General features: G+C 50.5%; 1 protein-coding gene across 1 annotated transcript; it reads left to right on the top strand.

Moving 5' to 3' along the window:
* Positions 1-19,975: 19,975 nt before the first annotated feature.
* Positions 19,976-68,668, top strand: TAPT1 (transmembrane anterior posterior transformation 1). The gene is made up of 14 exons (XM_055137856.1): positions 19,976-20,271; positions 27,457-27,587; positions 40,226-40,344; positions 49,389-49,551; positions 50,570-50,705; positions 51,527-51,624; positions 51,796-51,865; positions 55,064-55,144; positions 56,468-56,577; positions 58,882-58,941; positions 59,478-59,546; positions 63,429-63,505; positions 64,885-65,045; positions 66,574-68,668. The coding sequence occupies exons 1-14, from the start codon at positions 20,079-20,081 to the stop codon at positions 66,789-66,791; spliced, it is 1,686 nt and encodes a 561-aa protein (XP_054993831.1). The 5' UTR covers positions 19,976-20,078; the 3' UTR covers positions 66,792-68,668.
* The last annotated feature ends 1,932 nt before the right edge of the window (positions 68,669-70,600 follow it).

Below are 70,600 nucleotides of genomic sequence, written 5' to 3'. Positions count from 1 at the left end.
CGCCTGGGAGGAGGAGTAGGTGGCCAGGGAGAAAATACCAGGCCGAGAGCCGCAGACGGAGAGCTAAGGACCAAGAGGGTAGTGCCAGGTGCAGGGCAGCACCGACTGCCTCTTTGGGGAGATAGCCCGACCCACCTTGACCGGATCCAGAGAACTGCTGGGAATGGCTCCAGCGGGCGGCACTGGCTTTGTTCCTCTGTGCAGATAAAGGTCCGTCTGGCCTGCAAGCAGGGAACCAGATCAGAGAGGAATGGGTGAAGGGAGGGGTGAGGAGGCAGAGAAACCAGTTGGGAGGCTTTTGCAATCATCTCCAGGGCTTGCTTATCACAGTCAGCACGGCTTGCCGCGATTTCCACATCTGAAAACGTGGAATGGGCTGGGGGGCGGGGGGGGGGGACGTGCATGGGGGCTGCTCAGGAAGCCAGAGCTAGGATTTCCACCGAGGGGGTCTGGTGCCAGAGTCCACACGGCACATCCATGCTGCCCTGCACGGTCTTGGCGCCCCTTCCCGAGACCACCCAGAGGAGGCACGCTGGGGTCCGTCCTTGTGCAGCCAACCGGAGTGGATAGAGGCGAGGAAACTAAATGAGCAATGTTTGCAGGACGAGCAGGAGAAGTGGGAAGCTTATTAAAAAGGTTTACAGGTCACACTCTTCCCCTTGGGCAGGGCAGATCACCCGCCAGGAGGCAAGGCGGTGAGTACAAATAACTGAGGTTTCTACTTCAGAGAATCAAAGGAAGCGGATTAGAGTTAAGAAGGGAGGATGCCACTTCAGGGGTGAGAACTCGATCTTCGTGTGAGACACTCGGAATTTGCGGAGACCAAAAGGCAGCCTAGGGAAATGTCTGAGCATGTGTATTATTCGCCGAGTCTCTCTCTCTCCACCCTCAGAAATAAATCCCCCTCCTCTCTGTCATTGGTTTTATCAAGATCTTGCTCTCTGTCTCTCTCTGTCTCTCTCTGTCTGTCTGTCTGTCTGTCTCGCTCTCTGGCCAGAGAGATAGTGCAGAGGAGCTTGTATTGCATGCAGGCGACCCTGGGTCAATCTCTAGCACCACACGGGAGTGCTAACACTACTGGAAGTGACCCTCCCCACCCCAGGCACAGTAGCCCCTGAGCACCACAAATGTGGCCGAAGAAGCCAAAACTAAACAGATTGTTGCCACTGCCAACCAGCCCTCCTGCCCCAGTTCTACTTGTTTGTATAAAAGGCAGCCACCGACAGACACAAAAGACTGTGTCATTTATAATAGCAGGCTGGACACAAGCCAAACACCTATTAATGGGAATCAACACTGAAACCTTCCCCAAGGTTCCGTATATTGAGCCTCGGAGAAAGAAAATCCTCTGCGTGGCTGTGGCCACCAAGATCATTCCTAAAGTGTGAAACTCGGGGCGAGCTGCAGGTTTGAGTGTGTCAAATTTACACCTTCCTCTCTGTGCAGAGAGAGCCATGGCAAGAGGAGGCAAAGACACGCCGAGTGTCTGGCCAACAGCTCAGACAGCAGGACAGAGTCCAGGGGCCTCTGTTTTGTAGTCACGTAACTGCCACAAATGCTCAAAAAGTGAACCTCAGTGTAAAGGAGCAGTGGAACCATTTCACGAAGAAGCGGCAGGAGACAGTCCACAGAGGTGACCTGCAGTGGGAGTAGAGCCCATGGCAGCGCCTGCTGGCCACGCCTTGTGCCTGTCCCACAGGGGAGTAAGGTGGCTGACGGCTGATGGAGGGGAACGGTCTGGGGAGCCAAGTCAGGGGTTCAGAACAGGACAGAGTAGGACAAGGCACTACTTCCCTTTGGATCCAGCAGAAGTTGGTGTCATTTGCCAATACTTTTTTTTCAACTCAGTTAGAAATACTTTTCTTTTACCCTACTATTTATTGCAATATTGTGTACAATAGTTAAGTCTGGAAAAACCTAAGTTTTTTCATCATCAATAATCATCAATAAGTGATTAGATAAAGATGTGGGGTATAGAACAAGCCAGGAGAAAGACAAGTTGGATAAATTAACTTACATATGGAATATAAGGAAACAAAGCAGATGAGCAAACAAAATAAAAACAAACCAGTGGGAATTGATTAAAAAAAAAAAAGCTGAGCTTGAAACCCAAGAATGACTCTAGGAGATAGCCCCGGCCTTGTACACGGGGAATGCTGGTGCATCCTCAGCACCACGTGAGAGTGCTCTGAGAACTGCAGGGAGTGGTCCCTAAACAGAGCCGGGAGCAACCGGGAGTATAGCTGGAGATAGCCCCAAACCAAAGAGACAAAAAATAAGAAAAAGAAAAATGTAAAAGAAAACTGAGGGTACCCAAGGAAAAATGGTAGGGAAGGAACATTGGTTGGGGGCAGCAAATCTATCATGACAGATGCACAAACTAATAGAGAATAAATCAATGAAGTTTTAATGAGCTTTCATTTAGTCAAATCTATATTGAATAATATAGAAAGAGAAAGAAATAAAGAGAAAAGAGAAAGAAAAGAGAGAGAGAGAAAGGGAAGGAAGGAAGGAAGGAAGGAAGGAAGGAAGGAAGGAAGGAAGGAAGGAAGGAAGGAAGGAAGGAAGGAAGGAAGGAAGGAAGGAAGGAAGGAGGGAGGGAGGGAGGGAGGGAGGGAGGGAGGGAGGGAGGGATGGAAGGGAGGGAGGGAGGGAGGGAGGGAGGGAGGGAGGGAGGGAGGGAGGGAAGACTTTGTTTCTAAATGTTTATTGGGGAGCTGTATGTGGCCTCACAACAGTATCTGAGGAGCCTTAACAGGGTCTTCTCCTGAGCGCCCCACTCCCATCCGAGATGGACTCACCTCTGTGCCCATGGCCTCGGGGAGCCAGTGCAGGGCAGAATGGACTTTCCCTTCCCAACTCCTGGCCCCGCCTCCTGCTGCAGGGAAAACTGGGGAAGGAGAGAAGGGTTTCTGGGGTAGAGAACCACAGGGTTCATCTAATCAGTCCAGAGAGGGCAAACTCCAACTAGGAGGGGGTGTGGGCGCGCCGTGGGCATCCTGACCCCAGTGCTGGACTCCAAGCAAGACAAGGAGACAGAGCGAGACTCCCAGCCCCGAGGGCCTGCACAGAGGTATGTCCCGGACACACAGAGCTAGTGTCCCCCACCCCATTATTTGCCATGAAACACACCACTGGTCAGAAGAATCCAAGCCGTGGGCGGGGGGGGGCAGGTGGGAATGCAGACTGCTTCAGCCCTTTTGGAAAACAGTATGGATGAGTCTCAAAAAATTAGAAATTGAGCTCCCATTTGACCCAGCAATACCACTTCTGGGAATATATCCCGGAGAGGCAAAAAGGTATAGTAGAAATGACATCTGTATCTATATGTTCATTGCAGCACTGTTCACAATAGCCAAAATCGGGAAATAACCTGTGTGCCCTAGAAAAGATGACTGGTTAAAGAAACTTTGGTACATCTATACAATGGAATACTATGCAGCTGTTAGGAGAGATGAAGTCATGATATTTTCTTATAAATGGATAGATATGGAGAGTATCATGCTAAGTGAAATGAGTCAGAAAGAGAGAGACAGACATAAAAGGACTGCACTTATTTGTGAAGTTTAGAATAACATCACATTAGGCTGACACCCAAGGACAGTAGATACAAGGGCCAGGGGGATTGCCCCATAGCTGGAAGCCTGCTTCATGAGTGGAGGGGAGAAGGCAGGTGGAATAGAGAAGGGATCACTAAGAAAATGATGGCTGGAGGAATCAGTCGGGAAGGGAGATATGTGCCAAAAGTAGATAATGGACCAAACATGATGACCTCTCAGTGTCTGTGCTGCAAGCCATAATGCCCAAAAGTAGAGAGAGAGTATGGGGAATATTGTCTGCCATGGAGGCAGGGGGAGGGTGGGAATATTGGTGGTGATATTGGTGGTGAGGGATGTGCACTGGTGGAGAGATGGGTGTTTGATCATTGTGTGATTGTAACTCAAACATGAAAGCTTGTAACTATCTCACAGTGATTCAATAAAATTTAAAAAAAAAACTCTGGTACATCTACACAATGGAATACTATGTAACTGTTAGAAAAGATGAAGTCATGAAATTAGCATATAAGTGGATCAACATGGAAAGTATCATGTTAAGTGAAATAAGTCAGAAAACGAGGGACAGACATAGAAAGATTGCACTCATCTGTGGTGTATAAAGTAACAGAATAGAAGACTAACACCCAAGAATAGTAGAGTTAAGGACCAGAAGGTTTACTCCATGGCTTGGAAACTGGTTTCAAATGCTGAGGGAATAAGCATCTCAGATAGAGAAGGGAACGCCAAGTAAAGGGTATTTGGAGAATCAGTTCAGCTTGGGAGATGCAACCGAATTTAGACTATAGATGGAACACAATGGCCACTCAATGCCTCTAGGGCAAACTACAACACCCAAAAGGAAAGAGAGAACAAAAGAGAATGCCCTGACACAGAGGCGTGGTGCGGTGGGGGTGGGGGAGAAGTGGGTAGTGGGAGGGATACTGGGATCATTGATGTGGTAAAGGGATGGGTACTCGATCATTGTATGACTGAAATGCAATCATGGAAGTTTGTAAGTCTGTAACTGTACCTACGGTGATTCACTAATAAAAAATTTAAATATAAAAGAGAAAGAAAGGATGAAATTGATGAACCAACTGAGCAAAAGCAAAAGCAACCAGTGCTCACAGTTGACAGAACTGAGTTTACTGGAAGGGAGAATTGAGGAGGAGTGGGAGAAAGAGTGAGGGGAGTGTGCTGAAGGGTGGTGGGATTTATCCTCTATTTGTACTTATTTTTAAATTTTTTATGAATCACTGAGGTAGACCCTTACAAAGCTGCTCACGACTGGATTCCAGCCCAACAGTGTTCCAACACCCATCCCTCCACAGTGTCCATTTCCCAGCACCAGTGTCCCCAGGTTCCCCCCCATCACCCTCCACCCACATCCCTGCTGCCTCTCTGGCTCTATGGCAGGCACTTTCCTTCTCTCTCTCCCTCTCTCTCTCTGCTCTATCTCTCTCTGTCATTCTCTCTCTCTTTCTGTCTCTCTGTCTTTCTGTCTCTGTCTCTCTGTCTCTCTCTCCCCTTGTGGGCGCTGTGGTTTGCAACCTTGTAGTAGGTAAAAGGATATTCTTGATAACCTTTCAGTATCAATAGCCTCTATTTAAAAAAAATTTTTTTATTAGTGAATCACCGTGAGGTGCAGTTACAAACTTATGAACTTTCATGTTTGCATTTCACTCATACAGTGATCATTTACATCCCTCCACCAGTGCCCATTCACCTCCACCAATGTTCCCAGTATCCCTCCCACCACCCCCACCCCATGCCCCACCACCCCACCCTACCTCTGCGGTAGGGCATTCCCTTTTGTTCTCTCTCCTTTGGGGTCTTGTAGTTTGCAATAGAGGTATTGAGTGGCCATCATATTCAGTCTATAGTCTACTTTTGGCACGCATCTTTCAACCTGAGTGGGTCCTCCCAACATCCTCTACTTGGTGTTCCCTTCTCTATCTCAGCCGCCTTTCCCCCCAGCATGTGAGGTCAGTTTTCAAGCTATGGGGCAGACCTCCTGGTTCTTGTCTCTACTACTCTTGAGTGTTAGTCTCCCATTCTGTTACTTTATATTCCACAGATGAGTGTGACCTTTCTATATCTGTGTCTCTCTTTCTGACTCATTTCACTTAACATGATACTTTCCATGTTGATCCACTTATATGCAAATTTCATGACTTCATCTTTTCTAACAGCTGCATAGTATTCCATTGTGTAGATGTACCAAAGTTTCTTTAACCAGTTATCTCTTTGGGGGCACTCTTTTTTTTCCAGATTTTGGAATAGCCTCTATTTTTAACAACAAAAAAGAACTGGTAACATTATTAAATAGGTTTACAGATCACTGTAATTCATTCCTTGTATTCTTCAATTTGGGTATGACATGCATGCCCAATTTCTCATTCTCAACAGAATCAGACTTGCTTTGAGAACGCCTGGGTATAGGGATGAGTCTCTGCTTTCTCAGCTTCTCCCATCGGGTCAAGGCTGGAATGCAAAGGCAGTGACTCATGGGTGGGATGAGAGCAAGGAGACACAGAAGCTAGAGGACTGATCGGGAGAAGCTGAGAGGCAGCACTGCCCAACTGTACTTTATTCCCATGCCCAGAACTGAATTCCCTAGACGTCAGACAGAGGTTCAGTTCAAGAAAGGTCAATAAAATTGTCTTGTGCCTTGACCAAAAGGAAAAAAAGAACCCCAGATGTTGAATCAGAACCAGACAGTGTGGAAGGGGACAGAGGCTAAATCAATAAAGGGGTTCTAAGACAATGCCGTTCTTCGACGGCGCGGGACGTTCAGAATCTGACGCAGGTTGCTTCTAAAGGAGACTGGTTTTCTTTCATCCCAGACCTGGAACCTAACCGCCTTCTTAAAACAAAGTTAACCTTTGGAGCTGGGTGAACTGGCAGTGGAATGATTACATTAGGATAAGAGAGTGCTTTACATATGTTCAATTAACCTCATAAAAATGTTATAAATTCTACCCCCCAAGCCCCACCAAGTTCAGTGATAAAGTTAATGAAGTCTATACACATGTAGATTTTCAACATGCCGGGAACTTATGCTGTGTTATAATGCAATGTTACTTCAATAAAAATGAATTTAGAAAATCAATTAAAGACAAAAACAGTTTAAAGGCTGGAGCGAGAAGTCAAGAGACTGAAATTTAGATGTTGCATGCAGGAGGTTCCCCAGGAATACCCTGAATACACCAGGGAACCAATAACCAAACTGAAACAAAGTTAAGGCAACAACCAGTTCCTGCTTGCCAAGGCCAGCCGACTATTACAACTGCTCACACAGTATTACAGTGATGGCTAGCTCGAAGAGGGCTGGCACGGTGTCTCTTGCTATTTTCACTTCATTGCTTACCACAGTGATGCTGTCAAAGTGCCCAACAAGTACGAAGCAGAGATGGATGGACAGATGAGTGGATGGCCAGGGGAATCCGCGGTGGGAGCAAAGATGATGAGGTGTATATGGGTTATTGCCACAATGTCTGTGAGGCAACTCCAGCTTTGCTGTAATCTGCTCTATCCAGACAGGTTGAAAGAACAGAAAATAGACAGAATAGTAATAGATTACTGAAAAAATAGATTATTGTTGTTGTTTCTCTTGCCTCTGAGTGATGAAGTAACGCCCCAGCTCCAAGCTGAAGAACAAAGCAAATTAAAGCTTATCTGATATTGTGGGCTATGTCTGGAGGCAAGACATTCTCATTGGGTGAGAGCCAGTGATAAAATTATGAACTTAGGAGCAATGGATGACACACTTTTGGTTGAGGATTGTGAGTGCGAAACAAAAAGGAAGAGTAGAGGGTAGAAGGTCCAAGGGCAGTGAGGAATCAGATTACCCATGACACCAGAGTAAAAGCCCAGTTGGTGCATTGATTTACGATGGTTGCATCTTATGGGGCACAGAGCAGATGCTAACTGGCTGATCTGAAACGTTAGGGGTTGAGGTTGGCGTCAACTCTCACCCCTAGAAAGGGCTAGAGTCCTGGTATGCTCTTTGGGGACCCCCCATTCCAATCTCCATCTGTTTTATCTTCTTTCTGATTCCTCTGCTCAGATCTGCATCTTGATAGGAACTAAGGCCCACGCATATTTGCAGCCCTGCTACCTCCACTCCCGTACTTCCTTTGCACTCCTTGTGAGCACATCCCATGGCTGTGAGCAGCTTTCTCCCCAGGACATGGATGACAAGATCTTGCTAAGCCCTCGTGCCATGCCTCGTATCCATTCTCAGTGCCCTCAAGGCAACAGCATCCACCACTCCTCTTCCTTGACGTGGCTCCCGCCCGTGCCTCTCCTGCCCATCTGGCCATTTCCCTCCAGAATACTGCGCTTCTCTCAGGCTCTCCACCATCCTGTGAGATGTCACCCCTCTTCTGGGCTACAATATCCAGCAGCAAATAACTCAGATCTATATCTGAATCCAGATGTCCATCCACATCAGCTCACCTGTATGCATGCTCTGGCTCTCACACATCTTCCTCTGACGTATGCCAGCTGGGAGCCATCATGGTGGCAGCTTGCATCCAAGGACCAAAATTTGCTAAAGATGAATTACTGACTTGAGAATCACAAGCGATTCATAAACTTAAAAGACGAAAAAAGTGGTTTCAGGAAAATATTATGCTTTGTATGAAGAACAAAAATGTTAACTACAGCTGAGAATAGCAGAAACAGTCAAATGGTAAAGATAATTAATAGGGGTGGTAAGAGCTGGGCCACACTTGGTGTTACTTAGAGGCTATCCCTAGCTCTGTGCTCAGAATGACTCTTGGTGGTGCTTGAGGACTCATGTGGAGCCAGAGGCTGAACTGGGGTCCGCAGACCTCTCTGGACCAATGGTAATGATTATAATTGCTTAGAAATGGATTAAAAAATGTATCTGGTAAAAACTTACATGTGAAAACTCTAACATGGGAAATTTGATATGGTTAACATAAGTATAAAATGAGCCTGGAAAGAAATCACTCATGAAAAAGAAAGTTACAATATTTATAAATTGGACAAAGATGAAAGGAAAATAGTTGAAAAACCCAACCTTTGTAGTAAAATATACACAAGAAACATTTTATGCTGATGGAAATACTGTCACAAAGTAAAAGGCAAACAGATAAAATATAGCATCTTGAAGATGGAGCAAGAAATTAAATTGCCTTAATGGAGTTCACCCTAAAATAAATCTTTGCCATAAAATTCATCAGTGTTGATATCATCTTAATGGAAATGTTTATGTTCAAGAACAAAAGAGAAAAATACAGCAGGGTCAAAACAGACTGGAATTTTAAAATGATGAAATTAAATGTGAGCTTTCAGGGGAACTCCAGAACCCCCCAAATTGGACTAATTCGTTTGTTTGACTTGGGGCCACACCTGGAGGTGCTTAAGGCTTGACTCCTGGCTCAGCTCTGGACAGGCTCTGGGAACCATAGGGGGGTCCCATGGCCGGAGCCCATGTCAGCAAGGCAAGCACTCTCTCCACTGTACTACCTCTCTCTCCTAAATGGAACTCACTTTATAGCCCCATGGATGCCCAGACCCACTCTTGGGGGCGAGGTATCCTCACCGTAATTGTGCTCCCTTGCTCATCACCTTCCCCTTTTCCATGTCAAGTCTCATCTTGCCGTTTCTGATTCCTTATGATCTCTCAATCCATTAGTCCCATCCCATTCCCACAGTAACTCCTGCCATCATCACTTCTAGACACAGCTTTCTTAGCGGGTCCCGCTATCTGCCCGACTCCAACAACATACTGAGAGAGACGATCTTTCAGGAATGCTGAACTCTGGTCAAAAACTCTTCACAGGATATCTCTGTCCTGTGCCAGGCTTGCAAGTCCCTCGTGGTATTTCACCCTTCACCCTCCAGCCTCAGCCGCAGCCACTGCTGTGCCCTGCCTCTCTCGGCTCCACTCGCCATCCTCTCTCGCTCAATGCATTATACCCACTTTTCCTCTCGCCTACCTCCCCACAGCGGCCTTCACCTGACTCCAAATTTACTAGAACCCTATACTGGGGGATTCCTGTCCTTCCCTCACTAGTATAGAAGTTGTCTTCTTGTCTATCTCACACTAAATTCCCAGGGAAGAACCATGCCTTCATCACCACCATATTCTCTATTTCAAGTACAACAGTTCACCTCATGTGTAACAGGACCTCCATGCATTTGTTAATTGATGAACAGATTTTATTTAATCTTCACAAATATCCTGCAGAACAGGCACTACCCTTGTTAAAAGAAGCTCAAAGAACTTAAGTGACTTGCTCAAGTTCCCACAGCAAGTAAGTAGTAGTTAAGATTTAGCCTACACCAGTTTAACCAGGAAGTGTATTTTCTCTCTGATTCAGTGCTTCTCCAAATAACAGAGGTGGTGAACGCAGTTTCCTATAAATGTGATATTGAGAGTTGATAGGGGAGAGTGATAGGCAAAATAATAATTACAACACAGAGGCCTTGAAGTTGTAGATGCCTGGACTATGAGTACGTGCAGGGAAGGATATGTGGGTGGAAAGATAGTATGGGGGTAAGGCCCTCACCTTGCATATTTGCTGCCTAGATTTGATCCTCAGAATCACATATGTTCCCCCAAACACAACTAAGAGTAAGCCCTGAGTACCACTGGGTATAGCTCCCCCCTCAGAATAAAGAAAGAAAAAGGAAGAAAGGAAGAAAGAAAGAATGAAAGAAAAGAAGAAAGAAAGAGAGAAATAAAGAAAGAAAGAAAGAAAGAAAGAAAGAAAGAAAGAAAGAAAGAAAGAAAGAAAGAAAGAAAGAAAGAAAGAAAGAAAGAAAGAAAGAGAGAGAGAAAGAGAGAGAGAAAGTAAGAAAGAGAGAGAGAAAGTAAGAAAGAGAGAGAGAAAGAGAGAGAGAAGGTCACGGGGGGCAGGGGCCACGGGGACTGTGAGCATTAGATCTGGGGTCTAAAGGATGAGAAAAAGCACTTGGCAAAGTTGGGAGGCATACCCTGGACAGAAGGAAAAAATGAGTTCAGTTTCCTTATACATTACACGCTGCATCGGAATAAATTTAAGACATTAATATTCTCTCTGAGTATAGTAGAGATGACAAAGAGGCAAATGCCAATGTTTTGACATTTCAAAAACACTAAAATGATTAAATGTATAAGAGTCCAAGTGCCGGCGCGGGTGATTTCTCAGAAGCATCGCACATTATGCTAAAAGCGCCTTTCTTGGGGGCTGCCAGAGGCCTCCGGCAGGCCATTATGGACGTATTTCTTCATGTCTTCTACCTCATCATCCTATCCTGCTGGCTTCCAAGGGCTAATTAAAATTGTATGCTTACTGCCAAAGTAAGAGCGCTTACATTAAAATAATAAGTGCTAAATTAAATGGCTCAAAACGGAGTCTGATTCCAAGTTGACACACAGTTCTCTACCTCACCCCATAATTTTGGGAGGAAGAAGACTAAGACTCAGATGTAAGATTTAATAAAGAGTGAGTTCTTCCTGATATCTGCACTGATTCAAAATAATCTTGAAGCTTTAAAGCTTACAAAAAGCATCTTCCAAGTCATTGTTCCATTTTATCCTTTCAATAGGAAATATGAAATAAATGCTCTGAAATACTTAGGTGAATATCCTACATGTGAGGAAAACACTGGTTATTATTAAAACAAACCAGTGATTCCCATCAAAAACCTAATTCTTTGTCTTAGAAACTGACAAAGTTATACATTTATACTATGATTAATGAAAAAGATATTGGCAAAAAAAATGAACTAGATAGACATTGGACTTGAACCATTAAGAGTTAGACTTACTACATGGTAACATCTCAGTAAACAAATTAACCTTCTGATTGTTATATCTAACACTTACAGACAGAAGTGTAAGCATTGGGGCTCAGGGGACTTGCTCTTGTCTCCCAAGGAAGGTTCAGAGGTGCTGTTAGGAATCTCCCAGTTCCTTGGTCATATGCCTGCCAAGTTGAGAGCAGGGACTGGGAGGTGAAGGAATATGGGGACACTGGTAGAGGGAAGTTGACACTGGTGGGGTTGGTGTTGAAATATCTTATGCCTAAAACTCACTATCAATAACTTTGTAAATAACAGTTCTTTAATTAACTTTTAAAAATTTATACCAAAAAAAAATCTTTTAATTCCTAATTCTTCATTCTGCCCCCAGACCATCCTTCCATCTAGTCAATGCCCTGTATCACTTCACTGTTTATTTCTTTATGAATCTGCCCTGAAAACTGAAACTCAGTCCCAAAGTTCTACTCTCCACTGGAGAGCACACCTTCCTGCCTTCCTCACCCTGGACATGCATCCACCCGCACGGCTTTCAGTGACCGTTCTCAGCCCCGTAGTCCACTCAGCCAACCCATCTTCCGAGGCCTCATCAAATGCCACTTTCGTTGAAGCTGTCCTGGCTCCCTTCATAGCAGAGTGATCAATCTCTCGGTTGAGTGGCCCTGCCACTTCATCCATTCCTCTCGGGGGTACTTAACACACAGCATTGCAATATAATGGCTTGTGGATGGTAAACACATCTCACTTATCCTTGTTACGCTCGGGTTCTCTACGGTACCTGGCACGCAGAAGACAGTCAACAAGTGCTTCCTCCATAAGAAATACTAATGGCTGTTGATGAAAGTGGAGCAATTTCAGATAAACTTACACGTAGAATAAGGCACTTACGCTCACTGGCTAGAAAATAACATTTCAAGTTAGGCAAGTCAATACCATTTAACTTAAGTCTAAAATAACCTTAGGAGTACCCCAAACCTCCTCCACTGTGAATGAAAGAAACTTGGGGCCATCTATACCATCTTCTGTCACTCCCATCAGGAAACCAAGGCCCAGGGCTCAGACAAGACTTCGTGGACTGGTAAGTGGTCACACAGACCCATTTTACTATGCTTCCTAGCTGAAGACTTTTCAAGGCACCTTTCATCATTTGTGACTGACTTGAGGGTCTAACCACAAATAAAGATACTACCCATTTTGGCACAGAAACAGTTTTTTAAAAAGCAAAAAACCCAATACCTCCCTGCAAAGACATGGTGTGCCAGATATTTATCTGCAATATCCTAGTTAAAAACAGAAATAGAAAAGAAATTTTGGGCCAAAGAGGTACTATAGCAAGGTACTATAGGGTGCTTGCCTTGCATGTGTCAGACTAGGTTCAATTCTCAGCACCACATATGGTTCTCAAGCACCACCAGGAGTGATTCCTAAGCTAGGAGATTCCTGAGCTTTCAAGAGAAAATCCAGTTATACTGTCCGTAAAATAAAACACTACCTATACAATGCCAGTAGAGAGACTATATCATACCAATTAGACTTGCTTGGTGGAGCTCCACTAAACTGTGAAAAGGAAACAAATAGCAGAAAATTAAGAGTGAACCAAAATCAATGGAATCAACTTATTTTCATACCCTTTAACTACTTAATGAGACTTTCATTGCCTACATTAAGATAGAGTAGAAACTGTGCATGAAGTATATCAAGATTATAAAAATATCAAATCAAATTGCATGAAATTTAGTGTTGCTTAGAATAAAGAATATCTAGCAAGCCATGTCAGATCATACATTTTAGTACATAATAGTAACATGGGATATGAGCAGCTTACAGCTTCAGGAATTTTTTTAAAAATTTTTTTATTGAGTCACCATGTGGAAAGTTACAAAGTTTTCAGGTTTAAGTCTCAGTCATACAATGCTCGAACACCCATCCCTTCACCAGTGCACATATTCCACCACCAAGAATCACAGTATAGCTCCACCCAGCACCCCCACACCCCTAACCCCCCCAGTCCCCTAGCCCCCCATCCCTAACCCCCCCCCCGCCGCCTGTGTAACTCATAAATTTCACTTTACTTTCACTTTGATTGCATTCAATATTTCAACAAAACTATTATTGTTTGGAGAGTCTCTCCCCTAAAGTCGGACCTGCTGAAAAGGAAGCATTAGATAATTTGTTTTTTATTGCTGAGAATGAAGAGGTATGAGGTCTAGTGACCACACTTAGCGGCCTCACGGTTTTGGGTTTCTGTATTTTAGTAACTAATTCCAGAGAGATATCTGCCAGAAGTTGCATCGTTGCCAACTTGTACTTCTCAGTTACATTATATTTCAGGAATTTTTTTATCAGTTGCTGTTATTATACAGCTAATTATGTGGATGAAAGGTTAGAGGGAAATTTAAGAGATGATAGTGATTAGGGTCTTATTTAATCTCAATTTTCTTAGCGATAAAATACTTACAGATTATATATGCTAGATTTCTAGTTTTTTGGTTTTTGACCACACGTGGCAGAACTCAGGGCTTACTCCTGGCTCTGCACTCAGGGATCTCGGATAATTCCTGGCAGGTGCATGGATGTAATCCAGGTCAACATTGCACACGGCACATGTCTGACTCTCTGTACTATCACTCTGGCCCCCGTGCCAGATTTTAACTCCAGTATCCATTAGTTATCAATGAGCATATGCTCAGGGGAAAGTGAATTAATGTTATTACCAGTTTAGGCAAAGCATAAAATCGGAGGATAAAAACATCTTGAGAAAATATTTGCTTAAGTCATCATACATATTTTTATTGATATTTTGAAGAACCAATCGCCATTCTCCATGAAAATGTTCATTTTAGTTAAAATATGTATTAAGCACCCTGCTTAATCTGAGGTAAAAGCTTTTCATGACTTGAAATCGATACTAAATTAGAAGTGTCAGAAACAATAAGAGGATTTTACATCCAAATATAAATTTAGAATATTGAAGACAATGGAACAAATACATATAAAAGAGCAGTTTGAAAATCTAAGACCTTGAGCTCAGAAAAAAAAAGTCTTAAAATCTTAAAGAGGATTATTTGGCAATTTTGAAAATCTACTGTCCATTTACTGTATAAAACCAAAGAGAGAGAGAGAGAGAAAAGGAGAGATATGGTTTGCATAAGAAGGGATAAAACTTGAACAATTGATCTTTATACAACCTGAAGAATACATCCACTTTTAACTAGCTCTGGAACCCACAGAAAAGGGTGTTGAGAATGGAAACACGGACAATTGAGCAGACTGAAAGCTAGTTACAAGGGCTCAGGGATGTGCTCACAGCCAGTGGTAATCCAACAAGCACAGGAGCTGAAAGGAAAGGTAACTCAGTCATCTTGATCTGAGAACCTTCTCACCAAAGGGCGACTCACCACCAGGGAATGAAGAAAACAGAAGAGTAACAGGTTTGAGAAGGCAAAATTCCAATGGGTGAGCAACATGAGTGAGGTGATAAATAACATCTCTGCCTCCTTAAGTCTAAAATTAAAACCTTTGCTAGCTGAACTCATAGAGAAAAATTTGTATAGTCAGCAACAAATTTAGTGGAAAATTTGAGCCCATTCTGCAAATAGATTCTTGTTAATTAACTGACTAAATGATGAAAACCATTCTAAACATGACACATCTATTTTTTATTCAGATAATGAAAAATGTACAATGTTCCTTCTCCTCAAAATGAGAAATCTGGGATGGAAAAAAGCTTGCTAAGTCATTATGGTGCTTCTCATCTGTTATTTGGAATTTCCCAGAAATTTAAATATTTATTTAAGCCTTATATTGATCACAAATTAAATACTAGATAGCTAATAAAATATTCATTTATGTTCATATACTTTTACTATAAAATAGAACCTACAGAGCAGAATATCTTTTATAAAATATCCCTTTTGAACAAAATACTCTTCAAAAGGCATTAGTTATAATGGTTTCAGTACTAAACTTTTGCACCATAGAAACACTTTCAGAAATAAGATTTTGCTCATGATCGTTTTGAGATAACTTGTAATAATGGATACATTAGAATCAAAGGCACATTATTCAATTTGTGCTATAAAAATCCAGAAAAAAAACTGGGTTAATATTCTTTAGAAGTCCACGGATTATAGCCCCAAGAGGATAAATATAATGAGTATCTATAAAAAAATGATTGCTGAAGAGAGAAAATATTGTTACTGAAACTCAAAGATTCAATAAACTGAGGTAAATTTACTGCCAGAGCTTGCTCTGGGCTCAGCAATATATTTTATTTCCTTAGAACACTGGTTGCAAAGACGTCCCAATTCTTAAAAAAAACAAAACACCAAAAACGTTTACTCAAATGCTTTGAAGACAGAATGGTGAATGAATTAAATTCAGCACTACAGTTTGAGAACTGGACATGTGGTAGTTACGGTTTGGAAAACAGGAGTCAGGTACTGCCTGCATAAATTTTCCATGAAGACATCCTGAATTAATAAAAAATATTTTGTGGTCGCATCTGTACTAGCCAAATGAACTATACAACAGGGGTCATCTCAGATACAGGTCGGATAGCTGTTGTCACAAACTTGGTCATTCAAAAGTTTGGAGAACTTGTTGAAAAGACCAAAGGCCTGAGGCGTGGGGTGGGAAACCCATGAGCAGGGCTAAGAACTAATGCATAGATCATAAAGATCATAAAGAACCTTTCCCAGTCTCACATGACTCTGATGTGTCATCAAGGTTACTGCTTTGAATTCCCAGCTTTAAGTTTTGGACCCAATTCCAAAGTCATTATGTGATTAGGGATTTCATACTTTGCCTCAAATCTCCATGGCATAAGTGCAAGTCGCTCTTTTTAATCCAGGGGTTCAAAAATCTGAGGAGTGTGCAAGGATTTGGGAAAGAAGCCAGGGGGTAATTTAGACAATACTTCATAGAGAGAGAAGTGAAGTAGGGGAGGTTCCCACATGTGACCCTAGGTCAAAGAGGCTGTAATTGCTGAGTCAGAGTCCGGGCCTTCTTTTGATCCATCATCCTTTCAAATCATGAATGTTCCTGACGCATTTGCTGCTCAGGAGAATAGGAAACCAGCTTTCAAATAAAGAGGGCGCTATACCAGGAGTGCTAGCAAGCGACAGAGTGCTTTACAAAGTGAAGCTATTCCATAAATGAAAGGTCCATTCAAAGTCATCCCTGCAGGGCGCTTTTCCTTCCGGCTCCTCTGATAGAACAGGTGTCACCCGTGACCAATGAAAGACACAGTGGGCCAGAGTTTATAGTTCCATGATTCCTACATAGTGGGTTTCACGTACTTTATGTAGTCACAAAATCACGATGATGAAATCTTTAATAAAAGATGGACTTAAACAATTTTTAAATTGTGCATCTACCAATTTTCCATTAAAATTTTAAATAGTTTTTTGATAAAGGGGGCTGGATATGGACATTCCTCTAAAAGCTAGAAATTGAGCTCCCATTTGAACCAGCATTACCACTTCTAGGAATATAACCTAAGGGCTCTATTCAAAAACACACAGCAGAAACACCATCTGCACCTCTACGTTCATTGCAGCACTGTTCACAATAGTCAGAATTTGGAAACAAACTGAATGCCTGAGAACAGATGGATGGATAGAGAAACTGGTACATTTATGCAGAGAAACAGAGAGAGAGAGAGAGAGAGAGAGAGAGAGAGACAGAGACAGAGACAGAGACAGAGAGAGAGAGAGAGAGAGAGAGACAGAGACAGAGACAGAGAGAGACAGAGAGACAGAGACAGAAAGAGAAGTGCCTGCCATAGAGGCAGTGGGGGCCGGGGGGCGGCAGGAGGGAAACTGGGGACACTGGTGGTGGGAAAAATACACCCATGAAGGGACAGGTGTTGGAATATAATATAACTGAAACCCAGTTATGAACAACCTTGTAACTGTGTATCTCACTGCTATTCAATTAGAGAAAAGATGAGAGGTGTGTGTGTGGGGGGGGGGGGCTGGAGAGATAATATAAGGATTAAGGTGCTTGCCGTGTATGCAACTGACCCATCCCCTGTACCACATATGGTCCCTTAAGCATGTCACGAGTGATCCCTGAGCAGATTCATGAATAAACCCTGAGCAGAGATGTGAGATGGTCCAAACTACCTGTCCCATCATTATTTTCAGAAACGACAGCTATGTGGTGAATTTTTGCCACATTTTCCTTTATTGTACTCCTGTGTTCCTGAGTTTAAGAATATCTCTAAATTCTTAGGTGCATTTCCAGCAACTGCCCTGGTATTTGAGACTGTTTTACAGTCTAATTCTGGGAGGAAAGATTCAGCCAGAGTACACAACTAAGAACACTTGTAGCAATTTACACCGTTGCTTAAATTTGTAGCATCACAGTAACCATGTCTGCATAGTAATTTGGAATATATATCCCTTAGTTAATAATTGTGTGAATTTCTTCTGCTCCACTTTCCTCTACCAGAGCTTTTGCCCACACACTGCATGCTAAGGCATAATCTGTTGACCCCGTTCATGCTTAGGCTGAACTGCTATAGTTCATCCTTCAAATATTACTTGTCTTAAACAACTCAGATTGCTACCTTAAGTCGCCTTTAATTGCAGAAACTGTCATGTTTATGAAACTTTATTTCTCTTTGTTCATAAAATTTTCAGAGCACACCGCATGGTGCTCAGGGTGACTCTTGGGTTTGCACTCGGGCATCAATTCTGGCAGGTTCAGGGGAGCTCATGGAGTGCTGGGAATTCAACCAGCCCAGCTGCGCGCGAGGCAAGCTTACCCGCTATACTATAGCTCTGGCCCCTATTATTGGTTTTAAAAATCTACGCCTCTTTTTCCCCCTTTTTTTTTACAATAAATATTACAATTACTTTCCTCAGAGAAGTGCTGGTTCAATGCCGAATAACAAAACTTAGAATAAAGTGATTCAGAAAACCTACTTGTAAAGACACTTTCCTGAATTCCAAGTGGGTTGCAATAAGTTAACGCCTCCCTCCCCCCAATAAAAAGCAGTTCATTTCCCATAAATTATGATTTTCTAATTAGCAACACCTATACCAAAGAAGTGTTCACTGAAAAATCAAACGGACGTTTTTAAAAACACTATCTGGTATGCTGACTTGACTACGGGGCGGTGGGCATCTGCCTGGGATCCCAGCGCGGAACTGCAGATGGAGCTCCAATAAACGGCATCAGTGAAAGCGAAGCCCCAAGCCCCTGCGAACTGCACTTGCCCACCTGTGCTTCCCCGAGCCCTGCACATGTCCTGGTTGAGAATTAAGGACAGCCACAGCCTTTGGAACACAGGATCTCTGCTCAGGACCTATTGGGCAGATGAGAGAAATCCACACGGGCTGACACAGGAACCGGCGTCTTTCCCTTCGACTCCCAGATTACCGCAAGGGAGGCCGCAGACCAGAGAAGTGCCAGACAGTAAGTGAGAAGTAACAACCAGGCAGTAAAAGCCCACTCCTCTGAGACAGTGAGTTGGGGGGGGGGGTTTACACTTAGAAACAAACAAGAGTAAAAATAAAAACAAACAAGGGTGAGCTGGAAGAAGTCTCAGACGGCATCCAATGAAAACGACTTCGTAAGATCTGCCCCGGTGTTTGATGGCTTCACTGGGGGTCAGTTACCGTCAACCCGAAGGGGGGGCTGGGGAAACGTAACCCTGCGAACCTTTCTGCTCCGTAAGAACGGTGCGGGGGCTGTTTCCCACCCTGGAGCCCGCTCGGTCCAGCCCGCCCGGCTGTCCCAGGCCCTGCGCGGCCAGGGGGTGTGGACTGGGCGGCAGCGAATTCAGGGCTCGAATTCAGGGCCGCTCTGCGAATTCAGGGCTCGGGAGGGGGTTCGCATCTTCTCTGGATGGGTGCGATCCGTTTTTCTTCGGCTGAAAAATAATTTAAGAAAAGGGGCAGCCGAGGCAACGGTGAGGGCTAAAGCTGACCCTTGGGGGAGGGGGGGGGTGGGGGGTAGAGCAACAATGTGCCAAAGTCCCGCCAAGTGGCGGGCGCGGCCAGCGGCAGGGCGGCGGGGGCGGCGGTGGTCCCGGCCCCCCGCGAGCCCCCCGCGAGCCTGGGCACCCTCGCGTCCAGCGCGCGAGCGAGGCGGGGGCCCCGGGGCCGGGCCGGCTCCCTCCCGCGCGGGTGCGATGGCGCGAGGCCCGCCCGGAGGGGAGCGGCGTCCCCGCGCCCCCACCTGTGGGGCCGCCACCCCCGACGTCCTTGGCACCGGCTCGCCGGCCCCCCCGCCCCCGGGCAGCCGGCGGCCAGGGCCGCTGCCGGGCGGGCCCGAGAGATGCAGACGAGCCGCAGCCCGCAGCGCGGCTGCCCGGGGCCGGGCGTGGCGGAGCTGGAGCCGGGCCCTCGGCGCCGCGGCCGCGCGGGCTGTGCCAAGGGCGCGCACGGCCACCGCCGGCCGCCTCCGGCCGGACCCCCCGCGCCCGCCGCCACCCCGCCCGGCCCCGCGCCCGCGCCCCGGCCGCCCTCCCCGCGCCGCATGGAGCCCGGCGCGCGCCACGGCGACGGCCGGAGGAAGATGGCGGCGGCCGTGGCGGCGGCGGCGGCGGCGGCGGCCTCGCACGCGCCGATGACGCCAATGGTGCGCGCCGGCCGGCGGGCGGCGGATGGCGGCGGCGGCGGCGGCGGCAGCGGCCCGGGCTCGGGCGAGGGGCGGGGCGAGGCGGGGAGGGGGCCGGCCGGAGGCGGAGGCCGCGCCGGAGGCTGGCGGGAGGCGGCGGCGGCGGCGGCAGTTTGTTGTGCTCGGAACATGGCGGGCGTGGGCGACGCGGCCGCCCCGGGAGAAGGCGGCGGCGCGGACGGCCCCGAGCGCGACGGGCGCGGCGAGGGCGAGCAGCCGGGCGGCGGCGGCCGCGGGCCCGCCAAGGCGCCGCCGCAGCACACCGAGACGCTGGGCTTCTACGAGAGCGACCGGCGGCGGGAGCGGCGCGGCGGCCGCGCAGGTGAGGCGGGCGGCGGGCGGGCGGGCGGCGCTAGGCCGCGGCCGCTGACAGCTCGGCGGGCGGCCCGGCGGCGGCGGCGGCGCTGCCTCTCGAGCCGCCCCCGGGAGCCAGCGCCGCGGCCACGGCCGGGCTGTGGGCTTTACCGTCGCGCGTTTCACTTTCGCGAGCCGGAGCCCGGAGAAACCTGTTCACTTGCCCGCCCCGAAACAGCCAGAGACCCCCCGACGTGCTCCCGCGGGTCGCGGCCAGCCGCCGCCGGAGCCCGCGCCCGAGCGTGCCGGGACGGGTGCTCGCCGGGAGCGGGAGCTGCGTGACAATAATAACAATAATAGTAATAACAACAGCATGCGGGGCGGCCGGCCGCCCGGGAAGGGGCGCGGGTGACGCCGGCCGGCGGGACCTGCCGAGTGGTGCTGGTGGAGCACTTAGTTCTGGGTTTTCCCGAGTGATTGTGGAAAGTGGCGTCTGGGGGGTTTGTTTCTGGTTCTCGTTTCTTGCCCAGGGTGGGGGGAGAGAAGAGGGAGAGTCGCATGTAGCATCGAACCCGGCGATCACGAGTTTAACTCTTACATAACTGGAGTTGTGGACGGTCGCTAAGTCCGGCAAGTTTCTTCCGCGCCCCCGGCCCCGTCTGACGGTCAGTGGCGGCCGCAGAGCCGCCCCCGCCTGCAGGTCCTGCGGGAAAAGGGGTGCCGGTTCCCGTAGCGCCGACTGAACTTGGGTGTGGAAAATGCAGGGTGCTTGAGTGCCCCGGGACGGTCGGGGGGTATCCGGGTTCGTTTGCGAAGTTTTCACAAGGCGACAGGGATTAGGCTCATAACGAGGGGCCCTGCCTTTGAAAGCCAAGTGCAGACTGTGCCTCGTCCAGTCTTTTTCAGCTAACCACTTAAAAACTCTCAGCCCCGTTTGATGTAGGTGTCAGTTAAACACTTGGTTGGCCAAGTGTTGACTTTCTGATTGGCGGCATCAGAGTCGAGGTATAAAATCTCTCTTTTGTCTGTTTACTTAGACTTGAGTATTAAAAGCATCCTGGTGCGGATAGAGACACACGTGGCCAGGTTGGATTATAGTTTCTGTCAATGGCTTCTGAGTTCCAAGGAAGCCTGTAGTTGACAGACCTCCCCTTGTGGTTTGCCTGCACAAAGATGAGGTAGTCGGAGCCTGCAGATGCTCCTGGATGCTCGGGCTGGCGGAGGAAGCGGGTGCATCCTTACCTAGCCCTGTGGGGGGAGTCCTGGGATTCTGTAGATGCTGTTCGGGCATCCCCACAGCAGCACGGGTCACCCGGCCTGGAAGACTTCCTGTGTTTGATACAAGCTTCCAGCCCACATTTGCAGGAAGCCTAGCAGCCTCCGCTGTTAGGGTAACCCTCCGTGCCTCCCCAGGGGGCCCCTTGGGGAGGAGGACTTGAGTTAGACTGGCAGGAATAGGTTTGGGCTGCAGTCTCCAGGCACTGGTTGTGTGGGGGTGCCAGCTTGCCCCTCGGTTTCTGTCCTGCTCTGTCGGCGTCCATCCCCCACCCTGCTGCCACGTGGGTGCAGCCTTCCGTCCCAGAGGCGAGACTTCTGCCAGCCTTCAGCACTCCCAGCCCTTGATCTCCCGGCATCTCCAGTTTGCGGCCTCTCTTCCTCGCATTTTAGAAAACCCTGTCCCCTTGCACCCCGCCCAGCTGGCTAGTGTGGCCAGAGCTGCTTCTGGCAGCCCCCCGGGCCCGCGCGAGAAGCATTTCTCCTGGAGTCCAAGTATGGCACTAGTTACTTGCCACTTTTTCACGTTCTGGGGCCGCTTCCATCGCACAAGCCCCTTTTCTCAAGTTAGACTTTCCTTTTGGAAGTCATAATCTGGCGGCCTGACCATCAGCTAGTTCCAAAGTCCCCTTTATCATTTCTCGCCAAGAGGGGAGGGCTCTTATAAATAAGGCCTTTATGGGCCTCTTCTTACCACCAACTTAGAAGCTTACCCCAAACCTCATTGGAGTAAAAGAAATCAGAATAGGGTGTTTGGTTCTCGTCTGTGTACATGCATACATTTCGCAAAGGTGTATGAAAGCTGGCTTGTGTCTGTGTAGCCGTCTGTACCGTTACCCTTGCTTTTCCAGCTGCCTGACGCCTGGTTCTCAGTGCTCCCTGACTTCTGCATAGCCTGACAGTGAACTACTGCCGTGCTCGGGGCTGGTATTTAGACTTGGCACAGCCCCGTCCTGTGCCATCTCAGCCCTCCCTGGGAACGGTCGTTGTGGCGTCCACGTTGCCTGTGGTCCCTGCTGCAGCCCCCAGAGCAGAGCACCGTCTTTTCCTCCCCGGGCTCTTCAGCATCCCCAACTCCTGCCGTGTTTCTGCACGTGCTGCCCCCCTTGATGCATCTGTACCCATTCTCAGTTGGGGAGTAGCTTTTATTTTTTAATTTTAAAAACCTTTTTTTTTTTTTTTGGTTTGGGGGACCACACCCAGCTGTTCTCAGGGACCACTCCTGGCTGGGCTTGGGAGATCATTTGGGGTGCTGGGGATCGAACCCGGGTTGGCCACTTGCAAGGCAAACACCCTACCTGCTCTACCGTCACTCCCACCCCGTCGCTGGGAGAGTTTCTGCGTCGCCGGATACCGGGTAGGAGTCTCGGCCTGGCGGGTCAACTTTGGATGAAGGATTAGGCAACTTGTTCCTGGCTTGGCAGGCTGGATCGCTCTGTCGTCTCTCTGCTTGCTCGCACTGCTTGCCTAAGCCAGTCGGCTCTTTCCTAATTCCACCAGTGAAATCCTCAGTGTGTCAGTGGGCTGCATTGGCCCTCGAGACCTAATCGGGAAAGGCTGGGTGTGTGTCAGATGGGTAACAAAACACCCTCAAATGGGGCTGAAGCAGTGTTGATAACGCAGGAGTAAGAGGCACAGGTCCTGCATGTAAAACAGAATTCTGCACACAGGTGTGGGGATATGTCTCGTCTCTGGTGGAGCTGCACGCGATTTTCCTCCTCCTAATCGCTTCTTGACCTGGAGCTCCAGTTTACTTCCCTGCCTTTCCCCGCCAGCCCTCTTGCCCTCCCTCCGTCCGAGGTGGAGCAGCCGTAGGAGAGTGACGCCCCATTAGGCCAACTGATCTGTCGCAGCTCCCACCAAAATTGTGAGTGGGGCTTGTGGACACAGAGCAGGGCTCCGGGCCCAGGTGCTGCACCCAGCCGTGTCCCCGGCCCTGGGTCGCCCGCATGGTCCTGCCTCGCAGCCTGCGCGTCGCTCCGAATCGCCCGGCCAGGCTGCCTGCTTGCCGCCCGTTCCGAGCAGGACAGGATCGAGTGGGACACCTGGTTGAGTGGGACAGGCTGCCTGCTTGCCGCCAGTTCCGAGCAGGACGGGACTGAGTGGGACACCTGGCCGCCTGGGGGTGTCCTGGTACTCTGTGGTTGGAAGTTTGCTTAGTTCTGACAGCTACTCTGCTTTTATTCAGGATGTTTGCGTTTCCCCGGCCCTCGGCTGCCACAGGCCCTCCGTGCCGCCTGTCCCCAGGCCCCGGCTTTCCCCGAGGCTCTGATTCTTAAATTGGACTCGAGAGTCAAGTAATTTCTCATTTTCAGAGGGAAATAAAAATAACTCTAAAGCTGGCTGGGAAATTCCTTGGAGTAAACACAATGCTGATGATCCAGACGAAATAAAATTAGTATCTTTTCTGACAAACTGTTCATGACTTGAAAAATGCCGGCTTGCTTTGTTCGATGCCTCTAAGCTAAACGAGCCTTGGGAGGTCATTCACTCTGGTCTTTGGCCAGTTCAGGGCTCGCTTTTAAACTTGTGCAGCTTCGACATGCTTTGCTCTACAGAACTCCACCCAGCGTGGGGAATGCTTGTGTGAAGAGTGAACACTGTCAGATCAGGGCTATGTTGTGCCCGTTTTTAGTTTTTTTAATTGAGGGGAGCTGGTTAGGGCCACACCTGACTGTGCTCTGCACTTACTCCTGGCTCTGTGCTCAGTGCTCAGAGATCACTCTGGCAAGGTTTGTGGGTCAAACCTAGGTCCGCCACAGGCAAGTGGCAGGGTCCTGTCCACTGCACAGCCTCTCTGGCCCCACATCGTAACTTTGGAATCCAGTGACCTTGGGGAAATATTTTTATTTTTATACCCCTTTCATCTAAAACTTTGTAAATATATGAATATTCTACCTATCCTTGGCTTCCCTAAATGAGACTATGACTGGTTGTATCTTAAAAACTTGAAGAGCCCTTTGCTGCTGCCATGATTCTTGGTTGGCTTTGTACAATGGTGAATTTGGGAATAAACTTAAATTTAATATCAGTGTAGAGGTAATAAAGTATATTTCTTAAGACTGGAGCGTTTCATGTTTCATAATATTTTCTTAATAGCCAGTGTTACTCTCCAGTGTTTTTTAATGGTCTTTACTATTTTAAGAGTGATATATTTAGACGTATTCCTGAACACGTAAATATATATGTGATTACTCACAACTTTTAATTAATACTTTTTATCCTGGGTTCTTATTGCTCAAACAAACTCTCAGAAGATAATTAAGCATATTTCTTCTTTTAGAGATGAGGAAGAAGCAGTTCATAACTATACTTTTTCTCAATTTAAGATAGAATCACAGACATTTCTATGAGAGATGTATATTGATTAAAATACTGTGGAGGAACTGATTTGGGTTTATGATTGGTATTTCCTGATAATTTCTCATTATTACTAATTAATAATTGGCAAGACTTGGTTCTTTTAATGATGACGCTCTTATTTATATTAGAATTAGATATTCAGTTTTAAGAGTAGTAATACTACTGTTTGGTAAGAACTAGATAAATGAACTGAAATTGGTTGATGTGTATAAGTTTGTATAAAAAATAAGCAGCTGGATCATTTTGGAGAATTTGCTCTTCAGTTGTATAGGCAGGCAAATAAATGTGTGGCAGAAAACACAGTGAAATACCAGCAAGACATGGAAAAAGTTAAGATGAGCTTGGCGAGCAGATTTCTTGAAGAATGGTACCCCCTGCCTCCGAGTTGAAGAGCAGTAGCTTTATTAAATCCCCCCATAGCACAGAACATGTTAGTTGAGATAAGTCTGTCGAATGCTGAAGAGTATTGTTTCAATAAACAAAAACCGTGAAACAGCCACTTTGGCCCTTATGTTGCACTGTGAGTTGCATTTTATTAGGGGCTAGTGCGGCTGCCCTCGAACCCTGTGCTGGAGGGCGTCTGCAGTGGGCCTGCGGGGAGAAGAGCGCCTCTAGTGGGCGGTGGCAGCCACCCCAGCTGCGCGGCCCCTGAAGCATCTGCTCTGAACGTGTGCTTGCTTCCCCGCGGTTACAGCAGGAGTTTCTACCAGCTCAGTCCACCTCTTCCCACTCACAAGGCGGATTGAGCAAGTGTGATTTTTTTTTTTTTTTGGCCCTTCACTTGTTTTAGCTGTGCTTGTTTGCAGCTGAAAAGGGGTTTGTTTTGTCCTTTTCAAATGCCCGATCCTGTGCTGGGTCAGGCCGGGCTGCGGCATAATTAGAATGCTCCTCACCCAGGCTTTCACTCTGCATGGCTTTGCTCGATCTGAGCACCGGTGACCACTGAACTACCACGTATGGTGCCCGCATCTGTGGACGGGACTTGGGCGGAGTGAGCACACAGAGTGCCCGCCCAGAGTGGCTGGACGTGAGCCTGAGCCCCGAGCGCACTGTGGCAGCGTCAGCTCTCCACACCCTCAGGAATCTGGTACAGAAACACATGTGGGACTCCTTTCTCCTTCTCAGTAAAATAGACCATATATGTGGGCTGGAGCGATAGCACAGCGGGTAGGGCGTTTGCCTTGCACACGCGCCTGATCTGGGTTCGATTCCTCCGCCCCCTCTCGGAGAGCCCGGCAAGCTACCGAGAGTACTTCGCCCATGGCGTATTCAATATGCCAAAAACAGTAACAATAAGTCTCACAATGGAGATGTTACTGGTGCCCGCTCGAGCAAATCGATGACGACAGATGACAGTGATACAGTGATACCACATATGTATAAGCAAGTCGCCTGACCCAGTGTTCAAAAAACTACTGATCTTTCCCGGAGCTTGTGTTTCAGACCTAATAAAAGGAGAGTAAGTCTGCTTTTGCATTTTCAAGTTCATTTTTCAGTCTGCCCTTTTCCATGCCGCAGGCTCAGGTGCAGCTCCTGAGGGAGACGCCCAGAGCCCTCAAGGCTAACCTTTCTTCCCTCGCGCGCCCTTGGAGGAACCACCACCATTTCACTTGGGAAAAGGGCCTCGAGGCCAGCTCAGAACCAGGACGATATTTCACAGACCTTAGGTTTTCTGCACTCTGTCAGTCTTCTTTATTTTTTCAGGGAACCCGCTCTTGGTTTTCTGAATCCTGGTAGGAAGTCGGGGCGTGCTGGACGTCACGCTTGTGAAGTCGGGGTCTCTGGCAGGGGTGGCTGCTGGGCGTTAGGCGTCAGCCACTCGGGCTCCGTCCTCAGGTCCCGTCTGAGTCTCATCTCTCTGAGATTTTGCTGTGGCGGGACAGGGAGATGGGCACGGAAGACTCCCGGAGAGGGGTGTGGAGCGATGCCTCTCTCCAGGGGAAGATGCGTGCCTCCTTTGCTCACTCAGTGATCCATTGAACCCTGACGAGCCTCCGCTAGGAAAGCGTTGTTAGGAAGGTGATGTTCTCGCCGGGTCTCTGAGGCCGCAGAGAGAAGTGGGAGGAGAAGCCGCATCGCTCCCCCAGGCTGGCTCTGGGCAGGTTGCGGCCCTTCTCAGTGTGTCTCGCTGTCTGGGTTCTTCATCTGACGTGCTCCTCTTCCTGACTCCCCCGCCGAGTGTGGTGCTGAGAACCCACCAGCCTCCTGGTAACTCCCTCCTGGGAGGAGAAAAAAAAATTAATTTTCTGTATTCCTGATCACTGCCTTTCTTTTGTCTCTCTGTGACTCTCCCTCGGCTCAGGTCCTTTGTCACTTTTAAGAGCCTGAGACCTTGGACTGGTCAGGATAGTCCCCAACCATTGTCTGTCTGTTCGGGTGCACTGAACTAGCCTTTTGGTTTACGCACAACAGCAGTTTCCTCCTCAGTCTTTGCTGGTGGTTCGGTGGAGTTGTTCGGAATTATGCACTTTTTTGGGGGTTTCGTTCTCTTCTTTCGAATTTGCCTGACTTGTGTCCCTCACTAGTGTCCCCTGATCAATACCCTTCTTTTGTTTTATGTCTTCTTCTCCTTTAGGGCTTTCGCTATTGAGATTCCTCAGTGCTGAGCTAACAAGAGGATACTTCCTGGAACATAATGAGGCCAAATATGCAGAAAGAAGAGAGAGAGTGTACACCTGCATGCGAATACCAAGAGAACTGGAGAAGGTACTGTTTGCTTTTCTTACCAGACATCAAGTTGAATGCTATCTCATTGTTACTTGAAAGTTGTGAACAGCATCGGTTGAGTTGTCAAAAATATGAGAAATACTGTAATCATAACAAAAAAAATAGAAGGAGTAAGCATTCCCTTACAGGAAGAGACTTTTTAAAATAATGCATTTTTTAAAATGTCAGATCCAGTGATTCTTAATTTAGCTTCTTATTTAGCTTACTATATAGTTCTTTTTTGTGTCCCACCCAGATAAATATTGTTTTATTTATTTTTTCTGAGGAATACTTCATTTTTTTTTTCCTTTTTGGGTCACACCTGGCGATGCACAGGAGTTATTACTGGCTCATGCACTCAGGAATTACTCCTGGCGGTGCTCAGGGGACCATATGGGATGCTGGGAATCAAACCCGGGTTGGCTGCGCCTGTAAGGCAAACGCCCTACCCACTGTGCTATCGCTCCAGCCCCAGGAATACTTAATTTTGTACTCTCAGTTCTCTTCAGTTATGTTTTAGTATTTAGCACAATACATTAATTCCAGCCTTTTGGAAAGTTCCAGTTTCTCAGAAACCCCAATATAGGAAGACATTCAGTGAGATCCTTGGAAGAAGAGGCCGGTGTGTTTCACCGTCATCCAGAGAACGCAACAGTGTGGGCGTGAGCACAGTGAGCCGAGTCGTCCCTGAGTTCTCTCCGTCTGACAAGCCCAGATCAAGCTGTGCTGGGGGCTTGCTCCTGGCTCTGTGCTCAGGGATCACCCCAGCAGGGCTTGGGGGACCATAACGGGTGCCGGGGATGAAGACTTGAGTCTGCTGCAGACGAGCTGGCGCCCACCCTCTGTCCTGTCGCCCCAGACCCTCCGTCACGTTTTTACAGCAGTCTGAAATGGGCAGCGTTCCCATCACTTCTGCTTCTGTTTGTTTCTGGGCCACACCTGGCTGTGCTCTGGGCTTCCTCCTGGCTTTCTAGTCAGGGATCACTCCTGGTGGGCCCCGGGGCCCTGTGCCACGCAGGGATCTAACCCAGGCCAGCTGCGTGCAAGGCAGGTGCTCTGAATTGGACTTTCTGTTGGAGTGGAGATCAGGCAGGTCTTGCAGGCGGTAGACGCGTGAAAGGCAAGGACTTGACAGACGACAGCCCATTTTGGTAGAAGGGCACATCAGGTGCTGAGTTCCAGGTGGAGGATTGTTGCTCTGTGTAGGCTCTGTGCAGGTTCTGCTCTGTGCCACCAGGACGTTGGAGGGAGTTCTGAATTCTGCTGAAATTTTGAGAGCTTAGGGAACAAGCAGATTAGTGATAGAACAGTGATGGCTGCAAAGTGGCCGCCTTTGGGCAGGATTACCAGCTGTGTGAGGCCGTAGGTGGCCTTGGGTGGCTACACCCCAGGACTGGTCGGGAGAAGGCGTTGGAGTGGGCCTGACAGTCGCTTTCCTCCTGCCGTGCCCAGCACCTGTGCTTCGTATGGCAAGTTAGGCCTCTTGCTTGCCAAAAAAAAAGATTTGTGGCAAAGTCTTAGTTCTAGGGTGGGGTTATAGGAAGGAGGGGTCTTCCAAGGGCCTCCGGGCATGCTCAGGAGCTCTGGGGATGGGGCCCCACCAAGGATGCTGAAGGGCCGGGGCGTCAGGGCAGAGGCACTGCGGTTCCCGGGACACGGGCCTCCCTGCAGAGCCAGGCACCTCCAGGGCTTTTCTGCGCCCAGATGGCCCCCAACTCCTCCCTCCGCCCCCCCCCCCCTTTGCGTGGTGCTGGGGATCTCTACACAGCCTCATCCATGGCGAGTGTTCGGCCACAAAGCTGCATCCCGGCCCGCTAGGACTTCTTCAAGCACTCTTGGCGTGGGGTTGAGAATCAACTTCTTTTCTTCCTGTGATAACTACGTGCTGCACCCCGGTGCAATGCGGGAGACTCTGCCCACCTCCAGACAGTGGTGGGACACCAGCTGAGAGTCCCACCGTTCAGTCAGTTCTCACCCTGAACCCGGAACTAGCATCAGGGTTTTACATCACCTACCCAGAAAGAGCATCCAATTCTTAGGCTCTCTAACCCAGAAATTGCCTCGCCTCCGGCTGGCTGACAATTCACTCCTCCTACAGGACGCCCCCTTGCCCTGTTCAGATGCCCCTTGTATGTCGGGGTTGTCACCTGGCCTGCAGTTTGGCCGTCCATGAGCCTGTCCTTGCCGGAGCCTCCCACTGTGCTCAGGAGCAGGCGCTTTGTCCCTGCAGGGTTAATCTCCGGGCCCGGGCAGGTGGCACACTTGCACGGGCCCTGCCCTCTCCCCCGGGGCTGCTGCAGGCCCTCCGTCTCGTGTTTTGGGAAGGTGTTCTTCCATGGGAAGTCTCTTGCCCGCACGCCTGGCTGTCTTCCCCGGGGCCCCTCGGAGGGGATGGGCTCCAGCTTCCGTCCCCACCCCGAACAGAGCTCCCGGCGGCCGAAGACCACCAGAACCTAGCCACAGCCATGCTCGAGGCCTCTCTTCACACGTTCGGACAGGCCTCACGCATGAGGGTACTGGCAGAGGAACCCAGGCGTGTGTAATCCCATCAACGGCCAACATCCAGAGACTTGCAAGCTCTCAGAAGCTTGCGGCCGCAATATCTTATAATCTACTTCTCTCTCTGGGAGAAGAAACTGGCAAGCTACTGAGAGTTTCCTGCCCACATGGGTCAGCCTCACAAGCTTCCCATGGTGTATTCATATGCTAAAGCCAGCAACAAGCTGGGTCTCATTCCCCTGACCCTGAAAGAGCCTCCAATGCGGCATCCTTGGGAAGGCCGAGTGGAGAGAGGCTTCTAAAATCTCAGGGATAGGACAAATGGAGAGGTTACTGAGCCCGCTTGAGAAATCGATGATCAACGGGATTTCGTGATCGTGATCGTTCTTCCATGTGAAGGTTTGATGACCGCTTTGACCATTGCCCACTGATCTGATTCAAGCCCCTTTGCAGGTTCCACTCTCTGAGCTGTGGGTCTGCACCTGGATTCCGGTCCCTATCTCTTGGCGGAGTCCAAAGGTCACCTGTTTATCTAGGAAACCCGAGACACCTTTGTCTTCAATTTGGAAATCCCAATGCTGTTTTAGGAGCAGTGCCAGAGACCAGAACTCAGCAGATCTTTGTGTTTCTCACTGCCGTGCAGGAAGCACCGAGCTGGCGTTCTGTGGACGCTGTTCTCAGGGCAGGCTACCAGCGGCCTCTGGACTCTGCTCCCTATTTCCTTTTCGGGAGAACACAGTGGGATTTGCCCGCACCCCACAGCCAAAACTGGGCGCACCCCAGGCGTTTCTCAGCTGGGAGGTGTCTTTCAGGACCCGCTCTCAGCAGAAACCAGCCCAAGAGCGCCACATAATTCCATCCTGTCCTCTGCGGAGCATTCAGAGTGCACTTCCTTCTCATGACCGTGACACCAAAACAACAGGCTCTCTCACAGAAATGGAAACGTTTGTCATGAGCATGCCGTTGTTTTCTTGGCAAAAGACCCACAGGCCTAGATGAAAAGTTTCCAAACAGGTCCATGTGTCTGCTGGTGGGTTGGTGACCCTGTCACTGTCATTGTCATCCCATTGCTCATTGATGCTCGAGCGGGCCCCAGTAACATCTCCATCATGAGACTTGTTACTGTTTTTGGCATATCGAACATGCCACGGGTAGCTTGCCAGGCTCTGCCGTGCGGGCGGGATACTCCAGGTAGCTTGCCAGGCTCTCTGAGAGGGGCGGAGGAATCAAACCCGGGTCAGCCGTATGCAAGGCGAACGCCCTACTCGCTGTGCTATCGCTCTAGCCCTTGGTGACCCTAAGATGCATATTTTAAAAATATTTTTATTGATCAGGAATAGAAGTATGCATGTATTGACTGTGCTAAGGGTCAGTATTGCCCTATGAAACTCGTTTCATTTGTCTGTTAAGCACATAAGGCAGAAAGGTTGAATTAGCATTGCTCATAACACAGTTAGAATTTCTGCGAGGAGGGCCATGCCCAGTGCTGCTCAGGAGCAGACCAGGGTGCTCGGGGACCATATGTGTGCCAGGGCTAGAGTTTGGGTTGACGTGTGCACGGCTTCCGCGCGGTCCTATGCCTCTGGCCCTGTGATACTTTCCTAACCGTGTTTCCAGGGAGAAGGGATTCAGGCTTCTAGGCCCATTTCAGATGCACTTACTTAGACTCACTTGGGAAGCTTTGTTGTGTAAAGTACACACAAGGATGTCAGATCTCTCCGTTGCTAGAGCTATTTCTGAGACTAAGTTAAATCTGTGTAGAGAAATGAAGAGTGACATTTCAAATGTAATTTCAGACCTAAATATCCCGTAGGACATTGTGAACGCAGTATGGTGTTAGAGACCTGACACTGGGCCGGGGCTGGGGACACGCCTGGGTATGCTCCGGCCACAGGGGCTCCGCCAGGGGCCCAGGGAGGGGGCCGTGTGTGAGCTCGGGCCCTGGGTCCAGGGAGGGGGCCGTGTGTGTGTGAGCCCGGGCCCTGGGTCCGGGGAGGGGGCCGTGTGTGAGCTCGGGCCCTGGGTCCGGGGAGGGGGCCGTGTGTGAGCTCGAGCCCTGGGTCTGGGGAGGGGGCCGTGTGTGTGTGAGCTCGGGCCCTGGGTCCGGGGAGGGGCCGTGTGTGTGTGTGAGCTCGGGCCCTGGGTCCGGGGAGGGGGCCGTGTGTGTGTGAGCTCGGGCCCTGGGTCCGGGGAGGGGCCGTGTGTGAGCCCGGGCTCGCGTTCCAGCCCTGTGCTCTCCCCAGCCCCGCCGGCCTGTTCCGTGAGTCAGGCTTCCCCAGCTTCCTACTGAGCCGAGTTGGCTGGCTGTCAGATTAGCCTGAATTAGTTTCCACTGTTCGCGTGTGCACGTGTCTTTATAGTGTCTATTTCAACATACAATACATTACTCTTCTTTCTCGGTTCTGGGCAGTGCTGTGATACGTCCACTTACCCTCACAGCAGGACCTTGGTGGTTAAAGCGCACAGTGCCTGAAGAGCACTGGCTCCCACGCACCATGAAATGAGTGTTCGTACTTTCAAACGAAGAGAAAGGTCAACTCAGTATCTCTCCCTGAAGCTGTAATGCACAGTGTTGTCAGCTGGTAAACACATCACACCTGCCAGCCAGGAAACAGGAATTGCGTGTACACTGTTTTTCACCTTTGGACTGTTATTTGAATGTATGGATGCAAAAATTTGGAGAGTTGTATTGACTCTAAGGGAGTATTTCTCTCCCACCCAGAATCTCTTCCTCCTTCCCCAGCACCCACCCAGTCCCCCAGCTCCTGCACCCAAGCATCTCTTGGAGCCTTGTCATACACCTGCTTGTACTATGTGTGGTTCCCGAGTGCTGCCCGCCAGCCAGGGTGCAGAAGGCTTAAGGGCAGGCATCCAAGGCCAGCCTGCCTCGATTTGATTCTTGCTCCACCCTCTGAGGTGTTGAGCTGCTTATTGGTGTCTGTGCCTCAGTTTCCTCATCAGTATTCCTAAATCCTCTACACCCTTCACTCTGCAAGCTGGTCGAGCATGGTCTGCCCTGGAAGAAGGAGCAGGACCTTTGGGGCTTGCTTGATTTGTCTGTTTCTGCAGCTCTACCAGTGGTGCTCGGGGAGCACTCCCAGTGGTGTGCGGCATCCGAGGACTGGACCTAGGTTGACCTTGTACAAGGCATGCACCCTCCCTGCTGTCCCCTTTCAGGTTTCTTGTCCCTAGTTTGCATTTCCACGGCGTGTGCAGCTGGGCAGCCAGCATTTAGGGTGTGACTGGGGCAGGCCTGGCTCTTTGTCCCCTTTGACTCACTGGTTGATTTGGGGGGTGGAGGGGGAGAAACAGGGGTGGTCACACTGCTAGCTCTGCAGTCAGGGCTCCCTCCTGCTGGCGTTTGGGGGACTATCTGGGGTGCCGGGGATGGAACCCTGGTCAGCTGTCCCTGTCTATCCCTGTCTGTCCCAGGAACGCCTTGCTGCTTTAACTCCTCGTGTGTTCCTTGTTCTGGAAGGTGGTGTTTGCGTGCCCTGTTGGGGGCGTGGGTCTCTGCTCAGCCTCCAGGGCTGCTGGCTGCCGCAAAAGGAGCTGGCGAAGGGGTGTTCTCCCTCTGTGCTTCCAGCCTGTGGTCGGAGAGCCTATCTCCTGCCTCCTGCTCGGAGATAACGCACCCGCCTCTCCCGCAGGGCACTCGGCCACACGGGCACATGGCAGGGGCTGATACTGGGGCAGACAAGGAGGGGAGGAGAGACACCAGACAGGAGCTCCCCTTCCTACAGAGCCTTCCTGCTGCGTGCTTGCTCTCTGCTCTGCACCGGGACATCTCACCTTGGGTATCCGTTCCTGTTTGAGTCGTCAGGCAGACAGTAGTAGCAGAGACGAATTAGGTGCCAGGCAAGGGGCTCCTGTACTTCAGAGAGGTTAGCACTAAGTCGCTATGCTCGCCTGAGTCTGGTGGAGCTGTCTTCCTGCCTCTGCCCGCGGGCATCCCATCCGGATGCCTCTCACCCGTGTGTGTGATCGGTGCACTGGTACTGTGGCTCCTCACGTGACCCTGTCGCTCCCTCGTTAGCCCTGCGTAAATCCAGAACTGCTGGCAGTGGTCAAGAAATACACATGGTTGTGCTTTCTAAAATTCCCTAATATATTTACGTGTTAACTTAGCTGCAGGTGAATCACTCAAAATTAGTGATTTTCTCAGTCTTTATTCCAGATACTTTCATAACGTGGAAGCAAAGATAAACATAAAACCAAATTTTAGCCTGGTAGAGGATACCAAGGTCATACGGGATTTTAATAGCAGCTGGAGTGGTAGGTCTTGACGATGGCACGTAATCTTAGCAGGCTTCTCTTGGGGGCGTGGGGTCGCTGCTGGGGGCTCAGGAGATGGTGGGGCTCAGGCACCTGCCTGCCTTGCGTTGGCCACCCTGTGTGAGCCCCAGCCCGGCCTGTCCGCCTGCCAGCTTCAGGACAGTTTCTCTGGTCCCTAGAGGCCCCTCCGTTCTCCTTGTGTGTAGTGATGAACTCTGGGATCCAGGCGAAGAAAAACGATTTTATGAGCTGCACTCAAAGGCAGTCATTTACAGACTTCCTGTCAGCCAGACCCGTGCCAGATTCTCCGCACAGCGGATGCCTGCTCGTCGCTTTGTTGAGAACTCCCGGAACCGAGAAGAGCGTCGCAGGCCCTGGTCACTCACGCCAAGGCTTACGCCCCTTCGCCCGGGCCCTATGCCCCACGCAGGCACTGCTCCGTTTGACACTCCTCCCGTGCCCAGGAGAGCTGGAGCAGCATCCCTCAGGGTGGCTCGCCCCTGCACCCCTCAGGAGGTGCCCTTCCCCGGGCCCTGTGCCCCTCTTGTAGGGCTGGGCATGGTGTAGTCCCTGCCCTGGGGTCCACCAGGGCTCTGGACAGGGAGCCGCGATGGGGACATCACGTGCTGTCGGCTCTGCTCGTACGGGGCGTCCCCTCGGGGTGCTGCTGGGCAGGCTGGGAGGCGCAGGGCAGGGTCCCTCCGTGAGTGTGACGGGCATTTCCAGGGCATTGCACTGCTTCAGTTTGAGCTATAATACTTTTGAAAGTTTTGAACGTTTTTTGCTGTCTTAAGATAAAAGCAAGAGGTAGATATTCATCCGAACGGGTGGCAGGTTTTTCTTGTGTTTATTGTAACGAGGGAGATTGCCACAGATGGAACCGCGTATGTGAGCCACCTCCTGGACCCAGGAAATAGCTTTCAGGAAGGTGAAGAAGCCCTGTTTGTTGCGGAGAGAGAGGTCCTGGCTAAGGGGTGTACTTGGCCTGCGTTCCATGCTCTGGTACAGCCCTGGAGCCCCCCTGAGCCCGCAGTTCCCCAGATTGGCACCATTTGGGAGATGTCCTCTCACCCAGATAAGCCTGTTCCTCGTCTGCAGAGAGAGGCAGGGCTGTTTGGTTCATTCTGAAGCTGATGTTTTCCAGGAGATTGACTAATGGTAGTCACTGTCTTAATGTGGAAGTGTGCAAGCCGGTTGTGGACATTGTCACGGGCGAATGGTGGCTTGGCACGCCACGTGGAGGATCAGGCCTCTGTGGGCTTTCCTAACTTGGGATCAGTATGGAAAGTTTTGGGTAAATCTAGTTTCCTGTGACTCGGATGGTGACAGCTGTTTCTGTTTTGAGGCTGTCCCCAGACCCAACAGGACCCTCCTAGTGCTCAGGGACTGGACCAGCCCTGAGTGTCTGGGGCACCCTGTGAGGGGGCAGTTATCCCAACCCATTCTGCTGCGACTACTGCCCCGTCACAGGGTCCCCCGGCGCAGGGCCTGTGACACAGGGCCCCTCAGAGAGCAGGGAGGGTGGCCCGTGACACAGGGCCCCTCAGAGAGCAGGGAGGGTGGCCGGGGCCGTGACACAGTGTTCCCTGGAGCAGGGAGAGTGGCTGAGGCCCATGACATAGAGTCCCCCAGAGCAGGAAGAGTAGCCAGGGCCCGTGACACAGGGCCCCTCAGAGAGCAGGCAGGGTGGCCGGGGCCCGTGACACAGGGTCACCCAGAGGGCAGGCAGGGTGGCCGGGGCCGTGACACAGGGCCCCTCGGAGAGCAGGCAGGGTGGCTGGGCCCATGACACAGGGTCCTCTGGAGCGGGGAGGGAGGCCGGGGCCCGTGCAAGGTGCTGGCTATTGTCAGGCCCTGTTGCTCAGAGCCGGGAAGACCCTGCACCCTGTGTCTTTCCCCAGACCTGGAGATGCGTCTGGAAAGGTTTCATTTCATCAAAAAGTAAGAGTCACCTTATTCAGGAAGTAGATGACTTTTTAAAATAAATTACAAGTTCTCGGGAATTTTGATCAATCTCTGAGAATGAATTTTAAGCGGAAACCCTGTGGTTTGCCACAGGGTGGTTTTCAGGCCCAAATGTGCACAGTCCTTCCCCGTGAGCCCGGGAAGATCCTCTGAGGACCTGCCCTTCCTGCTCGCAGTTCGGGTCGTGTGTCTGGAGCTCCTGCCCCGAGCAGCAGGCTCACACTCTGAGCCCTCCACCCTCACCCCCTATTAGTGCCGTGAATTCAGAGACACCAGCTTTGCTTCTTAGAAGGGAAACAGAAGATACAAATTAATATTCCATGGAGTAAATGACTTATTTTAACGACACGTTTCCCTTGGGCTCGGGGGGTGTGCGAGTGAGTGTGAAGTTGTGAACGCCACCCAAAGTGCATTTCTAACACGACTGTGGTCAGCGTTGGGTCATGAAACTCCTTTGCAAGACTTGGACTTTCTTCAGGCAGTGACCGTGTTTCATTCAGCTGTCACTGTCTCTGCGGCAGTAAAGATGCTCAGTAACTATCTCATTAAGAGAGAAAGCGAGGGGCTGGAGCAATAGCACAGCGGGTAGGGCGTTTGTCTTGCACGCGGCCTGACCCGGGTTTGATCCCCAGCATCCCATATGGTCCCCTGAGCACCGCCAGGGGTAATTCCTGAGTGCATGAGCCAGGAGTAACCCCTGTGCATCGCCGGGTGTGACCCAAAAAGAAAAAGAAAAAAAAAAGAGAGAAAGCGAGTCAAGCCGTGGAAAGCCTGTGATTTGCCTCACAGGGCGCCAGCGGGAAAGCACCTGTGACCGAGTCCCGGCCAGCACTTCCGCTCTTTTCACTCCTGCTTGGTTGATTGCTTGGTTGGTTTTTTTCAGACAAAAACAGTCCCCCAGCGCTTACTGTCGTCTGGCAATACCAGCAGTCAGACACTAGGAACAGACTCACAGCGGCACTCTCCCACAGTGACGCCAAGGATAGATGGCAGCGCCTTTCCCGCGGCCTCGGCCCTCCCTTCCAGCAGACACTCCAGGCCAGGGTGACAGTATCAGCCTCCTCTGGCCCAAGCCGCCCCGTCGCCTCCTTGACACTGTTTCTGAGTGGTCTCTCCGGCACCGTGTAACAGGGCCCATGCTGCAGCCCTCCCTCCGCTCCCCCTGCACTCAGAGCTGAACGTGAGGCTGCAGGCACACCCTGGCCCTGCGCGGTCGGAGACGGCACAGCCCGCCCGGCCCTGGGCTCCATTCTGCCCCAGCCTGGCCGTGTCCTGGGCTCCATTCTGCCCCAGCCCCGGCGTGTCCTGGCTTCCTGCTGCTGTGGTTGATTGTGAGTTGACAGACATTGGAAGCGGGGCCTGGTTCTGCCTGGGCTCCCTGGGGCCTGGGCCTGCGCTCCCCACCGCAGGGCCTGGCAGCGGGCCGAGGCCCTGAGAACTTCCACCTTGGGGCAGCCCAGCGTCCCCGAGGGCGCTGTCCAGGGTGGCAGCTGGTTTAGACCGGGAGCGGTTTCCTGAAGGGGGCTGAGGGCACTCCTGGGCGAGCGCGTGGCTGCAGAGCAAAGGGACCAAGCCTGTCCCCACAGCCCGGCCTCCTCAGAGGCACCGCTGCTGGCTGTGCTGTCCCCGCCCCCAGGAATGGGGACATCCCTCTGCCCAGCTACTGCCCTGCCTGGCCCCATCTCACCCTTTTGAGGTCGTGCCACCCGTGGGAGAGTTAGGGTGGTCTCTGGCATGAGGAGAGGCCCGTCCAGGATGCTAAAGCAGCGTTCTGCGTCTGGGAGAGAAGTCTGCCCCTCCCAGCATGCCTCTGGCCCAGCTGACTGTCCCCAGGAGATGGCAATGCGGCCACCTCTCGTGGGCACCCTGTTCTCTGTCCCCGCAGTCCCAGCACTGCAGCTGTGTCTCTGCAGGGGTGGCGGTGCCGGTGCAGAGCTGGGGTCTCTGAGCTAACCTGGGAGTGGCTGCAGAGGGCAGCAGCTCCCTGCTGCACCCTGCCCAGCTTGGCGCCCCTGGGGTGAGCATCCTCAAGGAGCGTGAGGTCCGAGGGAGAGAGCCGCTCTCCCCTTGCGCAGCCTCGTGTCCACTGCACACCCTCGGGGGGTTGCTGGCCGTGTCCTGTTTGCTGGCAGCTGGGGAAGAGGGCCCGGTGACAGCAGAGTGACAGGTGGCTCGTCGTCGGCGTTCTCCGGCATCCTTCCCTGTCCGTAACAGAGGAACTGCAGAAGTGCCTGACTGCCTGCTGACACAGACAGACAGACAGACAGACAGACAGACAGACAGACAGACGGTTGGCGGGGGCAGGGATGCGCCATGCTCCCATCCCGGTGTGGAGCCGGGCCTGGAGTCCCGTGGCTGTGCGCACAGAGGGATGGATCTCCTTGAAAACGGTTTTGCGAAACGGAGTCCGTCGTTGCCCTTCTCGGAAGATGCGGGTCCCTTTCGCTCTGGCTGCTGCCCAGATGTGGAGCTGGAGGCGCCTGGGGCAGGTGCCATCAGGGGTGGCCGTCCTCCTCTGACTTCTCAATGGTCACCTTTCTCTGTCACCTTCTGTCTGCTTGCTGCTGGCTCTGTCCGCTTTTTTTTGGGGGTCACACCTGGTGATGCACAGGGGTCACTCCTGGCTCTGCACTCAGGAATTACCCCTGGCGGTGCTCAGGGGGCCATATGGGATGCTGGGAATCGAACCCGGGTCAGGCCGAGTGCAAGACAAACGCCCTACCCGCTGTGCTATTGCTCTAGTCCATCTCTGTCCACTTTTAAGGGCATCAGCACCCCCTTAAATCGGATGTCACCTCCCGCCCTGTGACGTGTCAGACTCACATTCTGGGCACCTCAGGGTTGGGGCCAAGGGAGAGGAGGACGCAGTCGTGTCTGACAGCGTAGCCTGGCTGTGGACCCTTTCCCCGGAGCACACACACGGGTGCTGTGATTGTGTCCCCACGGCCGGAAGGCCCCACCTTCCCTCTTCCCACTGTGGCACTAAATTATTGGGTAGGAGTGTATCATTTTACACACAGGAAAATGCCATGTGGACGTGCAGTGAAAGGGGAGACCCACAGATGGCAGCACTGCCGCCTTTTGTCGTGTACTCTGGAACTTGTGTGTATTAATTAGATGGCAAGTGCAGGTGAAATGGTGTTGAGATGAGTCATTACCTGTTTTTAGCATGAGGAAACGATTTAAAGTTAGAATATACTATAGTATCTCCCACCTGTGAATCAATGATAGGAAATTAACACACAGTGTTGAAGAGTCAAGTCAGTGTTTAAGCAGTGAGACTCCAGTGGCCTCTCAATACCTCTGTCGCAGACCACAACACCCAAAAGGAGAGAGAACAAAAGGGAAGGGAATGCCCTGCCACAGAGGCAGGGTGGGGTGGCGGGGGTGGTGGGGGATGGGGTGGGGTAGTGGGAGGGATACTGGGAATGTTGGTGGAGGAGAATGGTCACTGGTAGAGGGATGGGTAAATGATCACTGTATGACTGAAATGCAAACACGAAAGTAAGTTTTTAACTACCACACGGTGATTCACTAATTTAAAAAAACAACAACAAACAAACAAACCCAGTGAGACTCAGAAGGTTTTTCTATCACCCTGAAAGTCAGAGGAAGTACCCAGACCCACATCAGATATTTTGTGCCTTTGGTCTTCAAGAGAGGGTAAGCCAGCCTCTGGAAAAAGACCTTCAGGCTAGCACTTTTTTATTTTTAAAGAGGGTGGTTTGTTTTTAATCGGCGTAGACTCAGACCTTATCATGTAGATCATAACTGTGTCCTGCAGCCCATAGCTAAGTCATAAAAAATGGATTTCGCACAAAGTTTAGAAATTCCTTGGTTATGTGAGTTTTGGGGTCTGTATCTGTTTAAAGACTGTTTGTTTACATTGTACTCTCCAGCTCATGTTCTTCGGGTTCTTTCTGTGCCTGGACGCGTTCCTGTACGTGCTCACCTTGCTTCCTCTGAGAGTCTTCCTGGCCCTGTTTCGCCTCTTCACTCTCCCTTGCTACAGCTTAAGGTAAGTTCAAGGTAGAGCGTGAACTGTTTACTGTCATTCCCAACTGAGTAATCGGGTCAGTTTTGCAGACTAGGGCTGATTCATTCATGCTTTCTGTTATTCTTTGGCCCTCGGTGCATTAACTCAAAGGGTTTATCCTTCTAGGACTATTACCCGGGGCCCTGAAAGCGGGAACTTCTTGTGGGCTGAAGGGCCAAAAGCAGTCGTCATCTGTCATGTATTTGCACGGAGGAGCGTGTAGCATTCCAGCCCCTCAGATTCCCTGCCACATCACAGCCAACTCCCGTGAAACCTGAAATAGCGTGCTAATGCAGTTCTCGGGGCAGGTCACGCGTCTGTTGTCTCTAGAGGGGCTCTTGCTGCCGGGGGCCGACCACAGTGTTTGCTTTAGTTTCGGAAGCTGAAAATCTTCCTTGTCCTTTTTCAGTTAGTGGAAATAGGTACTGTGTCAGCCCTCCGTCAGAAAGTGTCGGGACACTGGAGCGGCGCAGGGCAGAGCTGTCTGCTTTGTGGGACCGTGGTGCTTTCTACCCCCCCCACCCCCCGCGCTTTGGCCCGTGACCAGGGCCGCCTCCCTGCTGACGCTGACGGTGTGGCTCACTCTGGCCCTTGAGTTTCCCTTGACCCCCTTGCTGCCGCCGCCGCCTCCTCAGGGTCATCTCAAAGGTGAGGGCTGGGAGAGGGGGCGGTGCTGTCAGGGTCTCCTGAGGAACCCGGCTTCCTCTGCCCTCCCGTCTGGAGTCTGGGTGGTGTCCCTGCAGCCTTAGTTCCGGTGAGACCCCTCTGGTGTGTGAAGAGGCTTGCTCCTGCAGAGAGGACCCCCACCCCCCCAACCCCGCCGTAGATCCACAGGGAGGTTCTCCCGAGTCCAGCGTCTTCGGCAGCGAGGGGTGGGAGATGTGAAAGGAGTTCACACGGCAGAGCCTCGTTCCCTGCCCGGTGAGGAGAGAAGAGACAGAGCTAAGAGCAAAAGCATGGGGTCAGGGGCGCACAGCCTCCGCGGCCAAGGGCCCCGACTTCCCTCCACGAACAGTGTTCACTGCTTCAGCCAGTAGCCATCAGAAGGCGAATGGCCTCATTCTTTGTCAAATGCCAGTTCTCTTTGATCTCTCTGGGTTGGACTTTGACACATCCAGGCCTTAGTATATCAGAGGAACATCAGTGTAACGGCTTTCTCTAGGGGAGATTCTTCTGGGCGAGGGAGCCAAGAGAGAGCATTTACAGGACCCCGGGGCAGCATTTTGCCTTCCTGCACCAGCATCCTGGCTTAAAGGCCCCTCCAACTCCCCGTCTCCTCTCTGGCTCCTTGATCTCTCTGTCTCTGGTGCCAGTCATGTAGAGATTTTCAGGGTGGAGTTTTTTTGGGTTCCTTTTGCATATAAAGGCTACCCTTTTCCCACATATTGTAAAACACAATCTGTATTTATGTAATATTTTAAAACAGGATTTCAAGTGTTTCCTATTTTTAACTTGTTTGTGGTGGCAGTGACAGTGTGTGCACCCTGAACTTATGTGCTTGCTGTTTCTGTGACTGGGTGCTCCAGAGAATTATACTTTATGTGAACCCTGATGAATATGTGATGGAGCTATATAGAAAGTGCATCAAAAGTCACTGTAATGGAACTGAAGCAGTTTCAGAAATTCAAGAGTCTAGGCCAGATTTTACAGAGTAGGAGAATGCTATCTGCATATAACACTATCTGCCATAAGTGTGCTAAATTGAGCAACTCGTGCTCCCAGTAATATGGGTTACAATATGCACTTTTCCTTTGAGTTGTTTAGAAAACTACCTTTTGAGTATTAAAAAGAAAAACACCAAACTTAAATATTTGAAGCTTGGAAAACTGTGATACGTGGTATTGGCATAGCACATGCATTTCTCTTCGGAAGAATTCGAATTGCTCACTGGAAAGGGCCAGACTGCCGTCGTGTAGCTCTCTCCCAGTGGTCGTGTGAGAGGCGGTTCTGTCCTGTCTTGCCCAGATGTGCCGTGCTCCACCTTGGTCAGCGAGCAGGGTGCTCTCGCCTTCCTCCTGCTCGGTCTGTTTTCAGGGGAGGAGAGATGGAAGGCACCAGCACACGGGTTGGCTGTCCTTTTGTCTGCACTGCTGGCCTCCGCTTCGGTGTGAGTCGAGTCGCGGAGCGAGTCTGGGTCCACGCGTGGGGCCGCTCTGCCCCGGCTTCTCTCGGTGTTCTCTGAGCCTCTTCCCAGGGCTGGCACTTGCAGTGGCGCCTAGTTGGGCTTGGGGTTTTGGGGCAGTGCTGGCGACTGAGTACACAAAGGCTCTTGGACTTTGGATCCGGCAGGGCCGGGCGAACCCAGGCCCCCGGGAACCAGCTCCCTCCCCGCCTGCCCCCGGCCCTTCTGGCGGGCATGCGCTCCAGCTAGGACTGGCTTCCTGCGTCTGTTTCTTAGAGTGAGGGCATGGCTTCGTGTGGTCATATATGGCCTCTCTTTGTTTTTTAGAAGAAAAGTTCTGGTTTTTTAAGTAAAATCCTGTACCATGCTCAGGAGATGTTAAACATCGTTTACTCGCCGCCCCCCAAACTTAGAAGATATAGAATAGCTCTATGTTTTATTTGTCCAGTGGTTTTCTGTCTGTCTCTGCCTGCCTGTCTTTTGGGGGGTTCTTGGTGTTTGTGAATCTTCTTTCCCTCAGGTTGCGTAGGTCTCAGTCACAGTGGAGTCGAAGGAGGCTTTAGAGAAGGTGGCTGCGGTGCCTCACAGTCGTTCTTGAGGACTTCTTGGGCAGCCAGTGTTGAGTGGAGCCCTGCTCTCGGCGCCGTCTGAGCCCCCCTGCGCCGTGGGCACCCCTCCGTGAGGCTGACTGGTGGGTTCCATTCAGGGAGTCATGTGATGTCTCTTACTTATTTTATTTCATTTTTTTAGCATTCGCCCCATAAAAACTCTAGGCCCCTGCACAGTGATGAATTCCAGGTGCCTGAGAGGTGCTCAGTCCCAGCTGTGCCCCGAAGCCCTGTGTGCAAACGTGCCCGCCCGCTCTCTGCCTGCAGACCCAGCGCGCCCGGGAACCCTCCCAGGAAACGTCCGGCCTTCCCTCCTGCCGGGCCCGCCCCGGGAGTCAGTGGAGAGTCGGGCTTTGTGGTCCCCACTTCTCGCCGCGGCCACATGCAGCCTTCTCTCTGGCGGAGCACTTCCCTTCCTTCCAGAGTGAGGGAGTCTTACAGGGACTCCTGGCGGTGAGGAAACCCTGATTTTCTCTTCTGCTTTCTGACCCCGCGGACACCAGTACAAACACGTTCCGACGTTTGCGAGGAAGAAAACCAGCACAGGCAGGCCGGACCCCCGGGAACACCAGCACAGGCAGGCCGGACCCCCCGGGAACACCAGCACAGGCAGGCCGGACCCCCCCCCTGGGAACACCAGCACAGGCAGGCTGGACCCCTCCGGGAACACCAGCACGGGCAGGCTGGACCCCTGGGGCAGGCCTGTGCCGAGGAAGCGCAGTGCCCTGCGCCTGGTCTCTGGCTGGGTCCCTCAGTGCAGGATCTGGGATCTCCCCATCGTGGGAGGGTCGGTGTGGTGCTCTTTGATTGTACGCAGGGGTCCGAGCGTGGCACCAAGCCCCTCACCCCACAGACGCCACCCCAGCTGTGCACTCCTGCCCCGTCAGCAGCTTCTGTGTCTCATCACCCTCAGAACTGGGCACAGCTTTGGGAGACCCGTTGGTTTTCTCTGCTAGCGTTGGAAATCATTTTAAAGTCCAAGGCACAGCTTTAAGTCTTTTTTTTTTTTTTTTTTTTTTTTTGCTTTTTTATGTCACGCCTGGCGATGCTCAGGGGTTACTCTTGGCTCTGCACTCAGGAATTACTCCTGGCAGTGCTCGGGGGACTGTATGGGATGCTGGGAATTGAACCCGGGTTGGCCAAGTTCAAGGCAAATGCCGTACCCGCAGTGCTATTGCTCCAGCCCCCTCCCCCCCTTTTTTTTTAACTGACAGGAAAACAAGATTTAAAGTCATTTCCCTACTTCAGGAAAACCTCTGTCTCCGTACTTTATTTGGGTCCCCTAAAGTGATGAAGGGATTCTTCCTCAAGGTGGGAGCCGGCTCTCGTGTGCACTTGGTTTCTGTGCTTGTTTCTTTGTTCCCTCATGGACCCCAAGTCCCTGGCCACGGTGGGAGTCGGAGAGAGGCCGACAGGCCAGCCTGTGTGTCCTGCCGAGGATGTCCCCTGCTGCTCCTCCCCGTGTCCGTGCAGGCCGCCCAGGCGGTCAGTGCCCTTTCTCCTGCCCACTGCACTGCCTCTTCTTCCTTCCGATCTCTCCTGCTGCTGCCGCGTGGCACCTGAGCCGTGGCCAGCGTGCTCTCCATCCCGGGGGAGGGAAAGCCGCTTGCCCTTCCCGACTCTGCCCCATCCTCTGCCCGTCAGCCTCAGGGACCCCCGGAGCTGCTGGCGCCCCTGATCCAGGGCAGGCATTCCAGTGGGCCAGTGATGAAGCTTGGGAATGTCGACACTTTGCCTTCTCTCAGGAGGAGTTCATGGGACAGTCATAAAGTGCGGGGCTGGCGAGCGCAGTGGGTAGGGCACGCCTGACCTGCAGCGACCCGTCTTGAGGCCCGGGCACCACATATGGTTCCCCGAGCAGAGCCGGGTGTAGCCCCCACCCCTCCCCAAAAGTAAGCCAATACCTTTAAAAATAACATTTTGTTTAATACTGGTGAGAGCTCACAACCAAGACCGTAAATTAGAGAGCCGGTTTCTCTCTTATATTTTGAGATTTGGGGGAGGGGGTGTGCGGTGAGGGCCACGCCTGGCTGTGCTCAGACTTCTCTCTTCACTCTGTGCTCAGGGCTCACTGCTGGCAGGCTTGGGGTCCCACAGGGGCTGCCGGGGATTGAGCCCAGGTTGCACACGCTCCAGCCTAGATTGGGGGTTTCCATTGCCCTCCCCAGCTTGCTCTACTCGGTTACGTATTCATTTGGGATTTTGAGCATTTGCAGAATGAATTGCCAGTTTCCAGAGGGAAAAGTGTCAGCCTGAGAGGCTAGTTCAAAGTTGATTGGCAGGATTGTGGATAATCTGCTTATGGAATTGGAAAAGCTTATCAGATAGTCATCTAAAAATACCCTGGCCCATAAGGAAGCAAATCCCGGGGCCAGTTCAACTTGTTCCATCCAGGGGAACGTAATATTTTAAGGTTAAGTCTTTTCTCACTCAGAAAGGCAACGGCATATACAGATGTCTCTTAAAGTTCTGACTTAAAGCAGATTTGATTTCAACTTTTCTTTCTCACTGGAAAGGATGTTTATATAAAAATTTGGCCCCAGTTTCTTACAAGTTGTGCTTATTTTATCCTCTATTGGAGCACTACTACTTAAATTTTAAGTTTTAAAACCATGGTATCTATAGAGCAGGAGCAACCCTGTCTGTTAGCAACTGGAAGACTTTCCCCAGAGCAGGGACTGGGAGAGAGCAGTCCAGGGGCCAGTCTTGTGGTTGTTTTCAGAAGTAGAGAGCAACAATCATGACTATGTTTGTTTTGTAGCAGTCACTGTCTGAGTAAGAGGACGGCACAGTGGTGAAGTGCGCGGGACTCGGCCCGGGGAGATGCTGGCAGAGTGAGGTGCTGCCTGCATGTGCCCCGACCGCTCAGTCCTTGGCATCGGCGATGGCGCCAGTGGCCCTGAGCGTCGTGGGGCCTGGCCGCAGCGTGTCCTCGAAGCCTGGCACTCCGCCGTTCAGTGGGGTGACGGAATTACAGAAAGCCAGCCCGAGGGTCCTCAGAGCACTGTTTGGGACCCCCCCAGTCCTCCCAGAAAGAGAAAGGTCGTGGAGACATGCCTCTGGGGCGCCCTGCCCTCGCCTGTCCCTGGCTGCCCACTGCTCTGGGCAGTGGCGCTGGGCAGAGTGCTCACTGCCCCGTCACCCCGGAGCTGCCGCGTAGGCGCACGTCAGCAGCTTCCTGCTGCGTGGAATGCAGCTCGCTCCCACGCCAGGCCGTGGCACTGGTGCAGCTCGCGCAGTCGCCGACAGCAGATTCTGCTCTCCGGACTGTGCTGTTGGGTCGCTGGGGAGTATATGCTTCAGTGTTTGGTGCATAGATTTCTCAGCGCCTTCGCTGAACATGATACTCTTTCATGGATTAACACGTTGTTCCTGCGCGGGAGATGCTTCTTAGGAAAGAGTTGAGTCTAAGCTCTTAGAAGCCCTCTTCTCGTAATAGCCGGTGTGGATGGCTGACATCACTTTCATCCGTAGATCTAGTGCTGAAAGTTTTCACTTTCGCCTTCCAAAATCACAGACTAACGAGATCCACACTACCCTGTTTTTAATTTCGTCTTTTTATTTTAAGTTAATAAACTGTGTCGTAGGGTGGGCTCAGCTCTCTCGCACTTGGAGGAGCAGTGGCTGGGCATTGCGGCCACGCTGTGCCTCACAGGTCTCCTCTCCTCGTTGCTGGGATTAGAAATGGGCTCGGCTCTGGCGTTCACGGGTGTCGTATCTCTCACTCCCGAGTGTCCTTGGTTGGGATCTGGAAGACAGGAGGTGGTCCCGGCTGGCCTAGTGAGGGGCAGAGGGCCAGAGCCGGCCAGGGTCGGGGCGCTGGAGCTGCGGGAAGCCAGGCAGAGAGGGAGCGGCGTGGGCGGGTTCGGCGCTGCCCAGAGTGGCTAGCTAAGGGGGGTTTCCTTACTGAGCCTGTCTGGCTCAGTCTGGCTTGGACAAATTCTGGCCCGTCTTCCGGTTTAGGGTCATTTTACTCGGCCCCGCGTTTGCCCCCCTCCTGCTCTCTCTTCCTTGACCTGGTATGCAGAATCTGCCTGTCCCGGGCCTTCTCAGTGCCGTGCCCGAGCGCAGCCACGGGCTGTGTGCTTTGTAGAGGAGAGTACGTTCTGTGGCAGCCGGCACCGAGTAACCAGCGTTCTGTTCTGGATACCGTCTGGGAGATGCGGCTTCCGTGGAGGGAAGGGCCCTTCCCGCAGGCGAGCAGACCCTCGGTGGCCCAGCTCAGAGCTACTGGCTGTCAGGACGGGGATTCTGTCGCTTGAGGGTTGCACATGACAGATGTCAGCATAGGAGCCAGAGCGTTTTCTGTCCTGAGAAACCAGCTTGTAGCGACAGGAAAGCTTCCCACACTGGCACGGAAAGCGATCCCCAGTGAAAGAACGCTTACATTGCTTCTTCCAGGGGTGTTTGGGGCCACCCCCAGCAGTGCTCAGGCCTTACTCCTGGCTCTGCACTCGGGTCACTCCCGGTGGTTCTTGGGGTGCCATATGGGATGCCGGCGATTGAACTCGGGTGAGCTGAGTACCAGGCGAGTGCCCTACTCACTGTGCTATCGCTGTGGCCCACGTTGCTTCTCTTTTCCTAATACATTTTCATTTAGATGACTTAATAAGAGGCTTCCGTTCAGTTTCGATTTAGCTCAAAATAAAGATTGATTTTGTTCTTACTAATTAGGGAAAACATTTTCAATTCATGTCACAGAAAACTAAAGTACAGGGAGAAAGGTGCTTGCCTGGTATGCAGCTGGCCCAGGTTCAGTTCCCACACCATAGGCAGTCCCCCAAGCCCCATGGTGAGAGAGGAGAGTTTGTATAATATAGAATCTCCCCTATTTATTTTATTTTATTGAATCACCATGAGATACAGTGACCAAGCTTTCATGTTTTTCAGTCATACAGTGATCAAGCACCCTTCCCTCCACCAGTGCACATTCCCCACCACCAGTGTCCCCAGTATACCCCTCTTTTCCAACCCTCCCCCTGCCTCTGGCAGACAATTTCCCCCATACTCTCTCCTTTTGGGCAGTATGGTTTGCAGTGCAGATCCTGAGAGCTGTCACATTTGGTCTGTAGTCTACTTTCAGCACATGTCTCCCGTCCTGAATGAGAAACTGCCCTATTTAGAAAAAGGGTAGAATTGTGGAAACCAGAAATGTGAAAGATAATTTCCTAATGAGTGAACATAACTTTGAAATGCTACTTGGTACCTTCTTCATTCAGCAGGTGGGATTGGCAGAGATCCAGAGGCCCGTCAGACACTGGCCTGACCTGTGTGGGCTCGGGGCTGCCTCGCCCTTTCCTCAGGAAGTGCCAGTGGGTACGACCCCTGCAGGAGCCGCTGCAGTGGGTCCCACCAAGACAACCGCTTGAGATTGCGGTTTTCAGAATCTCTGCTGCACATACAGACATGGAACTGGCACGTGTGCATTGCACCAGGCTTGTGGCTGCGAGAGACCAGAGGCCCGTTGGGCCCCGTAGAGTCGCAGCGATGCTGCCGCCCAGTCACTCCATTGCCGTCAGATGCGTCCCGAAGGCGCGCGCCCGAGGGAGCGGGTGCCCTGTTCAGGAGACAGCGCTCAGATGCTGATGCTGTGTGCGAGGGCTGGTCTGAGGGCTGAGTGGGCCTCAGAAGGCCAGACGCTCGCAGACTCGGGGAAGCCTTTGCTGAGCGGCAGTGGACACGGACGCCCGCCGGCTCCTTGCTTCAGATTGCCGCTCCTGAGAGCAGTTCTCACTTCAAATGTTTGTATTCAGGCCAGACTGGAGCAGTAGCACAGGGGCCTTTGCCTTGCACGCGGCTGACCCGGGTTCAGTTCCTCCGCCCCTCTCAGAGAGCCCGGCAAGCTACCCGTGTTGTAATCAGTATGCCAAAAACAGTGGCAAGTCTCACAATGGAGACATTACTGGTGCCCACTCGAGCAAATCGATGAACAACGGGACGACAGTGCTGCAGTATTCAGGGCAGGAGTGACAGCATAGTGGGTAAGGCCTTTGCCTAGCACACGGCAGACCCAGGTTTGATCACTGGCACCCAGTACAGTCCCCCAAGCACTGCCTGGAATGACCCCTGAATGCAAAGCCAGGAGTAACCCCTAATCAGCGCCAGGTGTGGCTCAAATACAAACGCGCAAACAAATAAATGAAATGTCTCTGTCCACTGCTTTCAGGCAGAACATGGCACTCTAGTGAGTGTCATGACTGTCCTCATTGCCCGTGTGTGCCCGTGTTTGTGCTCTGAAGACCGCTTACTTCCAGAACACGTAAAGTAAGCCTCAGGCTGTGACTGTTGTGTTTCAGGGACAGACGCCTGCTCCAGCCCGCCCAGGTGTGTGACATTCTGAAGGGAGTCCTCCTGGCCATCTGCTACTTCATGATGCACTACGTCGACTACTCCATGATGTACCACCTGATTCGGGGGCAGTCGGTCATCAAGCTCTACATCATCTACAACATGCTCGAGGTGAGGCGGCTCCGGGCCCTGGTGTTTGCACGGCCACTGGGAGACGGGGCTCAGGCAGGCCAGACTCGGCAGCTCGGGTGGAGAGTCTTCCCAGGAGCTGTGCCCTTGCTGCTGGCCCGGCGGCCCCCCGGCGGCAGCTCAGCGGGCCGTGTCCTGGGCGGGACTGGTGAAGTGGGCTGTGCCCACGGCTGTGCCCTCGTGAGGATGGAGGGTGCCACGCTGGGAGAGTCTGTCTTGCAAATCCGTTAGAAACCCCAGTGTGCCTTAGCTAAAGCTTTAAAAGTTCTGAAGAAAGCGCTAGGTTGTTCTTATGTTTGCTGTTAAGTTTTAAATTGTCCTGAATTTTTTACATAGAACAGGCAAATATGATTTCTTTGTTGCTCGATGTGCTTAACAATTGCAGTGCATTCTGCCACTTGAAAGCAGCATGTGAAAAAAATTGCATTTTTACAAAAATCAATTTAAGCAGTTATAGAAAGTAATCCCACTTCATGGGCAAATTCTGTGTTTTTTAAATAGGAAGCTATTTGGGTTCCGTAATCAGCTTTTGGGATGCAGGTGGCATACTCCTCTGTTGTTGTTTGGGGACACAGGTCTGGGGTGCTTGGATGCCCATTGTTCTAGTGAGGCAGAGGCAAGGGTGGCTGGCGAGGGCTCGCTGCCTCATCGCAGAGCCCGGCTCCTCTACGACCACCCATCTCAGCTCCTGACTCGGCTCGTTGCCCCTCAGGATGCTGCCGGGTGGGGGTGAGGGCTGGCGTCTGAGCAGCAGAGCAGCCATCCCACTCAGGAAGAAGCACCGCCCCCTCGCCTCTGCTGGCCTGCTGCACAGACTTAGCCACCACGTCACTCGGTGCCAGGACAGAGCAGGGGTCCAGTGCCTGCCCAGCCAGGGTGCCACCTAGTGGCATCTAAGTGGTCCCACCCCTGGGGTTGGAGGTGCCACTGAGATTTAGGACTGTACCGAAATCGATTCCAAGAAACCACTTTCCGTTGATTTTTTTTCTTTTCTCTTCAGGTAGCAGACCGTCTGTTTTCATCATTTGGACAAGATATATTAGATGCTCTATATTGGACAGCCACGGAGCCTAAAGAAAGGAAAAGGGCCCACATTGGGGTGATTCCTCACTTTCTCATGGCCGTTCTCTATGTCTGTATCCTTTCAGACGCCCAAGAGTCCCTGCAGTCACTGGACACTCCCCGCTCTGAGCAGAACACGTCCTCTGCTTTGTGTAGCTGCCTCAGAGAGAGAGAGAGAGAGAGAGAGAGAGAGAGAGGAGAGAAGGAGAATTGTGTATGTGCACGTGCACTCAGGAGTGTATCATGCAATGATTTCTTGTGGTGTCTAGGTCCGGGAGAGAGAGGAGAGAGGGGGGGGGAGGGAGAGAGAGAGAGAGAGAGGAGATTGTGCATGTGCACATGCGCTTGCACATGTGGGCTCAGGAGTGCAATGATTTCTTGTGGTGTCTAGGTCCTAGAGAACATAGGACTAATGCTTGATAAGTTAAGGGACTTCGTGGGATGATTCGTGTGAGTCAAGTTTGTACCAAGTGTAGCGTAAAACAGTCGCTGTTCTTATGTAACTCATACAAAGCTGAATATAATTCAGCAACTTACAGACACTTTAGGAAAGTAACAGATGAACAAGTATTTATCATAATTCGTTCCACTTTTAAAAATCTTTCTGAAGGCAGGAGGTTCCAGGTAGCTGTGTTCTGCAGGGCCCTCGGGATGGCCTGGCAAAGGCCCCCTCCCGAGTGTGGTTCCTGTGGCCTGCCGCCCCCCTGCTCTGCCAGACGTGTCTAAGCTACAGCCAATAGGGAAGTGACAAAACTAAAGAGATGCTTAACCGAGAATCGATTCAAAGCTGACTCACCTTTTTGTTCCTACTCTTCATTTTCAAGATTTTGTAAGCCTTCTTGATAGGGTGTGAAAGCACACATTGGGTTGTTTCCTTGACCTCGCTTCCTGCTAGTTCTGCATGCGATTCTTATACTGGTTCAGGCAACGACTCTCAACGTAGCTTTTAACTCACACAACAAGTCACTGCTCACCATCATGATGTCTAACAATGTAAGTATGAGATTTCAGTTCCTGTCTGTCAGGTACATGAACATTTACCCAGCAATAGTCTGGCTGGGGTAAAGTAATGTTTTCTCTATGTTATTCTCCAGGACACAGTATATCCTTTTTTTTTTTTTTGAACTGTTATAATGATGAAACTATTTCTGTTTACTGTTTCAGTTTGTTGAAATTAAAGGAAGCGTTTTCAAGAAATTTGAAAAGAACAATCTTTTTCAAATGTCAAATAGCGGTATGTAACTTCAGTTCTACTTGCAGCTTCCTACAGTAGTATTTTGCAGTTCATTTCTAAGCTCTGATATCACTTTTCCTGCAGGCTGTTGTTTCTTTCTTTCATTCTTTTTCAAGTTCTTTGGTTTGGGGGCTACACCCAGCCCTGTGTAGGGCCTGCTGCTGGGGATCAAACCCAGGTCAGCTGCGTGCAAGGCAGACAGACGCCCTGCCCACTGCACTGTCTCCCCAGCCCCTGTGGTGGTGTTTCTTTGATTTAAGCTGTGCTTCTCTTACTCAGCATCTTTGCCGTCTCCTTATTGTTCCGATTATCACAGCATGCTTAAGATGATTAAAAAAAACCTGCAAATATTTGTACAGCAACGTAGCATACTTCCAGAAACTTCTCATCAATACAGAAATTTCTTGGAAGCGGGTGCTGTGAGTTCATTTTGTGAAGGTGGAAACAGAAGCATGAGTTTGACTTCCACAGGGTTATTCCCGTGGTGACACACCTCACCTGCCTCTGTCCTGTTGGTTTAGTTTTGCTGTGCAGTTCCTTTCTGATCGTAGGTGTGAAGGCACAGAACTTACTGTGGGAACATTGCAGTATGTCTCTGCTAAGGAGCACTGTTCAGCTGTTAAGGGGGAAACAGAGTCACTGCTATTTTCAACTGCATAGATGAATCGCAAAAACATTATGCCGAGCAGAAAGAGGTCAGACACAAAGAAATAATTTCGTTTCTATGAGTTTTATCATCAAAGTTAATTTATGATGATAAAAATAAAGAGAGTGATTGCTGATGGGATGAGGCCGGGCTGGGAAGGAATGAATACAGAGTATGTCATTGTTCCTTATGTAATTGTTTTGGGCGGTGCACACACAGCAGTGCTCAGGAGCCCCTCTTGGTGGTGCCAGAGACCTAGATGGGAGCTCCTATTTTGGTCAAAGAGTGACCCAAGTTTAGCATCATCGAAACTTAGGAGGTTACACTTAGAAAACTGTGATTGCACTGCTAAGTACTTTAGGAAAGGAAACTAATGACTTATAAGAATGTTTAAGCAGAGTATTGTTTCGGATTACTGAACAGACAGAAATTAGATGTGAACAAAAGAAAAATGCCCAACTTGAATCCAGTCTGGGTGAGCGTCTAGCAAGACGCCTCTTAGTTCTCAGCACGCTTACGGAGGTCTGTGCGTGGCCTGTGTATTAATAATGGACATGTGTGCTGCCACGCCCTGTGTGTGAGGTAGAAACGGTGGGCAGGGGGTGCTGTGATCAGGCAGTGCATGCTGGCTTGCGGAGAGCCAGGCGTTTATTCCAGCATACAGCGGTCTGTAAGCCGGCCCACAAGGAGGGGTTCCTCTCGGTGAAGGTAAAGCACTTGGTGCCACGGTGCAGCGTGTTCCCTGTGGCCCTTCAGCTTGTATAGGTGTTGGATGGCACCATGAGGAGCTTTGGCAACCTTCCTCCAAGTTAAAAAACCTAATCTGTCTTAACATTGCTTGTGGTGCTCAGATAGCCCCAGGCTGGGCCGGGTCAGTCCTGGCTGCTCGGTGACTGAGGGCTCGCTTCCGGGACGGGCACTGGTGGCTGGGCATGCGGGTGCGTCTGCGGACGCTGCCCCTCACACAGCAGCTGTTTTCTTTCCTCTGAATTTGCCTGTTTATCTCTCTCAGAAGCTGAGCTGCCAAATGCATCTTGTAAATTTCACTGCCTCACGCCTGTTTAATGTTGAAGGCTGCATTCAGGCATTTTAGAGTAACTGGATCCCTTTCTGTCTGCGAGCTGACCATTAGGGGTATTGGCTGGAGGACAAATGGAGTGGAATTTATTCAGCCAGACTTTCAGCTTTCGTCCTTCCCCTGCTTTGAGTCTAGGCCCTCCGACTCGCTGTCTGCTTCATGTCAGCTTTGGATCACTGTGGTGGTGCTCAGGGCCTGCTCCCCAAATTAACTCTTGGGGGCTGCTTTGCTGTGCCCAGGGTGTTAGACAGCAAACCTGGGCCCTTCCATGTGCAGCGTGTTGCCTCCAGCCCTTTGAGCTCTCCCCCCACTCCCCCCGCCCTGAACCTAGCATGTTCTGACTCATATTCGTGACATGGGAATGTTGACCGAGTGGTTTCATGTGGACTCTGCACTCGGAAACATTCTGCAGGAGATCTGTTGATGCGGAAGAAGGCTCCGGGGCTGGCGAGAATAGCCGGGGGGCGTGGAAGCACAGGCTTTCCCTGGCACCACCAGCTGTGTCTCTCGGCTCCTGCGCCCCATGAGGGTGGCCCGGGTCATCCCCAGCTCCGCAGATCCGAGCAGCACCACGTCCTCGAGTTGCGAAGTGGCCCCGGGAAGGGCCCAGCTCAGGGCGACCCTTTACCACTCACACCGGCGCCTGTAACAGTTGGACACACCGCAGCCGCTTGTTTCACGTGTAAAACTGCCTGTACATTTTTCGTATACCCTGTTAGTGCTAATATTGTAAGGAAAATGGGACTCAGCATTCTAAATATCAGGAGTGTTTTTAATGACTTCATCCTTGTCTTTAAGTTCCTTGATTAAAAAGAAATCCCCGATAGTACAGCAGGTAGAGCATTTATCTTGCTTGCTGCCTACCAGGTTTGATCTCAAGCACCCGATATGATCCCCCGAGCCCTCCAGGAGTGACCCCTGAGCACAGAGCTAGGAGTAACCCTTGAGCACCACCAGGTATGGCCCAAAAAGCCAAAAAAAAAAAAAAATTCCCTTTTCGGGCAGTTTTTGAATTTAGTTCAGGGTAAACCATTGTAAGAATCTGTTCTTCTCAGAAAGGTGATCATTTATGTGTGTTATATTTCATTTAGCTAAAATCTGTGTGTCTTTCCAGATGTGCTTGCAGCGTTAGTGCTCTCTTAGCTAGATGAGGGAGGATTCATAAGGTTGATGCTTGTGCTTCGAGTTTTACTGGTTACTCAAAATTTTATAGTGCTACTTTTTTTTTTCTTTATAAAATGTAAAACACCCATGATGTCCTCAGAAAGTATCGGAATAGATTCACAATTTGAATATTTGTGGAAACTTATTTTAAAATATTTTTACATAGTGGAGTTTCTGATGAAGTCAATGTGTTAACCAACAGAACATCATCCTATATATACACCTGTCATATGTGAATAATATATCAATTTTATCCATTTGAACATAATGTCATTAGGTTCTAATGATATTTCTATGTTAATTCTTTTAGATATTAAGGAACGATTCACGAATTATGTGCTCTTGCTAATAGTGTGTTTAAGAAACATGGAACAATTTTCTTGGAATCCAGGTAACTCTCTGCAAATACAGTGCTCTCTTTTTCTTCTTGGCAGCTGTGGGTACTGGGAAGGGCTCTCAGGCTGTGCTCAGGGGGCTGGAGGAATCCTGTCAGCCAGGGGTTACTCACACCGCTGCCGTGGTGCGTGGGGTCCCCCAGAGCCACCCAGGCACTGTCAGGGGCTGCAGGGATGCACCAGATGGGAACTGTGTGGTGTGGGGATGTGACCCTGTAAGCCAGCTCTGCACCTGTACCGTCTTCCCAGCACTTTCCTCTTGAACAAAAAATTATTCCTGTAAATTATATGTGCTCACTGCTGGTTTATAGGTACTTGTGAGAAATCAGAACAGATGTAAAATGCAATCCATGGTCATGGAAATATAGTTAAATACGTTCCAGAAGTTATTTTATGGCAGGGCTATGTAAGATCAAATAATCTGCCATATGGCGATGAGTTCTAGTCTCAGCTGCGCCCAAGACTGTGTGACTGGGCGGCCAAGCCCTTCTGGCTTCTCGGCTTATCCCTGCACCAGCTCCCGCTCCACCCAGGGCAGGCTGGGTCTGTGTGAATGGCCCGGCAGAGCTCGGGGGGGTCCGCAGGCCTTTGGCTGGTGGTTGTACCAGGTCAGGAACCCTGAAGCCTCCTGACGGCTGGATGTTTAAACTTGCGTCTCACCTGTTCGATCCGTGACTTTGAATCCATCACCCCGTGACTGTGGGTCGGATAAACCAGACATGAAATTTGTTTATTATTCTTTCCCAGTTCAGAAGATTTTTAAGAACATTTTTTAGATCAAATTACAGTTTCTAGAAGCTTGCCCTAAATTCCTGGGATTATGAGTAACAAAAACAAGCCTGTGCTAATTGCTCCACATCTTCCACACTTCCCTCACGTGACTCTCAGGGCCTGAAATGCCGTAGGTCTTTGGCAGGTGCTTGGCACAGAACTGGCATTCTCATACATGTAGCGAACATACAGAGGAGCAGATCTGCCAGAGTACACCACTGTGACCGGAAGTAAAGGACTGCTCTTTAATTATCCTTAAGCCCCAGCGACCAAAGAGGTCAGAGCCTGTCCAGTCCCTGCGGCAGCTCCACCTGGGGAGTGCGCCAGGAGCCCTGCTCGCCCGGGAGGGTCCTTGCTGGCTGAGGTCGCCTCCAGCCCGGTCAGCATGCCCTTCGCTGCGTGCCACCCTCTAGGAGAAGCCTGCTTTCACCTCTGGGGATTCTTGGGTGTCTGTGCTGGTCTGTGAGCGATGGATTCTGAATTTTGGGTATCTCGGATTTTTTTCATGTGACGAAGGTTAATTGTCTCTTTCCCCCTGGTCTTTGTAGATCACTTCTGGGTGTTGTTTCCAGATGTCTGTATGGTGATCGCATCGGAGATTGCTGTGGATATTGTGAAACATGCCTTTATCACCAAATTCAATGACATTACTGCAGATGTATGTATTACATGAAGCAGTTCAGTGTTAAACATCTCCCTAATACAGAATTAGAAAGGCACATGAAAAAATGCTCCACGTTGCTAGTCATCAGAGAGATGCAGATCAAAACAACAATGAGATACCATCTCACACCACAAAGACTGGCACACATTCAAAAACACAAAAGCAACCAGTGCTGGTGTGGATGTGGGGCAAAAGGGACGCTCTTTCACTGTTGGTGGGAATGCCGACTGGTCCAGCCGTTCTGGAAAACAATATGGACAGTCCTTCAAAAACTGGAAACTGAACTTTCATATGACCCCACAATACTACTTTTGGGAATCTATCCCTAGGATGCAAAATAGCACAGTAGAAACGATATCTGTACCTATATGTTCATTGCAGCACTGTTCACAATAGCCAAAATGTAGAAACAACCCAAGTGCCCTAAAACAGGTGACTGGTTAAAGAAACTTTGGTACATCTACACAATGGAATACTATGCAGCTGTTAGGAGAGATGAAGTCATGAAATTTGCTTATAAATGAATAGACATGGAGAGTATCATGCTAAGTGAAATGAGTCAAGAAAGAGATGGACAGACATAGAAGGACTGCACTCATTTTGTGGAGTATAGAATAACATCACATGAGGGTGACACCCAAGGACAGTAGGTACAAGGGCCAGGAGGATTGCCCCATAGCTGGAAGCCTGCTTCATGAGCAGAGGGGAGAAGGCAGATGGAATAGGGACTAAGAAAATGATGGCTGGAGGAATCAGTCGGGAAGGGAGATGTGTGCCGAAAGTAGATAATGGACCAAACATGATGACCTCTCAATGTCTGTGTTGCAAGCCATAATGCCCAAAATTAGAGAGTATGAGGAATATTGTCTGCCATGGAGGCAGGGGGAGGATGAGAAAGGGGGGGGTATACGGGGGTATTGGTGGTGGGGAATGTGCACTGGTAGAGGGATGGGTGTTTGATCATTGTGTGATTGTAACCCAAACATGAAACCTTGTAACTATCTCACAGTGATTCAATAGAATTTAAAAGAAAAAAAAGGACTTAATTGGATTGATGAAGATGACAAAAAAAATCAAAATTAGAGTAACAAATTTAGGCTTATTGGTTTTATGAAGATAATAGCAGAGTACTACTACTTGATAGTTAGAATTTCAATTCAAATTTCTGAAAATTCTGCTAATGAAAGTATCTTTTAGCTAATCAGTCCTGGTTATCAAAACTTTTCTATCTAGGGTTGTAAAATAATTTATGTTTAAAAATTGATTTCTCTATAATTTTGAATAGGTTTCTGACAAATCCTAGAAGACAGGAGCCTTATATGTCTCTGGTGAAAGCAATTAGTGAAATTTTCAGAATTTTTAGCATCATGGAACCACTTGCATTATAGAATTTCCAGAGATACTTCATTGTATAAAAACACACGTACTAGCGTTACCCAGCACAAGATATCTTCCCTCAGGCCCAGAGTGAATGGTAACGTCAACAGTTTTCTAGAGTTATTAGGGCCGCCATTTGCCTTGGACTCGGATACCTGCTGTTGTATTTCAGAAGACAGATTTAAATTGCGATGCAGCGTGGCTGCCGCAGTATAATCATTGGGTGTTTGCAGTGCTTGCTCGGCTGTTCCCCTTCGTGTAGGGGCCGTGTCCAGTGGCACTCGTGCCGCTGCAGTGCCAGGGCCAGCCCCTGAGCTCCGCGTGCAGAGCATGGCCCAGGCTTCTGAATGCAGAGTATGACGAATTGTAACGTTTTTGTAAGGCACTGTGGAATACTGTTTTGACTTTCTCACATGAAAGCCAGAATGAAATTCTCCTCCCTAGGGCCATTCTCTCAGCATCTTCAGTCAGATTTGACCGTTTACAAGTGCCTCTACTGGCTGAAGTCTGAGTTCTCTAGTTTAGTTTTACATCCTGCTTAGCATCCAGTTTTCAGAGGAGACCTCATTATTGTTAGAAGTACAGTAGTAAAAAACTCTAAATGAGTCATTGAAGTTCAAAATCTCAAAATTGTATGTCCACTATTCTCTTAAAAATACCATTCTTTTAAAAACTTTAAGCTCCGGAACCGTGCATCACTGACTGTGTGTCCTCTTGCGCGTCTAGGTGAGGGGGACTCGCTTAAGGAGAGCAGAGCAGTGCGGCCCAGCGGTCTGCTCGGTTACTGTCATTCTTTCCCAGGTCAATTACTGAGCATCTTATCTGCAAAGACTAAATCTTAACGTATTGTCTAGTTGTACTAGTTTGTAGTATACATATATTATTCTCATTTAATTCATATTTTTTCTTACTTGTCTTCAGGTCTATAGCGAATACAGAGCCAGCCTTGCTTTTGACCTTGTTAGCAGCCGACAGAAGAATGTAAGCTTTATATTAAGTATTTTCCCCCCTTTCATAGCTGAAATAAAATGAATAGTGGCTTCATTTAACATGGGGTGCTAGTTCAGGGTAGCAGCATAACTACACACTTTTTCCAGTTATCTGCTCTTTCAAAACTAAATGTTTACAAGTCCACAGAAATAATACTGATTCCCCCAACGTTAAATTGAGGAGCTTTTGCAATTTTGTAAAGCTCCTGCAATTTTGCACTTAACAAACTTCTATAAGCATGTAGGTTTCACCTACAGCAGCAGTTTCTCTTCTTGCTCCCAGCCGCTCCCTCCGTGGAGCCTTTCCCTAGGGGTGCCGGGATAGGATTTTTGTGGTTGATTTGGTTTGGGCTTGGGTGTTTTTGTGAGGGGCCAGTCCCCTGCCACGGGCTGCTCCTGGCTCAGTGCTCAGGGGAAGCATGCAGTGTCAGGAATCCAGGCCGGGTCTCCTCTGTGTGCAGCGTGCATTCCCGGCTGTCGAGCCGAGCGTGGGGACGTTCAGCCTGTCACCTCCTCCTCTCTCTGCAGGCGTACACCGACTACAGTGACTCCGTGGCCCGCAGGATGGGCTTCATCCCGCTCCCGCTGGCCGTCTTGGTAAGTGGCTGCTGCTGCCTCCCTCCAGAGGGCAGGTCATTCGGGATAGCAGAGTGCTGACACGCAGATTGTCAGTTTCCTTTCGAAGGCTCGAATGCAGAACTGGAGGTCAGTCAATTGATGGGTCAGGAAGCCGGGTTTTAAGTCCTAACACTGTCCATGTGGATGTTGGGCCACCCCGGTGAGGAGAAGTGATAGGAAGGACCCCTGCAGGCCGTGGCTCGTTTCCCTGGGGTGGGTGGGGCAGTCCCCGCTCAGTGCCAGGCCCGGCCCCCGGCCCAGGGTTTCTCATGTGCTCCCGACAGCATCCGCAGCCGGTGCTCAGCTCGGGGAGCTGCCCGCTGGCCCCAGCATTTTTCTTTTGAACGTCAGTACCTGGCGGTGGGTGCTGCTGTGGCCACTGGTGGGAGTGGTGGACACACAGCAGCGCAGTGGACGTCTGGGTGGATCCCCGGGTTCAATGACGAGGACATGCAGTGCAGCAGCATTCCTGGGGGAAGCCGGAAGCAAAGGGAAGGCTCAGTAAACATGCTCCAATGAAGAAATACTCTGTGCCTGTTAGAATTCCCCCCAAAATTCCAAAGTATTTGCAATGAGAATTTACATTTTTAGACCCAGGGGCTACGATGCTTTCTGAATCCAATAGCAGCATTTTTAAAGTTATAAAATCAGTGAAATCCAAGAGTACAGGGGCAGGTTGCTTGCCATGCATGTTGCCAGCCTTGGCTCATGCCCAGCACGACATGGGCCCCAGAGCACCGCCAGGGATTGCACCTGAGCACCGCCTGCTATGCCCCCTGGCCCAAATAAGGGCCGTAGCACCAGGCTTGGCGGAACCAGAAAACAGGTCATCAACCTTGAATATTTAAATGAATCGTTCAGAACAGCTTTGCAAATAGTGGCCAACCACATCTGGCTATAATAATGTTAATATTATTTGTATTTGATGATATTCCTTACTTGAAAACGAATGAAGTCTTTTTGCCAGACAACGTTTCGAGTTTCATAAAGTGCGAGTCAGCTGAGAGGGTTAGACAAGATCTGTCCCCGGCAGACCAGCTGTGTAAATGCACTTACCTGGCTCTCGAGAGGGTGCATGATCATTAGATTTAAAGTTATTCAGATTTCAGTGTGACTTTCCAGATAGTGTCCTAAAATAGATATGGGATAATATCCCAAATGTAGATAATTTTTTTGGTTTTGTTTTGGAGCCATACCTGGCAATACTCAGGATTTACTCCTGGCTCTGCGCTTAGGAATCACTCCTGGCAGTGCTCAGGGACCATACAGGGATGCCAGGGATCAAACTTGGGTCAGCTGTGTGCAGAGTAAGCTCCCTATTTGCTGGACTATCACAATGACCCCTAAGTAGTTTGTTTAATGTATGAAAAACCAGAATTCTGGGGAAATGAAATGTTTTAAAGAAAAAGTTTAAAAGGTTGGTGTAAAATGGACTGTTCATTTTTTCTAGTTGTTTCCTGCAACTAGGAAGCATACTACATACAGTGTGATGACAAACCTACATAATCTGGATGATTTTTTATTTTATTTCATTTTCCGGCTCACACTATCAGTGCTCAGGGGTTACTCTTGGCTCTGCACTCAGGAACTCACTCCTGGCAGTGCTCTGGGGACCGTATGGGATTCTGGGGAACGAACCCAGGTCGGCCATGTGCAAGGCAAATAAGTGCCCTACCTGCTGTACTATTGCTCTGCCCCCCACTTGGATGACTTTTTTTTAACTGATTAAATAGGATTTGTAGTGGTCCTGTTCTGCTTTTTTACTGACTTGCTAGAAAGCTTTCAGTATTATTTTTTTAATCACAGCATTTAAAAGGTTTCCTCTAGTCTTTCATTCTCCAAACGAGCTCATATGTATACGGTGGCCCTGAAGGAAGACTTGGGCTCACTGAGTACAGCCCGTTACCGGCCACTTCTGGAGCCTCGCGCCTGTGGACAGAGCGTCCAGTGAGGGTCTGGCGGGCTCTCCGCAGCGCAGAGTAACCGCGGGAGCCCTGTGCAATGTGCCCAGGCCTCCATTATCAAGTTAAAAGCCCAGGAGTGGCAATATTTCCTTCTAAATGTTCCCTTAAGTCTTAAATGAATTTGTACCCAGAAATAGTTGACAGAGCTCCTGCATGAAGGTTTCATGGGAATAAAGTTAGTTACTTAATAATACACTAGATAGAAATAAAGTCATGTGATCCTGATTATGATCATTAACGGCCTTTCATGAGTAAGGTCCTGGGGCCACATTCATTTCCATCTCTAGACTTGATTGAATATATGACAGTTCATTTCCTTTATATCCCATTTTTTATTAAAAGCATTTTAAATGTTTAAAATGTATCTTACAGTTTTTCAGACACTCCAACAAGCTCTTCCATTTCATAATTTAACATAACTAGATAAGGTGTATTTTTCTGATTTTCAGTCTCCATATAGTAGTTCCTCCTACACTCCAGTATCTGGGCATGCAGACCTGAACCTGTCACTGTCACTGTCACTGTCATCCCGTTGCTCATCGATTTGTTCGAGCGGGCACCAGTAACTCATTGAGAGACTTATTGTTACTGTTTTTGGCATATCCAATACGCATGGGTAGCTTGCCAGGCTCTGCCGCGCGGGCTCAATACTCTCAGTAGCTTGCCGGGCTCTCCGAGAGGGGTGGAGAAATCGAACACGGGTCAGCCGCGTGAAAGGCAAATACCCAACCACTGTGCTATCGACCTGAACCAGTAATGCATAAAAACACTTTTGATAACATTGCATTGGGTTTATTTAGCACATTTCCAAGGATCAAGCTATTCTCTGTCTGTAAGAGATAATAAAACACTTAACTGTTAACTATTCAAAAGAGACAAATTTTGCTTTACAAAAATCTCTGGGCAGGAGTGATAATACAGCAGGTAGGGAGGCTTGCCTTGCAACTGGGATTTGATCCCCAGCATCCCATTGGTCCCCTGAGCCCACCAGGAGTGATTCCTGAATAGAGAGCCAGGAGTTACTAACCCCTTGGAACCATGCCCCGGGTGCTCAGAACCTTCAGGACTACAACAGATGGCACTTTCAGGGGCTGTAGGGTGCTGGGGTCAAACTCGGTCCTTGTATGTTCATGGCCTGTGCCCCTGAACCTTGCCATCTCCCCAGCCTCGTTTATTGGAATAGCACAGACCACCTCCAGCCCCCTTTCCATGTTTCCTGTGAGTCGTCGGGCACTCTTTAAAAGGCTGAGAGCCAAGGCCAGCAAAAGCCAGAGGAAGGAAATGCCTGGCAGCCAGCTCTAGCTCCGATGGGAACGCAGTGAGCAAGAGGGATTTATTTGAGCTTTCCAGAACAGACACATCCTTGTTACGAAATTCAGCTGCTAGCCATTTCTCCTTCTTGTTTTAAATTTTGCGGGTTTGGAGCCACAGTCTGCAGTGGTCAGGCGTTACTCCCGGCTTTGTACTCAGAAATTATTCCTGGCAGTGCTTGGGGGACCATATGGGATGCTGGGGATCGAACCTGGGTCAGCCATGTGGAAGGCAAGTGCCCAACCCATTGTATCATCACTCCGGCCCCTGTATCCATTTCTCTTAAAGACAAGTAGATACCATTCGTGAGCCTGGCGTACTGTCTGACTGCAGAGTCAGACGCTGAATGTGTCATCAGCATAGGTACCTTAGATTTGTGGGAACAAATTCAATTTGCCACAGAAATGGGCAGTTCAGTCTTGCTAGGAACTGACAAATCTAGAACAGCTTACTTAGATTCAGACTGAAGCCTCTGGCATCCACCCAGAGTATTAGAATCCTTGTGGGAAATCCTAATTTCGATATTAACTAATAACTCTGGTTGTTTGTTTTGTTTGTGTTTCTGTTTTGGTCTGTTTCTGGCTAGCTCATCAGAGTTGTAACAAGCTCCATTAAAGTGCAAGGAATCCTGTCTTATGCCTGTGTCATACTCTTCTATTTTGGGTAAGATGAACTGTTCTTGAATGTTTGGGGCTATAAAGTAAATCCTAAGTGCAGGATGTAATGGAAATTAAGAGCCACCAGATCTCATCACACCCTTTTAAGCGCCTGGAGCCTCCCTTAGCGGACTCTGCCTCTAAACGTATTTGTAATCGGGTTAAAATCCAGGGAAATTGAATGTGTTGCTTCTTGGTACTTGTATTAATAGAACTTTACATTTCATTCTAATTGCCAGTGACATCATTTACTTCAATCTCTCTTGCTTAGAATTTATTCCACCCATGTTTTCTTTTATGATAACATCTTCCATTGTTACCAGAGACTTTTCTACATTTAATAGCATCTTTACATTCCTGTTGTGTTTGCATGTGAATATTTAGCACTTAGCTCTGTTTTTGCTCTATGCCACTGTAGCATGAACCCAGTGGAGATGCAAAAGTGTCATTTCTCTGCCTGTGACTGGCTGAACTTTTCTCCGAGTTGTTGTTGCTCCATGCAGGAGATGCAGACTTCTATCTTTTCTCTCATCAGGACGCTTGCTGTAGAAGCACAATATGGGAAACAACCTAAAATACAGACGTTTAGGGCTTTGGCACCCTTTGTCATATAATAAACCCATTTATTGACATGCTGTAAACTCATTAAAATAAGATTATTGGGCAGCATGAACTGCTAGGGCAAGTATCTGTGATGGATCGTCACCTAAAACAGCAATAGCTGGGCTCTCGAGGCAGCTTGACGGGCCTAGCCGTGCTGGGCTTGTCGGGGGCCTGGGTTCAACCCCCGGATCTGCATGGCCCCCAGCCCCTATAGGAGCAACCGCAGGCACAAGGCCAGGAGTGGCCCCTCAGCACTGCTGCTGACCCACAAGAAAATAAAAATAAAAGCACTGATAATGACATGCCAGATTGGCTGCCATTTCTCTGCCAAGTGTGATTCTGGGCGCCTTGCCGAGACCCTGGCCTGAGCAGGCTCACTGGGCAGGAAGGGAAGAGCCGCACCGGTGCTCACTCGGCAGGAGGAGGCAGGGTTTGAACTCGCAGTCTGGGGCCCCGCTGTCCCTTACTGGGGCAAAATACACCCATTCCACTGCTAAGTGCCCGTTTGTAGCCCAGATAACTGCAGGATGAGACGTTACGGTGTCTTTCTCTAGGGTGTGGGATCTTTTTATTTTTGCTCATCAGATGTATGTTTTGTGATAAGAAAACAATGGGGTGTGAGGTAACGCGGCTAAGCCGTGTGGTAGCTTCCTACCGTGTGAACAGAGGAGGACCAGGAATGTGCCTGGCAAGGCTCGGCCTGGGCTTGCTTAGGGACGCGCTGGCCGAGGTGGCGCCAGGCCCTGGCGGCCAGCAGCAGTCGCCTCTTCTCTCTGGTCTCAGGCTGATATCCCTGAAAGTGCTGAACAGTATCGTGCTCCTGGGGAAGTCGTGCCAATACGTCAAAGAAGCCAAAATGGAAGAGAAGTTGTTCCATTGTCCCCCGGCCAGCACTGCAGGCAAACCGTCCACCACGCCGCAGAGCAAGTGTCAGCCTTCCCAAGGTAGGAGCCTCTCCCGCCTCGCGCAGCGCTTTCACGAGGCTTTCACTTGGCTCTGCTGTGTTCACATGCTCCTGTTTCGGTGCTCAGCCCCGGTCGGCCTGGCACAGTGCCCGAGGTTTCCACTCCTGCATTGTCCGATTAATGATCCTGAGCTCCGGTCCCACAGGGGCCAGGGAGACAAAGGCGGGATTCCCGCCATGCCCGCCTTGCCGGGGAGAGGAGAGAGCGGGTCGAATGTGCACTTTTGTCCCCGCAGCAGGAAAGGCACAGGGCAGAGCAGGCTGGCTGCAGGGCCCCTGCTGGGAGCACAGCGTGCCCGCTGGCCTGGGTTGTGACCGGGACTCCCGTTTTCCAAGGGGAAGTCTCCAGCAAGGGCGGGGTGATGGTGCAGCGAGAAAGCGGTCTCAGGAGGAGCCCAGGGCTCTTGGCCTGGAAGATTTGGGGGAAGAGCTGGGAGGTGGACTTCATTTTGTCAGGATCCCGCCGCTCAGCTGAAGGGGTGAAAGGCTTACGCTTGCCCGTGCGGGGGTGGTGAGAGCCTGTCGGCCTCCTGCGTCGACAGGGATGGTCCCGGCAGGAGGGTTCGGGTCCCACAGCTGAGGTGGCCGAGTAGGCGAGGGGCAGGGACGTTTGCAGAGGCGCCCACGGGACTGGGCGAGCATCCCCAGAAGCAGCCTCTCCACTTGCAGAGGTTCTGTTTCGGGGGGCGCCGCGCCTCGAGGCGAGCCAGGCGCCGCGGGGCAGACCCCTTCTCTCGGTGCCCGGGGCGGGATCCGGCTGCTTCCGGCTGACATCTACGGGCCTGCCTTTGCTCTTTTGACTCTTGCTCTCGGAGTCTCGGCTATACTGGGGCCTCGGGCATCCTAGCGGGCATGCCCACGAGGCAGCTGGGCGTGGTGCTGGCTGGTCAGTAGGTCCCTGTCCCTGTACAGGGCTGCGCTGAGGAGGACTGAGCACGGCCTTCAGGGCTGCCTGTCTCGAGGCCAGCACAGTGTCACTGCAGAGGAGGCGTCTGCCTTGCATGTGGCCGACAGGGTTTTATTCCCAGGAGGTGACCCCCTGAGCACACAGCCAGGAGTAAGCCCCAAGCGCCGCCGGGTATGACAAAACTCCTCTTCCCCCAAACATGGTGGGTCCAGGTCCCAGCACACTGCCCCAGGCCAGGCTCCATGGCCTCGTGGCCCAGAGCACACTCGAGGGTTACTTGGCGCTGTTTTCTCTCCTGCTTTGCAGCCGAGACCCGAGCCTTGCTGCAGGGCCGCACCTGACTCCTCGCCAGCCGCAGTCTGCTGAGCTGTGTCCTGGGCAGGGCCGTGTTGGTGCAGGTCTGCCCTGACCTCCTCGAGGGGTGTTTGTCCGGGCTCCCGTCCTCCCAGACTCCTGTCGCGCTGTTGCTGGGGTGGCATGGCCGCGTGTGCCCCTTAGACACAGGCCTGGAGGTGGCATTGAAGCCCTGGCCGCCGTCTGTCGTGTGGAGGCGCGGGGCAGCGCGGGTTCCGGCCTCTCTAACGAGCCCCTCTCTCCACAGAGGAAACGCTGTCCGCCTCGGTCGCCAGCCAGCCCCTCCATCCCAAGGAGAATGTCGTTCCCCTACTTGTGACCAGCAACTCCGACCAGTTCCTAACAACGCCGGACGGCGACGAGAAGGACATAGGCCAGGAGAACTCGGAGCTGAAGCACAGGTCGTCCAAGAAAGACCTGCTGGAGATAGACAGGTTCACGATCTGTGGGAACCGCATCGACTGAGCTGCGGCCGACACGAGCTGCGGCCGACGCTGCCGACGCTCCAGTGGCACTTAACTATTTATTCAAGACTTAAGTTATTAACGGAGAGCGAATCTACGCATCTTCCCCCAGTCACGCGGGCCGGAGAGCGGCTGGGCCTGCGCCGGGGACGCCCTGCACCGCCGGCTTCCAGCCTGCACCGCCCCCCCGCCGGCCGCTCGAGCTTCAGAGCACTGAGCTTTGCTGCGAGGCCTCTTCAGCGTAGGGTGTACCTGGAAAACTGTGAAGCTTTGCCGCGACACACGGCGTCACCGTCCAGCCTCCTGTTCCCATCAGCAGTTTTCAGACTTGACTTCATCTGCCAAAGCATTTAAAAAAAATTAAACTTAAGATAAATGTTCTTACCACCAGAATAATCTTTGGAGACGTATCTGAATTAATCAGAATTAAAAAGAGGAAAAAAAAAACTCCCTTGAAGAAGACATGATGAACAGTAGCATTTTATAGGGGGGCTGAGGGGTGGGAGACACCCCAAGTCCCTAAATCAGTTTGTTTATTTAAAACATATTAATGAAGGTTGCGCATCTCTGAGAACATGTTTCATCGTTTCTAAGTTTACTCCATAAAGCAAAATGTGAGCTGTGTTTTAATTGCAGTAGATAAAATAGAACTCTGACAAAAAGGCACTTTTTATACTGAATAAGCAGAGAGCAGTGTTAATTTGAATGTATGGGTAACTGGTTTCCCTGAGAACTAATCGCTTCGTCAGTCGTTACACTTAAAGGGTTGGGTCGTTGAATGGGCTGAAGAATTGTCTCTGGACAGAATCAGAGGGATGCGCTTTGACTGCAAGGTTCTTAAGCAGATGCCCTAAGTGGATTGGGCAGCCTAGCCTTGCCGGGCCGTGTGCATCCACCCCGCCTCTCCCTGCCTCCTCAGGGGATGTCCAGGTGTGCCCGTGCTGGGGGGTGTGTGCGTGTGTGTGTGTCTGTGTGTGAGGGGGGCAAGGAGCTGAGAGGGGCCGGGCAGGAAGGAAACAGATCTCTGGGTGAGTGTCTGGGGAGGGGAGTGTTTGTGTGCGGGCGCTCTGGGGCCTCCTTTGATCCTGCCTCCATTTCTGCTCACTCTAGTTTGTGGCCCCAGCACAGGGCAAATTATTCACACCACCTTTTTTTTTCCCTCCAGAAACCTTCCTTTGTTTCCATGAAAACTTTCCAGTGTCCAAAATTCAGAGTGTCCAGATGTTGCTGGTGACTGTTTTTCCTCTGATGCTTTTATGTTGACGTTCAGGCTTTTGTACTGATGTTTCAGGCACGTGATAAGCAGGTGGTAAATTTTAGGTGACTTGTGTATTTCCGGGAGGAGTGTGAAGCAAGCTCCAGCGCTTTGCTCTGGTTTCAGACACAAAAGTGAATGTTAACGTTTCATATGAACTGAGGAAGCCTTGGAGATTAATGTCCACTCACAGAGGGTAAAAGCAGCGTGCAGAAGTGCACCTGCACCTGTACAGCTGGCAGGTATTTTAAGTTAGAAAGAAAAAGATTTTTAAAGTTCTTGGTGTATATTTCAATGAAACCCCATTTTAGGATTCTTCTTCTTTTCCATTCTCTCTTCACTACCCAAAGCGTCATCCGTGGTGAGTGGGAGCGATTGGAGGCAAACCCTGTCAGACGTCGCCCTAGTCAGAGCAGAAGCAGGTCGGGGCTGTCTCCAGTTCCTCTTGGATTATTCTGCTACCGTGCTGTCAGTTTCAGAAGAGTTTTATTTCCTTTGCAGGATTCGTTGGGAGTTTGGAATGATGTTCATTTCTTCTGTTACAATGGCATTCAAGACTAATTTTATAAGTGCATCTTGTGTGAAACTCAATAAATCCAATTTTGTAATCTTTTTTAAAAAGGTCACTGCTTTTATTTTAATAATGCTTATGGTTGTTTCAAAAAGAAATGCTCACCACTTCTACAATAAAAATGTATTTCTAGTCTAGAAGTGATAGGGCCATCTAACTAAAGTTATTTGGGGATGGGGGCTAGTGGTAGTAAATGTTTCGTTCTTGTCCTAAGGGAAATTCAGAGTGAACCTTGACCAAGGACCAGTCCCCGCCCCGTGGCAAGTGAAGGCCCTGGCATCCCCTGGCCTTGTCAGCGACACGCGTTGGGGCTTTCGTGCCCGACACGCAAGGCCAAGAAGTTCCACTCTTAAGAAGTTTCTGATTTGTAGCTATTCCTCTGGACCACTCCGAGGGTCCCCCGTGGGCCTGTCCGCACTTTCTCACCCCCTTGGGCAGCAGAGTGACTTCTGTCCTCGTGGTGATGTGCTCATGCAGCCTCCCCGTGCCTGTCCGTGGAGACTTGTGAGGATCATCCCCGGGTTTCTTCCTGCCATCCCGCTGGTTGCAGAGGAGGAGGAGGACTTTCGGGGAGAGCCAGACAAGCCAGTGAAGTAACGTGCTGGAGACAGGCCACCTGTCCTCCCAAAGTGGCACTGGCGTACCTCTGGGATTGGGGTTCCGGGCCTGGGACGCAGTGCTGGGGATCGAACTCACTGCCTCGGGCTTGAACCTCCAAGCTATATCCCAGACCCCCGCTTTCACATAAAGTCATTTTTGCCCTTGGGTCTGATGCAGATCCAGGCATAACACTTTCATAGTGCTTCTGTAAGAGAAAAGCATTGCACGGAAAGTTCTCTCACGGGGCCCTTCCCCGAGACTCAGCCGCAGCCCCAGCCTTGATGTGTCCGAGACGCTACGCTCACCAAGGGCCACAGGGTGACCTGCGGTCACAGGGAGACACCACACCCCAGTGCACTCGTGGAAGCAGTTTCCTGAGGGTGACAGGGCCGTGAGCAGAAGGACCGCGGGTCCCAGTGCCCGCACAAACACCCCTGCTCCGCTGTCAGCAAGAGAGACGGGGTGCAGTGCTCGCCTCTCGCCCCTGAACTGCAGCCCTTTAAACAGCCCACCAGGAAGCACACGGGCCCACGGGACGACTTGACACACGTGTTAGGCCTGTTTCTCACACATGCTTCCAGAAAAAAAAAATTCTATTGACTGCTGCTTGTCTGAGGGGGAAGCCCCAAGTGATTAGGGGTCCCCACACGTTCAGGGCCCCGCTGATGGGTGTGAGCCGAACATTGAACATGAAATGCAGCATCAAATGTAAGCGGCTAAGTCCTATTTGTGCATCTCCTGAGGCAAACAGTGGCTTGCCCTTATCTCTCAGGAAAGTGCGCATGTGCCCAGGGGGAGATAAAAAACACCCTCGAAGTTTGCAGAAACGGAGCAGCCAAAATACCATTCTCAGGGGCCAGTTAGAAGCCAGTGGAGCTGTGAGGTTATCCCGGCACGTCTCCCCTGAGGCCCCGGGGTGACCTGGCACCCCACCGCCTGAGACGCTGAGGGGAGTTGCCTTATGCTGGCCGGGACTGAGGGGCAGCGTGTCATGGAACCCTGTTCAGAGAGGGAATGTCGGTGACAGGAAAAGTGGCCTCAGGGAGCTTCGGTCTGGAAAGTGGACGTGGCAGACAGTGCAGGCACACCCGCCCGATGCGCGTGCCAGGGTCTTCCTCTCGAGAATGCAAGCCCAGGGCTGGAGAGGTAACACAACAGGCAGGGCGTTTGCCTCGCATGCGACCAGCCCAGGTTCGATTCCCAGCATCCCATATGGTCCCCCGAGCACTGCCATGAGTAATTCCTGAGTGCAAAGCCAGGAGTAATCCCTGAGCATTGCCAGGTGTGACCCAAAAAGAAAAAAAATGCAAGCCCACAAAAGGTGGGTTCTGGCAGGCTGTGGTAGAGTTGTGACTGAAGGTGTTTGGTATTTCAAGTATTCAAA

Source organism: Sorex araneus, chromosome 5 (genome assembly GCF_027595985.1).
Source record: "Sorex araneus isolate mSorAra2 chromosome 5, mSorAra2.pri, whole genome shotgun sequence".
In the NCBI taxonomy this organism is placed as follows: Eukaryota; Metazoa; Chordata; class Mammalia; order Eulipotyphla; family Soricidae; genus Sorex; species Sorex araneus.
This window is presented reverse-complemented; position numbering and strand designations above follow the sequence as displayed.

Bases quoted from the DNA above. Each gene is read 5' to 3' on its own strand.
- TAPT1 (XM_055137856.1), top strand. From the start codon at position 20,079: ATGGCGGGCGTGGGCGACGCGGCCGCCCCGGGAGAAGGCGGCGGCGCG. The intron at 27,588-40,225 runs GTACTGTTTGCT...TGTACTCTCCAG, and splicing joins TACCAAGAGAACTGGAGAAG to CTCATGTTCTTCGGGTTCTT. The intron at 51,625-51,795 runs GTAAGTATGAGA...TTACTGTTTCAG, and splicing joins CCATCATGATGTCTAACAAT to TTTGTTGAAATTAAAGGAAG.